This window comes from Hordeum vulgare, chromosome 7H (genome assembly GCF_904849725.1).
Source record: "Hordeum vulgare subsp. vulgare chromosome 7H, MorexV3_pseudomolecules_assembly, whole genome shotgun sequence".
NCBI lineage: Eukaryota > Viridiplantae > Streptophyta > Magnoliopsida > Poales > Poaceae > Hordeum > Hordeum vulgare.
The window spans coordinates 149960376-150032464 of NC_058524.1; the positions used below are offsets into that span (position 1 = coordinate 149960376).

General features: G+C 46.6%; 2 protein-coding genes across 2 annotated transcripts; both read right to left on the bottom strand.

Annotated features, from left to right (window-relative positions):
* Positions 1-8033: 8033 nt before the first annotated feature.
* Positions 8034-19446, bottom strand: LOC123409999 (protein DETOXIFICATION 16). The gene is made up of 8 exons (XM_045102869.1): positions 18942-19446; positions 9749-10293; positions 9543-9629; positions 9400-9456; positions 9052-9290; positions 8771-8889; positions 8555-8641; positions 8034-8434 (listed from the first exon to the last, which is right to left on the bottom strand). The coding sequence occupies exons 1-8, from the start codon at positions 19185-19187 to the stop codon at positions 8318-8320; spliced, it is 1497 nt and encodes a 498-aa protein (XP_044958804.1). The 5' UTR covers positions 19188-19446; the 3' UTR covers positions 8034-8317.
* A 29120-nt stretch (positions 19447-48566) lies between these two features.
* Positions 48567-49801, bottom strand: LOC123410000. The gene is made up of 2 exons (XM_045102870.1): positions 49585-49801; positions 48567-49432 (listed from the first exon to the last, which is right to left on the bottom strand). The coding sequence occupies exons 1-2, from the start codon at positions 49590-49592 to the stop codon at positions 48850-48852; spliced, it is 591 nt and encodes a 196-aa protein (XP_044958805.1). The 5' UTR covers positions 49593-49801; the 3' UTR covers positions 48567-48849.
* Positions 49802-72089: the final 22288 nt, after the last annotated feature.

A 72089-nucleotide genomic window follows, 5' to 3' on the forward strand; every position in this document is an offset into this window, starting at 1 on the left:
ATAGTTCTCGAACCCGCAAGGTCTGCACACTTAAGGATCGTTAACGTTTTCGGTATAGTTGAATTATTGATGTTGGTAACCGAATGTTGTTCGGAGTCCCAGATGAGATCCCGGACATGACGAGTGTCTCCGGAATGATCCAGAAACAAAAATTGATATATATGATTTTTTGCATTTGTCTTCCGGAAAGACTTCTGGCATTACCGGTAAAGTATCGGAAGTGACGAATGGGCTCTGGGGTTTTATCGGAAGGGGCCACCCACCCGGGAGAGTACCTAATAGGCCCATGGGTGGAGCACCAGCCCTTAGTGGCCTGGTGAGGCCAGCCCAATAGGGCTATTTCGGCTGAAGCAAAAAAAGGAAAGGAAAAAAAAAGATAGGAGGTGGACAAGAAGGAAAGGACTCCTCCACCAAACCGAATTGGAGGAGGAGACCTTCCTCCTTGCTTCGGCCGAAGTCTCCTACTTGGAGTAGGAGGCAAGGCAAGCCTCCCCTTGGTTCCTCCTATATATAGTGGAGGGTTTTAGGGTTTTTGCAGCTCAAGCCTTTGTGCAAACCTCTCTCCCTCCACTACTTCGTGACACCTCGTAGCTAGATTAGTTCGGAACGGTGAAGCCGTGCCGGAGTAGCTCCACCATCATCACCGCCACGTCGTTGTGCTGCCGGAGAATTCAGCTACCTCTTCGTCTCTCTTGCTGGATCAAGAAGGCGGAGATCGTCGTCGAGTTGTACGTGTGCTGAACGCGGAGGTGCCGTCCGTTCGGTGCTAGATCGGGACAGATCGTGGGAAGGCGGCGATTTGGATCGCGAAGACGTTCCACTACATCAACCGCGTTTATTAACGCTTCCCGCTTAGCGATAGGATATGTGGATCCGATCTCCCTCTCGTAGATGATCATCACCATGATAGGTCTTCGTGTGCATAGAATTTTTTTTGTTTCCCATGCAACGTTTCCCTACAAAAATGTGATTGTAGCAAAATATAAATATGGTTGTAGCAAAATAACGACGCTGATGATGTGCGATAGCAAAACAAAATATAGATTGTAGCAAAAAGTGGATGTCGTTATAGCGAGAAATCGACATCGGCGATGCGTTGTAACAAAAACCCAGCGTGATTGTAGCAAAATGAGATGCAGATTGTAGCATCACAAAACGGTGTTTGTAGTAGGGAAGTGCTGGTCGGAGCAATGACATTGTCCATGAATTGTCGACGTCGGTAGTCTGTTGTAGCAAAACGAAGTGGCGATTATAGCAAAAACTAGCATGGTTGTAGTAAAAAATCAACGCGGGCTATGTCTTGTAGCAGAACAAGACACATGTTTCAGCAAATTGCTACGCTAGCCGGCCTACACTACATTTGAGGTCCACGCAACGTACCTGGGCCAGTCGCTTCCGCGTAGCTAGGGGCGACGTCGGGAAAAAAAGTGAAAAGAAGGAACGTACTGTCGCTTTATTTGGGACTCCTCGTTTTGTGCAGAGGCTCCTCGTTTTCCCTCCCTTAAACCCCTCCTCCTTCCGTCCCTTCGTGTTACAAAAGGCAGCGACGGGAGGGAGAAATAAAAGGGGGAAACAGGAAAGCCATTCTACCACTCTTTCGACCGCCCCTTCGTGTGACGCTTCAGTTCTTCTCCCAATCCTTGTTCGTGTATTCTCTAAGAAACCTTTCCTTGTATATTTTGTTTGTTTCATTTTTTCCACTTTTTGTGTGCGCTCTGGAGTTTTCTCCGGGAGGTTTAGATCTAGCTTTTGGGGCTGATTATTGGTTACCGCAGCATTAGGTGATTGGCGCAGGGAGATCCGGTGCTTCTAGAAATCTAGGGATTTTGGGTCCGGCCTCTTGCTTTTGGCATGGATTTCGATTTCTCCCGACAGGTTTCCTCTTCTGCTGTCGAGTTGTGAGCGATCTGTATTTCTCCCCTTATCTTTACCTACTAATAAAGCAAATAGTGCTTCTTCCATACGTCATCTAAATTGCTCTTAAAGTTGATTCAAATTACCCACCAATGCCACCTATAAGTCATAAAAAACGTTTCAAACAGAAAAATATCCGGACTGGGCCGGCCCATGTAGGCGCCTCCTATATTACGGTCTGGGTGGGCGCCTGTTTTTTTAGTTTAGTTTTTTTATTTGTCTTTTCAGTTTCATTTTGTTTTTCTACTTTAAATAATTTAAAACTTCAAACAACTTTTCTCAATTTTAAGAAACTGAGAATTTCTAAATAAAATATTCAAAAAAAAAAATAATTTTAGAATTCAAAAACTACTCAGGAGTTTTGAAAAATGTTTGCATATAAATAAATGTTTAAACTTTGAGAAAATGTCCATAAAATAAAAAAGTCAACGATTTTAAACAAAAGTCCGTGTCAAAATCTTAAAAACAGTTCGTGCCTCTGTTTTTAGTCTCATTTTTTATTTTAATTATTCTGTTCCATTTTTTAGTTTAAATAATTTAGAACTTTGAAAAACTTGTGCAATTTATAAAACTGGAAATTTTGAAATAAAAGTTTAAAGAAATATAAATTTTTGTGAATTCAAAAAATGCTTAGGATTTTTGTAAAAATATTCGCATATTTCAGAAAAATGTTCATAATTTTGAGAACAATGTTGGTGAAAACAGTAAAAGTCCAGGATTTTGAAAAAAACGTTTGTGTGTTATTTTTTGAGTGCAATTGAAAAAAATGTTTGCTAATTCAAAAAATGTTCATGCATTTCAAGAAATGTCCTAAAATTTTAAAGACATAATATGATCAGGACCATTGGAGATTATAATTAATTTTCTATCGTTGCAACGCACGGGTCTTTTTGCTAGTTATAATAAAGCAAGCATTGCTTCTGGCGTCCGTCGTGGCATTTTTGCAAAAACACCCCTGTAGTTTCATCTCATTAACCCGCGGTACATTTTTAAGTGAGGCTGAACCTTTTTTTCAAATTTTACACAAAACCCTCTTACTTTCGTGCTAAATAACCCGCAGTCTAAATTATATTCAGAACGAATCGGTTTTTTTAATTTTTTACATACACCCCTCACATATGCGTTAATAACCTCGAAGTCCATTCAGAATAAATATGTATTTTTAAATAACAATATCTTTTAAACCGTAAATCCAATTTAAACATGTTATATATGAAACTTGATTAGAAAAATGTATAGAGTTTGAATATGTTGTTATTTTACATATTAAATATTAAAAAAATACTATTTAGGATACAATGCTAATCAATATTTGTCTTTATTTCATACCGACTATTTGTATTGTAACATGTTAACTTAAGCATCAATATTTGGGAAATGTTATAATCTTTGGACATGATATACTTGCACTAGGTTATTTCTTTGTACATATTTTATAATCTAAGACCTTACGTACGTGTTTTTTTTTCACAGTATCCACGCGCGTTTTTACCAATGGACTACATTTTTTTTTTCCCGTTGCAACGCACGGGCATTTGTGCTATATTTTCCTATGGAGAGATGGGAGAGCATTGTCTCCGTGCCTGCCAATTTTTTGTACCAAGACATATTTTCTTGCGTGGGCATTGCGTTTTTCTGTTGATATAGAATGGAAGGTGCTAGTAGTACTCGTCAATGTTTGGGACTCGGTTGGAACTCATGGCGATGACTTTCGTATCCTGGAGCCTTTGTGCAAATAAGTTACATACACTCTTTTCTTGACGTCAATGCAAAGATTACTCTGTGAACTATGGTTGTAGTAGTGACATTCTCAAGGGTAGGGTGTTGTATCTTCCAAATTCTGTTATCATTAATTCATTATGTACTGACGATTTCTGGCTTCCTGCTGCTTGATTCAGGCTCTGCATTTCGGAACGCTTGATAGTTATGGACCGCCAGAGTTTGCTGCGGAGGCATGATCAGGTTCTACTCCATGGCTTAATTTTATTTCCTGAGGGTATTGGACAGATCCCATTTTCACTCACTAAACATGCAAACTCATAGTTTGACCTGATTCAAGTGGGTTTGACATGCTAATGTTTAATGAACGCATTGTCATTGCTGTGAGATACTGTGACAGAGAAAGACCAACGAGTACTATCTATTAGTCCCAGTTGTGTAATATCGGTGATGTCGAGCTTGGACTTCAGATGAGCCTTGACTTCTGTTATTCTATTGATAAGAGATGATAGCACTTTCTGCAATGTTCCTTAAAAAGGAATTCATGTTATTTTGCTTATTGATTAAGTCAGTTCAAGTTAAGCAGCTGTCTGCCAAAGTAAGTGAACATTTGTGTGAGGCTTCCAAAGTGGTTTCTTAGACTTGTCACCAATAATGGGACATAAGATCATGTATAGTATGCGTTCTCTAACTTCACATAGAAGGAATGGTTTGGCTGTCTATCGCAGTGTCTTTTTCATGCATCATATAAAACTGGATGCTTTAAACTTACTAACCGGTTAATAGTAGTCTGTTCATGCAAACTGAAAGTCGAGTTACATTGTTGGAACTTGAGTTCTGTTGATGCTTGAAATCTATCATGACAAAGCCAGAATTTTCGGCGAGTAACCACTGATTACATAAACCGGCACAGGATAAGTGCTAATTCCATTAATGCTGTCAAATTTCCAAAGATATGCTTTCCATTTCACCATTGTCATTTTTATGCCCCAAACCGTTTAGTTCAGCTGGTTGTCAAGTCTAGGAGTTTTCCTTTTCTTTTTTTAGTGTGCAAAATTTTGCGATAAGATATAATTGGAGTTTTATTTTTGCCTCAGTGCCTGAAAGCTAATTTCTGCTAGGGTGGTAGTTAAGTAAACTTGGCGTTCTACTTTTATCCCAATGGTGGTGCATTGATGGCTTAATTGAGTCCCAGCCCACAATGAGACATTCTTAGTTTGCTCTTAAAATTTACATTCTTCATTTTTGACTCTCAAGGCTAGGGATGAAAATGGAGTGAAAACTTTCCACTTTTCTGAAGGAAAAATGAAAACGGAGAGGAAATATGGAAACGGAAATGGAAATGGAATTTTTAATGTGAAAACGGAAACAAAAACGGGAGAGTGTATTCCGGTGGAAATGGAACTTTCCGTTTCCATGAATATGGAATTTCTTATTTTTACTCTAGGCCTACGGCTTCTTTCCAGCTCAACTACCAAATAACACATAATGACACAATGAGCATAATGGATCATTTGAGGCCCAACTTATACTACCATATACGTGCCCAACTAGACCCTACACACAATTGTCATGTACTAATACAATACTAGGATATGTTGCTAATATAATTAAATTATTTTGTAGCCATGTTAGCAATTCATTACTTTTTGTTGTTGTCTCTATTACTCTATGATTCAAGGGTTTTAAAAGTTTTGGTCAACGCCCACTTCTGTTTCTGTATCCGTTCTGTATTAGCTCCGTGTCTGTTTCTGGTAGTATCTGTTTCCGTATTCATTTCTGGGGTTTCTTTATTCGTTTCCAATTCTGCAAAACAATATGAAAACAAATGTGGTAGCACTCAGTTCCGTCCATTTTTGCTCCGTTTTCATCCCTACTCAAAGCTATGAAGTAATGCAGATACATATTCATTTACTCGTATGATGACATATTCTTCCTTCCCTTCAAATAAAAGTAGAGCTGCCTAATGATATAGGGACTTTACTAACTAATACTCCACTAGTTTATAACATAACATAGCCGGCTAACGTCTATTGCTAACTCTGGTGTGTACTCCACTAGTTTTTAACATCAAATAGACAGTTAACATCTATTGCTAACTCTGGTGTGTGGTCACTACCTGTAGTATTTAACAAAAAAAACTACCACAATTCATGGAACCGTGCCTACAAACTACCACTTTAGGATTTTGTCCCGAAAACTACCACTTTAGGATTTTGTCCCGAAAACTACCACTTTTTTGTTAATCTATGACTGAAAACTACCAAGTCTTTAAAGCGCCCGATTTGGCTCATTTAAACTTGACTATGAAAGGGTTGGCCCACATGTCAGGACGGAAAAATTCAGCAGCGTTAAGATTGACCATCAACTGGAGAAAGAGATTGAGATGGCGGCGCTTCGGCGCGAGAAGGGCAGCGGGGAGGTCCGGGTGAGGCGGATCCGGGGCGGCGCTTGCCGGATCTAGCGATGGCGAGGCTGCATGACGACGGGAGGCCTGCAGGCGGCAAGGCGCAGGGCGGCGTCCACTCGAGGCGTGGCCATGGAGACGGCCGGCGGGGATGCGCCAGGGAGCGCGAGGCGGCGGGATCCGGTCATGGTGGGGTGGGCGACCATTGGGGGTGCTCCGATGGCTGCTGCGGTGGCGAGCCCAACCGGGGGTGTGGCTGCGGGCGAGGGGAGGCGAGCGGGGGCGCAGGCGCAGCAGGAGCTTGGGTCCCTGGGCAGCTGGGGGCGGCAGCGGACGCGGTCGGGCCATGCGGGCCCTACATGTCATAACATATGTGTGGGCCAACCCGGTCATAATCGAGTTTAAACGAGAAGAATCAGACATTTTACAAACTTGGTAGTTTTTAGTCACAGGTTAGCAAAAAAGTGGTAGTTTTTGAGACAAAATCGTAAAATGGTAGTTTGTAGGCACGGTTCCATGAATTGTGATAGTTTTTTGTTAAATACTCCACTACCTGCATGTTTCAACAAATAATTTGCTTTTATGAGATTATTATTTTCTGAAAGCTTTATTATTTTGTTCGCTTATGTGAAATCAGGAGGTTGTGAGGCCAATCTCAAAGAAAGGTTCACCTGAAGCCCACGAGGAAGAAATGATTCGAGCTGCTGTAATAAACCGCTCGGCCATTGCCACATTTCAACCAAGAAACGCTTCCACATTTGATATCACTCTGCCAGAATATAATGGGTGCAACTTATTGGAGCTCTGTAAGGATGTACTTGCTAGGCTAACTCATGAAATGACCGAGAGAAGGGCTGCAAATATCATGTTGTTAGCCTGGAACATGAGACAGTTTGATATGGTGTCTCATGTATTTCCTGTTAAAAACCCTTGTGCAGCTGCGACAGACATAGACATGAACACTTTGACAACAAGGCCGTTTGTGGGAAGTCATACTCAAACAGGCCCATATGTCAGGCCAGAGGGCATTGAAGATGATCAGTATGTTGCTGCATGTGCATACATATCGGCCAGTACACTCCGCTTGTTCACTAAGTCACCTGAGAACTACATGACTGCAGTTGCTAAGCACATTCCACGAATGTTCTACAGATTTTATAACATTGACTTTCCGCTTACCGGGTTTAAGCCAGATAAAAAATGCATTGAGGCCCTAAAACTTATATATGAGGTAAAGTCGGCCTACAGGAACACCTTGGCCCCTTTCTTGTATGAGTTCAAGGGTCTCGGAGATGCAAAGAGAATGTGTCAGATGCTTTATGAGCAGGACTTGGCTTTTACGGGACTCCATGCTGTAAACTTGTTCCTGCGTGCTTGTTTTGGACTACATGCATCACTCGTTCAGTTAGGAGCATGCCTTTGGCATCGGATGACGAAGGACACTCTCATTTCACTGTGCAGAGTCTGCAGAACCTATGTTGTCAATCCATCTGTGGAGAATTCAAGAGAGACATGGAAATATACGGAGTATTTTCCACTTCTTAAAGCCAACAACTTGTCTAACCTTGTTCTATGTTGCCTGGCCATTATTTGCAAGAAGCTTGAAATAAGTGAAAATCAAGATATGATGGTAATTGCACGGATGCGGGATGCTTACTTAATATGGAAAAAGTCTAACGTTTGGGCAAATAGGGCAGTGGCGTGGTTCAGAGCAAATGCTTCACCACGCCATGGCAGATCACAGGAAGCCTCTTCAAGGATTTGGGATGATGCACCGTCAAAGAAAAGGATGAGGGATGATGAGACCCAAGATACCAGAGTCGCAAAATGCACTTGGCGGAGTCTTCATTGAGTTATTCGTAGTTGGTGAGTGACTACCTCGTCCAGACAATGGTTGCGCACTATCGTAGATTTTGGGAAATTATCCTGTGTCTCTTGGAACTGCAAACCATTAAAATGTAGTGCACAATGGTGGATCTTACTTGATGGTAACTTACCCTGAATGTTTCATAATTATTAGTTCTCCTGCTCATTGCCATGCAATATATTATATTCTGTGGTATGTTTGGTTCTGGCTGTCGTTGCAACAGTAGTAATAGTTGGAGACAATTTTATCATGAAACCACTCCCCAATGTTTCTGATATGGAGATGTGTTGTCCTTCACCAAGCTTCTGGTGAGAACAATACTTCTGATATAGTGATCCTCAATATGAAGGCTGCAAGGAATAGAACGTGTAGCCTAGTTTGTTTACTTCGTTAGCCTGGATGAAATTGCGTCATCTTCGTTCCCTAGTTTGTTCGCTCGGTTGTCTAGAACTCCAGATTGCATGGTCTTCAGTTGCGAAATCTGTCGGCAGAGAAGAACTGAATACCCTGTCCTTTGCCTTATCCGCCTGAAAAAGAATATTCAGAGTTTCAGACCACCAGCATATGATATATGGCTCATCATTATGGATTCAGCTATATCAAATTTGATATCTCTGCAAAGCATTCATCTATCTCTGCATGTACACCTCTTTATCCCAGTCTGTGCATATCGTGATGGCCATGAGCAGCAGGACCTGCACCATCAGACCACATATGATGCCCAACCAGAGCCCCTGTTCGGTTCATGGATAAAACCCACAGCATCAGTCACTAAAAAACCATTGGCACATAGGAACTCACTGCAAATTCAGGGCAGCAAAAGGAAAAAATTTGATCGTTTGTTTGAGGGGGACAAGATGTACCGTCCCGCCGACTTGGAAGACGAAGGCTATGAGGTAGGCCGAGGGGATGCCGACGATATAGTAGGCGCCAAGATTGATCCAAGCACCAATCTTTTGCCATCCACAGCCTCTAGCCACCCCTGCATAGAGCATTGCACATCACACCACATCATTCTTATCTCTGCTTCAAACACAGTTTCTGATTTCTATCTCTGACTGAATACCATATAGTAGTAACAAACTAGATGCACAGTGATAGAAGTTTTGCACTCGTTCTGGCAAAAGATGTTGATAATCTGTACCTGAAAGGACACACTGAATTCCGTCGAAGAAGTTGGACACCGAGATGATGAGCATCATCCAAGCAACGTAAGTCACAACCTCCTCCACGTCGCTGTAGGCATGCCCCCAGACGTATCTGATGCAGATCAGCACCAACCCCATGATCAGTCCTTCCGCCACGGCCAAGAAGACGACAATGCGCACCGCAAGGCGAGCAGCATCGGGGCGCCCCGCGCCGAGCTCGTTCGAGACACGGGTGCTACGTGATCAATCAATAGAGATACAGATCGATCTGATGAGCATGGCTGCAGCACATGTCGTAGGATAGTCAAGGATAGTAGCAGTAGTAGGATGTAGGCCAAGTTTACCTTATGGCAGAGCCGAGGCCAAATGGGATCATCCATACGAAGGCAGCGGTGTTGAGGCTGCCAAGAACAAGAATGAGCATGTTTTTCTTCAGCCGGAAAAACTCAGCAAAAAAATGTGGTAACTTAGATCTGCCTTCAAGTACCTGATGGATAGCACCGAAGTCTCCAGCTTTGGATTGGGAAGAAGACCCGAGAGGAGCACTATGAGCTCGAACGACCACATCTCCAAGCTGCAATTGCACCATCATCATCATCATCATCATCATCATGTGATCCGCATTTTGGTTGTGTGCAGTGCAGACTATGTTGAAACAACTTCTTCAGGAAGAGTAAATAGCGGCAGGCTCACCAGACCATGAGGGCGGACGGGACGGCGAGCCGGAAGAAGCTGAGCACATCGCGGAACGCCTCCGTGGAGAACCCGGTCCACGTCTCCTTGCAGGAGCTCGACACCCTGACGTACACCGCCAGCACGATCACGTAGACCCAGTAGGAGATGGCGTTGCTGAGCGCGGCGCCCTTGCTGCCCATCCCGGCCACGTACACGAGCAGCCAGCAGACGAGGAGGTGGAACGCCGCGGCGGCGCCCGCGCTCGCCATCACGGGGAACACGATGTTCTGCGTCTGCAGGAACCGGACGTGGCACTGCAGCAGCCCGTAGGCGAATATCGCCGGGATCATCCACCGGGCGTAGGTGCCAGCCTCCGCGGCGATGTCCGGGTCCTGCCCGAACAGGAGCAGGATCTCGCCGGTGTAGAACCACACCACGGCCAGCGGGATGCTGACCAGGGTGAGTATCACCATTGCCCGCTGCTTGTAGACGCCCAGGAGGTGGTATTGCCTGGCTCCGAATGCTTGGCCGCACAGGGTGTCCAGTGCGCTCGCCATTCCCAGCTGCTCAAGGAGGTACAAGGGCTAGCTGTTAAATTTCAAACATGATAAAAAAAACATCGCGTCCGTCCACATATATACTAGTAGAACATTATGTTTTGAGCGGTTTGGTGTTCGTAGCCCGGTGTCGGCCGCAGCTTTTGTATCCGTCTTCCATGATTTCATAGTGAGATTCTTCTAGGTTTCATATTCGTCCTCTTGGATCATGTATTCATCTTCTAGGGTCTGGCGTTCCTCTTCTTACTTTTCCTCTTGACTCGTATATTCTTCCTCTAGGGCCCTATATCTTAATTTAACAATTTTTTGAACCCTTTTTAATCTTCTATGTATCGTGGATCGTCTAAAGCGAAAGCAATAATGTCCTGAAGTTCTTTGTAACATTGTAAACTTTTCTTACTTCTTTGGGTAGTTTCATAATGATCTGAAGTTGTAACATAGTTGAGGTTGAATCTAAATGATCTTCTGCTGGATAAATACCCTTGGAATCTAATTCTTTCCAAAGTACAGTACTAGTTGTTAGGTTGATCTCTTTCGCGTGGGCCCAACGGCCCACCGGGCCCTTGATCTATGCGCCCTGATCGGGGGCGCCCAACCCGTTATGGTTGGTGGGCCCCTGTGACCTGCGCTATAAATAAAAAATGGTGGGGGCCGGGGCGCACGGTACGAAGTTCACCGCGCCGCCAGACTCCTCACCTAAATCCCCTTCCGATCTAGGGTTTAGCGCAGTGCTCACGGGAAGCACCACCTTCGGCTACACTCTTCCCTCACGCCACCGACGACTCCACCGCACCGATGGCCAACGCTCGGAGTTCATCAGGCTCGGGATTAGGTGAGTACAATGGTAACACCGGATCTATCTATGCCTAGTTGATCTACGGCTTCAACATTGGTATCATGAGCCACTAGGCAGAGATTTATTCGGTACAAAGAAAAGAAAGCATTTTTCCCTACCCCTACGAACCCTAGATGGGCAAGACACCGAGGATGGCTACGGCCTCGTCGGAAAAGAAGCGCCGCCGCAAGGCCGCGCCTGTTCCTCTCGATCCCCACACGCATCGGCAAGCCGAGGTGCGGGGAAGAAGAACCTACCCCCTCGGGGGCTAAGTACGGATCAAGATCCAAAAGGAAAAACAAAAAGAAGCGGGGAACGATGCAAAACAAGGACAAAAGAACACATGTCGGATCAGATCCGAAAAGGCAAAAGATAGGGAGAATGGCAACGAGGCACCACGGCCAACCCACTCGACGGTGACGCGCTCCCCGCAAAGGAACGCGCCACCAGCGAAACGGGAAGCCACGGCGCCATGTTCCTTTTCTCTGTAAAGAAAAACATAGGAGCTTCCGGTGAGGGGCTCGGCTACAGCGCGAGCGAAAGGCAGGGTGGATGGCACCCCAACGCCCCCCTTGACGGCGGCGCACTCTCCCTCGGGAGAGGGCGCGCACCGGCAAGAGGAGCGGAGGGGGCCGCCGCTGCATGACATGGTGAAAACAAGGCCGACGGCAGATCTGACCCTCTCTGGCGTGGCAAGAGCCTCCGCGCGAGGGACGCACGCGAGAGAGGAAAAAGGTATCCGGCCGGGGCTCTCGTTGGCGGGGCGAGACGCCACCGCGCCAGAGAAGCCCGAGCCGGCAAGGGGAAGAAGAAGGGCCGGTCGAGGCTCTCGTCGGCGGGGCAAGGCGCCGCCGCGCACGAGCAGCTCAAGCCGGCCACGGGCGAGAAGGGCCGATAGAGCGGCGCGGGGGGGGGGGGGAATGAGGGGCAGGGTTTCCCCTCCCCACCGGCCCGTCCGTTTTGTTCCCCCGAGGGCCGCGGCGGACCGTCTGATCCGACGGATGGCCAGGATCGCCCCAGGGCGAAACCCTAAGCCAGGGCGGGCCACCAGGCCGAAAGAAGGAGGCCGGCCCAGATCGGCCGGGGGGGGGGGGGGGGGGGGGGGTAAAGGCCACGGGCCGAAAGGAAGAAAAGGCCTCGGCCATTTTCCTTTTTTAAGGAATTTTCATTCTATGTCTATTTAGACAAATTTAAAAGTGTTTTCTAGACATTTTTCTACGAAAAATATGTTTAGAAAAATAGAAATTAAAAATGTTCAAAGTTTCTGTGAATATTTACAGAATTGTTATATTATTTTTCTGTAAAGAAAAGTAGAAGGATTTTTTAGAATAAAATAGCTTTCTCAGAAAAGGAAAAGTTCATGAATTTTATAAAAGCATTAATAAAGTTTATGAATTTTATTTTAAATGTCAGAATTTTTTACTGTAAAGTTAAGAGGCACATGAAATTTTATTTCACGTTTTCCGCTGCTAAAAGCAATATGGAATATGATCATGTTGTTATTATGACCGACGTTGTTTAATCACACGGTCATATTGCATATAGCAAAATGATGCATTTATTTCTATCATTTGCCCAACGGTAATGTAGATTAATATGCATAGGCAATTATATAATTATTTTAACCAACATTATTTAATGCATATGATTGTCGTACTGACTTCGCTTATTTGGTGATTTTAGGAGGTTTCCATCTAATGAGCTGCCTCAAGGAAATTCCGACACTTAGGGGGGACAACTACTCTGAGTGGAGGAAGAAGGTGGACATGGCTCTCTGCATTGCAGAGGTGGATTAGGTTCTGAAGGAACCACAACCAGCTGCACCTGCAGACCTAGTCAGAGAGGCTCATGATGATGATGAGAGCTGGGACAAAAAGCAAGCAAGTTATGAAAAAGAGGTGATGTCCCACTCCATCAGCAACAGGTTAAATGCCAACAAGAAATGTTTGGCGTTTATAAAGAACACCATTGAGACCACCATCGTGGGATCAATTGCTGACTGCCCTACGGCAAAAGAAATGTTGAACAAGATAAGGAGTCAGTTTACTGGCTCTTCTAAGACGTATGCCACCCAGTTGATCAAACAACTGGTGACAGAGAGCTACCATGGTGGTGGCCATGGCATAAGGGAGCACATCCTTAGGATGAGCCACACGGCGGCTAAGCTCAAACCTATGGATGCGGATCTGGAGATAAAACCAGCTCTCCTTGTCCACCTGGTGATGGCTTCGTTGCCTAAGGAGTTCGAGATCTTTGTAGTCAACTACAACATGCAGCCCGAGACTTGGGACATTGAAAAGGTCATCGCAATGTGCACACAAGAGGAAGAGAGGATTAAGGCTTCACATGGTGGCTCTCTTAACTATGTGAAGGAAAATAAGAAGGGCTTTCCGCCTAACAAAGGTTCTCCCTCCAAGCCACAGGGCAATGGCAATGGCAATGGCAAAGCTCCTGTCCATTATCAGCATAGGCACATTCCAGTGGACAGGGAAACTTGCGTCCACTGTAAGGAGAAAGGGCACTACAAGAATAATTGCCCTGTTTTTCTAAAGACCTTCATGGCTAAGAGAGGTAAAGATATAGTTTCTTTTGTTAATGAATCCTTGTATACAAAGTTTACGAAATCTACTTGGTGGATTGACTCAGGAGCAACTGTTCATGTTGCAAATTCTTTATAGGGATTCAGTTCGACGATAACTATGCCAAGAAATTCAAGAAGAATTGAAGTTGCGAACGGTGTCCAAGCCGAAGTTGAAGCTGTGGGTGACGTCTCCTTGGAGCTAGCCGGTGGTTTCAAACTTCTACTTAGGGATGTGCTTTTCGTACCTTCATGTAATAGGAACTTAATAAGTGTTTTGTGTTTAGACAAAGACGATTATCAATGTTTCTTTGGACATGGCAAATGTGCCATTTGGTCTCATAATGATTATGTTGGGAATGCATTTCTACATGATGAGCTTTATTTATTATCGCTATGTGAAAAAGCGCCCTATGTGTTGAATGTGAATGAACAAAGTACTTCGTCGAACAACGACCAAAAGAAAATAAAAAGAACTCACGACTCCTCGAAACTATGGCACTGTCGATTGGGCCATATTTCCAGGGGGAGAATAGAAAGATTAATCAAAAATGAAATTCTTCCAAAGTTGGAGTTCTCTGACTTAGAACAATGCGTGGATTGCATTAAAGAAAAATATGTAAAACAGATGAATAAAGGAGCAAACCGAAGCACACGAACACTGGAAATTGTCCACGCTGATATTTGTGGACCGTTTCCGGTGAAAAGTGTGGATGGTTATGATTCATTCATAACGTTCACAGACGATTACTCCCGCTTCGGTTACATTTATCCAATCAAAGACCGACATGAAGCATTGGATAAATTCAAAATATTCAAAGCCGAAGTTGAAAATCAGCTTGATAAAAAGATTAAGATAGTGAGGTCTGACCGTCGCCAAGTCCCTGGACCTTTTGCAAAATTCTTGCAAGAGACTGGCATTGTTGCCCAATATTCCATGCCGGGCGAGCCTCAGCAAAATGGAGTAGCTGAAAGGCGTAACCGTACTCTCATGGATATGGTACGCATCATGATGAGCTACTCAGACCTTCCGTTGGGATTGTGGATGGAGGCGCTTAAAACCGCCATTCACATTCTCAACAGAGTTCCAAGCAAGTCGGTGCCCAAAACACCGCACGAGCTCTGGATAGGAAGAGTGTCATCCCTACAACACTTAAGGGTGTGGGGATGCCCTGCCGAGGCCAAAATGTTTAATCCAAATCTTGGAAAGTTAGACCCGAAGACAGTGAGTTGCCATTTCATTGGCTACCCTGATAGGTCAAAAGGTTTTCGTTTCTACTGTCCAGACAGATACACAAAGTTTGTGGAAACGAGACATGCTGTCTTCTTAGAGGACGAGATGATGAGGGGAGCAGGGTAGCTCGGAAAATTGATCTTGAGGAGAAAAGGGTGCATGCACCCATTCCGATGATTCAAGAGCCATTTTTCTCACTACCCGCTGTAACTCCAACCATGACAACCGCGGGAGAAGACCCGGAACCTGTCCTTCAGGAGCCGACTGAACCCGTTGTTGATCATGAATTGGAAGTACAGCAAGAAATAGTAGAAAGTGTGCCCGACAATGAGGAACTTAGAAGGTCTAATAGAACAAGAAGACCTGCTATTTCTACTGATTATAAAGTATACAGCACGGAAATGGCCCATATGGAAGGTGATCCCACCACATATAGGGAGGCCATTAAAAGCCCTCACTCATCAAAATGGATAGAGGCAATGGAAGATGAGATGAAATCGATGAGTTCCAATCATGTTTGGGACTTAGAGATTATTCCTAAAGGAGCAAAGACAGTAGGTTGCAAATGGGTCTACAAAACAAAGTATGACTCTAATGGAAATGTAGACAAGTATAAAGCCCGACTTGTGGCAAAAGGATTTACGCAAAGAGAAGGGATAGATTACAATGAGACCTTTTCTCCGGTCTCTTGTAAGGATTCCTTCAGAATCATAATGGCACTGGTTGCTCATTTTGATTTAGAGCTGCATCAAATGGATGTAAATACGGCGTTTCTAAATGGTGATTTAGAAGAAGATGTCTACATGAAACAACCCAAGGGTTTTATCATGGAAGGCAAGGAAGATCTAGGTTGCCGTCTAAAGAAATCCATTTATGGGCTAAGGCAAGCCTCTAGACAGTGGTACATCAAGTTCAATGATACCATTAAAAGATTTGGATTCCAAGAAAATGTTGAGGATAATTGCATCTTTGCTAAGTTTAAACATGGGAAATATATTTTCCTAATCTTGTATGTGGATGATATCTTGCTTGCAAGCAATGGTATTGGTCTACTACAAGAGACAAAGAAGTTTTTATCCTCACACTTCGACATGAAAGACCTTGGTGAAGCTTCATATGTTTTGGGCATTGAAATTCACCGAGACAGGAAAAATGGAGTCTTAGGACTCTCACAGAAAGCATATTTAGAGAAAGTTCTCCAAAAGTATAATATGCATAAGAGCAAAGCCACACATGCTCCCATAGTCAAGGGCGGTAGTTTTGGGAAATATCAATGTCCCAAGAATCAGTACGAGCTCAATGAAATGAAAACAATACCGTATACTTCGGCTGTTGGAAGTTTACAGTATGCACAAGTGTGCACACGCCCTGACTTAGCTTTTATCACCGGAGTACTCGGTAGATATCAAGCAAATCCAGGCCAAGAGCACTGGAAGATGGCAAAGAAAGCTTTGCGTTATGTGCAAGCCACAAAGGAAATCATGCTGACATATAGGCGATCTGATTCCCTAGAGATAAAAGGGTACTCAGACGCCGATTTTGCGGGAGATGGAGATGATAGAAAATCCACGTCTGGGTACGTGTTCACTCTCGCAGGGGGAGCTATTTCATGGAAAAGCTCTAAACAGACCATAGTTGCAGCGTCTACGATGCAAGCAGAGTTCATAGCATGTTTTGAAGCCACCGGGCAGGTGATATGGCTAAAGAAATTTATACCCGACTTGAAAGTGGTAGATTGTATCCACAAGCCACTAAAGATATACTGCGACAACCAGCCCGCAATATTCTATGCTCACAACAACAAGTCCAGCAATGCTGCCAAGACAATAGATATAAAGTATTATGTTGTGAAAGATAAAATCCAGGATCAAACTATAAGTCTCGAGCATATAAGTACAAAGTATATGCTTGCGGATCCGCTAACGAAAGGCTTACCACCCAGTGTGTTCAAGGAACACTTAGCCGGCATGGGTTTGATGGAAAGCCTATGATTCGTGGATAATAAGAGGCCCAGAAGTAAATGAATTTGTTTCAAAACAAAAGGTGTGTTGTGGCTGTATGACTCTATCGGCAATTAAGCTGTGACGATGAGACATGCTCTACACGCCTATATGTGATGGAACAAATAAAAGTATAAAGTCAAAGTGAAAGTTGAGATCAAGGAGGAGAATGTTAGGTTGATCTCTTCCGCGTGGGCCCAACGGCCCACCGGGCCCTTGATCTATGCGCCCTGATCGGGGGCGCCCAACCCGTTATGGTTGGTGGGCCCCTGTGACCTGCGCTATAAATAAAGTGGTGGGGGCCGGAGCGCACGGTACGAGGTTCACCGCGCCGCCAGACTCCCCACCTAAATCCCCTTCCGATTTAGGGTTTAGCGCAGTGCTCACGGGAAGCACCACCTTCGGCTACACTCTTCCCTCACGCCACCAACGACTCCACCGCACCGATGGCCAGCGCTGGGAGTTCATCAGGCTCGGGATTAGGTGAGTACAATGGTAACATCGGATCTATCTATGCCTAGTTGATCTACGGCTTCAACACTAGTAGCATCTAAATAAGCAAATGTTGTGGCAGGGGCAGGTTGATCAAATCGTCTGCACATAGATAAACTACTTGAATCGAAGTTACAAATCCTTTTTAGTAGAAGCAATTCCTTCTGATAAAGGACCCATTTTTGTACTAAGAATAGGTTCATAACCTATTGCAGAGGGCATTCTTGGACTAGGGCGATCAAATTGTGGCGATTGTCATCCAGCTGGTTGATCCAGATCTTTCTCTCGTTAAATTGAACTTGCACTATTTAGAAACGAGATGGACATGGCAAAATCTCTCTTGACTCAGACGTGGACGGGGCCTTTTGTATTATGTGTGCCTTTCCTTTTCTGTATTTGGTATTTTTGTTGCATCTCGCAATCTTTGTAGTGTGTATGCTTTCAAGATTTATTTTTTTAACGACAAATATACGATCGGGCACCCTGTTGATGCATGTGTGGCGCACTTGGAGCCCGTGGTGCACATCACAAGGATCGACATCTACTCTCTCTGTCCCTAAATATTTGTTGCTAAGGTAAACTAGACTAGTTTTCCACAACAACAAATATTATGATACGGAGGGAGTAGTTGGTTGGTTAAGTTATACTTTCCGTTAAATTGAAATCCCACTTTTTAATACTAACAAGACTGATATGGCAAAATCTCCCTTGACTTGGACGCAGAACGACTCATTTGTTTTTGAGTGCCTTTCCTATTGAGTATTTGGTATTTGGGTTGCATCTTGCAGTTTCCGCGTTATATTATTGTATCCCTGGTTGGTGGAGCGATGAGATTTTCAAAAGGATACCTGGCCTTCGGAAGGAAAAAGAAACTTTGGTCGACAAGATATATGCGTGCACCACGTTGATGCATCTGTCAGTAACATAACTACTCCCTCAGTCCCAAAATAACTATCTTAAACTTAGTATAAATTTATATTAAAGCTAGTAGTTGAAATGACCTCAAATTGTAGTTTAGACAGCAACTGAATGAAGTAATATTGGAGAATAGCTGACCATTGTGGTCGCCCAAAGCAGAGGAAAGCCCTAAAGCCACGAGGGAGATGATGAAACGGTAGACAGCAACGCGCATAGACCAGGACACCATCATTACTACTATAGACACTGACATTTCATATCAAAAACATACTGTATCTCCGACCCTCTACACGAGAAGGCTCACACTCACACTTGAACAATGTCCATGTAGATATGATGTAGGCCACAGACATTGATTAGAGGAGGACCAAGATCACTAGTGGTGTCGGTGTGGTATCACCCGGCCGATGATCTCTACGCGCAAACTGTCAATATATATAGTACCAGGCCTCCCGAAAGTTCGGTATCCGGACGAAACTCCACCGTCCTTCGGTACCAGGCCTCCCGGAAGTTCACAGCTATAGTATATACAGTGGTGTAATGGGCGAGTGGAGCGGAGTAATAACCAGAAAAGGTGCGAGGTGTGACGGGACGTACCAGGAGGCTGAAGCCGGTGACGGTGGCGAAGGAGCTGGCCATGGAGGCGCCGGCGAGGGCGAGCTCGCCGAGGTGGCCGACGTACATGACGGAGATCATCTGGATCAGGTTCTGCAGCAACGCGCCGCCGATGAGCGGCCCGGCCAGCCACAGCTGCTTCTTCACCTCCTCGCGCACCCCCAGCCCCAGGCCCTCGTCGCCGCGGCTCGCGAGCAGGAGGGCTTCATCCACGCTTCCCTTCGCCATGCCCTTCCTGTCCTCTCGCTCTCTCTTGAGGCGAGGCGAGGGGAAGAGAAGAAAAATGGCGATCGAGAGGGAGAGTGCGTGTAGTTAAGTGGAGAAATTGGACTATGTTGACCAAGCTGCGAAAACAAACAAACACAAGGACGAAATGTCTGACTCAATGATTCCGGGGCATCGCTTCTGCCTTCTGGTGAGCAGCTACGAGTGAAACTCTTCGAGATCTTCCCCGAGTGGCCAGGACTACCCCTCGGCGTCTGGACGGATCGTGATGTACGGACATGGCTCCAATCATGCTGTGAACGTGCAGTACAACAACATGTGCAATAAAATCAGCAGCTACTTACAAACATGGGACGAATTTGCTTCCGTAAGAGGCAAGCCCGCGCATTTTGAAAACAAAAAAATGTGTCTTCTTTTTTTTTTTCCTTTTTTGAGAGACACGATTTTTACTTTCGCGAGAGTATGAATTTGCTTTCGCGAGAGGCACAACCAGACCTTTTAGAAAAGGGGAAAATGCGTTTTATGTTAACCTTTTTCATAACAGGCACGAATTTGCTTTCACGAGAAGCACGACCGTGCCTCTCAAAAACGAAAAAAAAAACTTTTTTTTTGTTTTTTTCGCGAGAGCAAGAAGTTTGCTTTCGCGAGAGATATGAATTTGTCGCGAGAGCCACGGCCATGCCTCTCGGAAATAAAAAAAACGTGTTTTTGTTTTTCTTTCTTTTACGAGAGACATGGTCGTGCCACTCCGAAACAAAGAAAAAACACTTTTTTTGACATGGTAGTTTTGTTTTCGCGAGAGACACGGTCGTGGTTCTTGAAAAGGAAAAAAACTTGTTTTTTTCGACAGAAACACGGTTTTTCCATCCAATTTTTTCGTGAAAAAAAATCGACAAACCTATCAACATGGATCTAGTTTTAAAGATATCGACGCGAAGAATCCAACGATGAAAACAGTTTGAGATCTGGATGCACGATTTATGAGATAAAACATTTTAAAAATATAAATCTGTGGAAAAAAGAAAAAAATCAGGTTATGACAAATAACACACATACAATGCACCACTTGTCGCAACCTAAAGAGATGTGGACGAACTTTGAAAGAAGTATCTGTATAGGAACGCTTGCGATAGGATCTCACACCAAGTGGAACGCGATGGCAGCCGCCCTCTGACTCCCCCGCCGTCTCCGCATGGAGCTCACGGCTCAGCCGCCCCCCGGCGGCGACCTCCTTCTGCTGCCCCCGGCCGGCGCACCGCTGGGCCGACTGGGTGGAGGATTCCGACGCCGACGATGAAGACGTCGCCGGCTCTCAAGCGGAAGGGCAGGGCCCGGTTGAGCTGCCGGTGTCCCTGGCTCCCTCGCAGCTGGGCCTCTTCCTAGACGCGGCGCGCCCAGCTCGGCGGCGGTCGGGGAAGACGGTCTGGCGGCGGGAGGTGGCGCCTAGGTCCGGCCGGGTGCCCCGGTGCAGCGGGTTCCCCCGATCCCTACTCCGGTGGGCCCCCTCGCCCGTCGACGGCCCTCGCCGGCGTGCTGCCCGGATTGTCCTCCGCGGCGGCTGCTGGTGGAGGTGCCAGAGGTGGGCCGCCTGGTGCTGGTGCCCTGCCCCCCTCCCCGGCGGCAGCGCCAGGGCCGGTGGCGGGAGCGCCCCATGCTCGCTGCCCCATCCCGTGCCCTAGCGGTGTGGGCCGGCGTGATGGTGGGTGGGCCGCGAACCCCCCCCCCCCCCAATGGGCCTCAATCCCGCGGTACTGGGCCCTTTTCGGCCCGAGTACGTGCATGGGCCCTCCGCCATGTCCGGCGCGTGCTGGACAGGGTTAACCTCCAGTGGGCTTCGGCCCACGGACGGTTAGCCCATCCGAGCAGCGGCCCAGGCCGGTGGAGACTGCCAGGTCGGTCTATAGGGTTTCCCCTCGACCCTGTCCCTACGTCGCCATCTTGTCCCTCCGTCTCGCTCCCGAGAGAAGACGCGCCGTCTCTGGCTTCTGCGCTCGGTGCCGTCGCTCCCTCCCCCTCCAGCCTCCCCGTCCTGCCTCCCTCGACCGTCCCTCGCCCTCCCCTAGGTCCGGCTCCCTTCCGTTTGGCCGGAGCGGACTCTGGGTCCGGTCCCCCGCTGCTGCCAAGGCCGGCGGCCGGTGTCTCGGTCCCCTGCAGGTCGGCCCCCTCCGTGCCCAGGCTCTCCTACGCGGAAGCCCTCATGAAGAGGCTTCTTGGAGACGGTCAGGCCCGTCCTAAGCGCGGTCTCCCGGCTGAGACGGAGGCCGTTCCCGCTGCCCGTGACCGTGCCTCGGATGAGGGCGCTGCCTCGTCCCGCTCCGGGCGTGGTGGGTCTGCCCGGCCGGGGAAGTCCCCGGAGTACTACTCCGGGACCTCCCTTCGCCGGTCGCCACCTCCTCGTGATCCGGCGAGGGATCCCCGCTTGCCGCTGCCGGGTTCGCCAGGGGACCATCGCCGCCTGGAGGCCGCCCGCGCGGCAGACCTGGACCGGGAAGAGACCCTGCGTGCGGAGTTGGTTGCGCGTCCCACTCGGGCATCTCAGCCGCGTGAGGAGCCTGCGCCCCGCGATCCCCCGGCTCGGGACCTCGATCACCGCCCCGCGGCGCCATCCTGGCGGCGTGATCGTCAGGATCACCGTCGGGAGGAGCGGTGGGGCGGGCCGCCGATGCAGCGCGGTGATGATGGCCGCCATGCTGACTGGCGCTCCTCTCGGGCGGAGGGTGCGGACTAGCGCCGGGACGACGAGCCTTCTAGGCACGTGGCCCCAGAGGCCCTGCTTGCTGCCCCGCTACCCGCCCCGGCCCCGGCAAAGAAGGAGCTCAAGGGGCTCCTGAGCAGGAGGCTATGGACCCCCTGCTCGGGTTAACCGCCAGCGCTCCCGCGAGGACACGATGTGCATCAACTGCGGGTGCGCCGGACACTACCGCTTGGAGTGTGAGGCTCCCCCTCAGTGCCCCACGACTCTTGCCTATCTTGGGTATGGCACTGAGCGGGGTAGCTTCTACTTCGTGGATGCGGAGATTGAGGAGGTAGCTGCTCGGCCACACCTAGCGATGGTCACCTTGGATCCCGAGCAGCCTATCCCGGATGGCCTGGTGATCTTGTCTGACCTCATCCGGGATGAGCTTGCGGCCTACATTGGCGACTTTTGCGGCTCTCAGTTTTCATGGGAGGTGACTGAGATGGCTCCCCTGGTCTTCTCGGTCCCTTTCCCCTCAGCCGAGCTACTCCGGGTCTGCTCGCATGGTCCTATTCGTTGTCCCCTCAACCAGTTCTTGATCAGCGTCCAGGCGGCCACGTCAGAGCCTGACCCCGTCCCTCCCTTGGAGAAGGTCTGGGTCCTCGTCTACGGCCTCCCAAGGGGGGTAGTGCGGCTCGGCGGGGTGGCAAGCTCACTCATATTCTGAAAGCCATCTCCGAACCCGTGGGCAAACTGATCACCGCCGACCTGGCTTCTTTCGAGGATGATGGCCCCGCCCGCATTGAGATTCTCTGCCCGGCTCCTGCTGAGATCGACGGTCTGTCCTTGGTCTTCTACTTTGGTTCCAAGAGCAGGCGCCTCACCTTCGAGCTCGAGTCCCCGGCTCCGGTGGTTCAGCTTGATCCGGCCCCGTCTGGGCCGGAACCTGGTGACGGGGGGCTTGACGAGGAGGGGGGCTCATCGGAGGAGGGGTCTTCTTCTGAGGGGGGTGATGATATGGTCGGGGCTCCACCCGAGCCATCAGGCGGTCGGCGCAACCCCGCCCCTTCGGCTGCTGGTCAGTAAGGGCTCGCGGGAGGCTCCACGGTGGGTACTTTGGCGCCGGTGGTGGCGGTAGGCACGGAGATCACTCTCCCTGCCTCCCCTATCCCGGTGGTCGCTACTGAGGAGGAGGTGAGCGTGGGTATGGAGGTCTGCCCTGCTTCGTCCCCGCGCTCGCCACGGGTGGTTTGCTACTCGCGCTCTCCGGGCTCCCCCCCTTCCCCAACCTTGGGGTCCCCGGATCCGCGCCCTCCGGTGGCCGTCGACCCTGACTGTGAGCCTGAGTCCCCTCCGGTGACCGTCGGCCTCGGGAGGGCGCCTCCCCAGTCGTAGCGGCACGTCAGAGCGCGCGGATCAGCCAGTCCCGGATCCTTCAGGACGGTCGAGTCCCGACGATCCCTGAGCTGGCGGCCCGGCGTGCTGCGGCCCGCGATATGTTCCCAGGTACGCCTCCCCTCCCCCCCCCCTCCTTCTGGCTCTGGATCTCGGCTTTTTGTTCTCTCCAGCGATTTGGTGCCCCTTTTGGCTGTTGTGGCTGCGGACAGTGGTATTGTGTTTCGGGGGGAGAAAGGTCCCCCTCTTGAGCAAATCTCTGCCATGTGTGCGAAAGAGAGGCTTGAGGGGGCGTTAGCGGAAGTGCGATGTCTTGTCGCACGCTCCAACTCCCCCTCCCCCCCCCCCGGTGCACGCCGGACCTGGTCGTAGAGAGACCAAGGATGGCGGTGCACCCCCGGCAGCGGTTGCAGTTGGACCCGAGCCACCCATAGGTGGGCTCCCCTCTGTCCGGGAGCCCAGGGGGCAGCCGCCCACCCGTCTCAACCCCACTGAGACCCGAGGTGAGGAGCAAGTGTCACGCCCCAGATCTCCCTCCTCTGGCCCGGTGACCTCCGATGTCCCTTCCTCTCGGGGACGCCAGGGTCGGCCATTTAAGGCTATTCCCCGTCCCGCGGTTGACGGGCGGGCTAGATCGGCCCCGCTTGCGGGGCCGAGGAATCCAGACGAGGTTGTTAAATGAAGCTCCTATGTTGGAACATTAGGGGCTTCGGCCTCCCTGGCCGGCGACGGCAACTTATTGAGTATTTGCGTTAGGAAGAGATTGACATAGTGGGTCTCCAAGAAACGATTCGGCAGGACTTTAGCATGTTCGAGCTTCAGAGGCTCTCCCGCCACCAATTCTCCTGGCAATGGCTCCCTGCATCGGGCCACTCTGGGGGGAATCCTGCTTGGTGTTCGGGAGGAGGCGTTCTCAGTGGAGGACATGGACCGGGGGAGTTTTTTGTGAGCATGGCCATCACCGACCGACGTACCCACCTCAACTGGGAGGTGATTATCGTCTATGGTCCGGCAGACCATGCCCGCTCGGCAGAATTCCTCGCCGAGCTAAAGCATAAGGTGGAGAGGTGCACCACCCCTGTGGTGGTGGCCGGTGATTTTAATCCTATTAGGTGGGCTTCGGATAAAAGCTCTCCGAATGTAGATCAACCCCGGATGCGTCTTTTCAATGACTGCATTGCTGACTTGGCGCTACGTGAGATAGCTCGCGTAGGGGCCACGTTCACGTGGTCGAACAAGTAGGCGGACCCCATTCGGAGTGTTCTAGATCGGGTCTTTGTGTTGCCCCAATGGGAGGTGATGTTCCCCCTATGCAGGCTTAGGGCGATCACGCAGATTGGCTCAGACCATACGCCTCTCCTCTTCTCGTCGGGGGAAGGTTCCCCCCCTAGATCATGGCGCTTTCACTTTGAGACTTTTTGGTTGGATCAGCCTGGTTTCTGCAAGTTGGTCCGCGACCGTTGGCATCAGCCTGCCGCCTCCCCGCCGCGAGTCTACTGTGCGGTGGACATTTGGCAACACTGTGCCAAGATGGCGCGCCAGGCCATGAAGGGCTGGGGTGCTAACTTGGGTGCTGATCTCCGGGCCCGTAAAGGGGCCCTGCTAGGATAGATTAAGTCCCTAGATGACTTGGCGGATGGAGCGGGTCTGTCCCCGGATGACTGGACCCGGAGATACTACCTCGATGCCGAGCTCATGGGCATTTTCAGATCCGAGGAATTGTTCTGGCAACGTCGAGGTGGCCAGAACTGGCTTCTCAAGGGGGACGCAAACACCGCGTACTTTCAGGACATCGCCAACGGCCGTAGGCGGAAATGTGTCATCCCTTTCCTCCGGGAGGGAGATGCTCTTATGGAGAGCCCAGAAGACATCTCATCCCATATTTACTCCTTCTATAAGGAGTTATTCTCGGCTGATCTGCGGGGAGGCTCCTCTCTCTGTGAGGACTTCTGGCCGCTAGCTGATCAGGTGTCCGACGTAGAGAATGCGAAACTCACTCTCCCATTTTCCTCGGAGGAAGTTGGCCAGGCAATCGCTTCTATGAAGGCGTGCTCGGCCCCGGGGCCAGATGGCCTCCCGGTGGTTTTTTTCCAGCGATTTTGGGAGACCGTGTGCCCGGTTATCATGCCCATGTTCCATGAATTTTATATAGGCAAACTAGACATGGGCAGGATTAACTATGGAGTCATTGCTCTCATCCCCAAACTAGTTGGGGCTGCAGAGATCCGACAATTCAGGCCTATTAGGGTGATTAACGTGTTGGCGCATATTTTTGCTAAAGTCTGCGCCACTCGCCTGTCCCCTGTGGCCGAACAGATTTCTCACCCCCTTCAGTCCGCATTCCTAAAGGGCAGGAAAATTCATGACGGGATTCTTGCCCTTCACGAGGTTTTCCATGAGGTGGCGTCCAAGGGAATGAAGGGGGTCTTTCTCAAGTTGGACTTCCAGAAGGCGTACGACCGTCTTGATTGGTCCTTCTTGAGGTTAGTATTGCAGCGGCGCGGATTTGACGAGAGGTGGTGCTCCTGGATCATGTAGCTGGTTCGATCTGGTAACACCGCGATCAATATCAATTGTGAAGTTGGCCCCTTTTTTCGGGCATCCAGGGGGGTAAAGCAAGGAGACCCTATCTCCCCCTGCTCTTTAATCTCGCCGTGGACGCCCTTGCTGACATCCTGGATAAGGCAAGATTAGCCGGGCATATCCAGGGGGTGGTTGGTCACCTCATCCCGGGGGTGGGGTTTCCCACCTCCAGTATGCAGACGACACCATGATCATGGTCTCTGGCTCCGACTCCGACATTGCTAATCTTCAGTTCCTTTTGCTCTGCTTCGAGGAAATGTCTGGACTTAAGATTAACTTTGATAAGAGTGAGGTGGTGGTCCTGGGATACTCTGAGGCTGAGCAACTCAGGATTGCGGACAACCTCAACTGCAAGTTGGCTGCTTTCCCTATCTCGTATTTGGGAATGCCCCTAGCGGAGTCTAGGATTCTGGTTAGCGGGTTTGATCCGCTTGTGGGACGAGTAGTGTCCCGTGCGGAACCCTGGTGCGGCAGGTTCACTTCTAAAGGTAGCAAATCCATTCTCATTAGCTCTAACCTCGCAAGCCTCCCCATGTATATGATGGGGATGTATATCCTGCCCGAAGGTGTGCACAGCGCCTTCGACAAGGAACTGGCTAGATTCTTTTGGCACGCAGGGGATGGTAGGCCCAAGTATCACATGGTGAAATGGGCTGACGTCTGCGTGCCAAAATACCGAGGGGGATTAGGCATTCCTACGTCCCGCCGCATGAACGTGGCCCGGATGCTCCAATGGGTTTGGTGGATTCTGCACGGAGATGGGGGTTTGTGGCTTCAATTGATTGAGGCCAAGTACCTTCGAGGCCGACCTCTCTTGGCATGCTCTCTCGCGAATGGTTCGCAGTTCTGGAAGTCTATCCAGAACATTAAGCACGAAATTAGGTTGGGCTTGCGGATCTCGGTGGGCGACGGGTCTGGGACCCAGTTTTGGTTAGACCCCTGGGTGGAGGGAGAGCCTCTGCGATTCCGTTTCCCGAGACTCTTTGCTATCTGCGCCGACCCTGCTCTCCTTGTTTCCGCATCTGCTTTGGAAGACGGATGGCATGTTGCATTCCACCGTCCCCTTGGCCCAGTTGAGGTCCAGGACTGGGAATTATTATTGGCAGTGACTCCCCTCCCGGCCTCGGTGGTTCGTGATAGTGTCTCTTGGAGTCTTTCTCCCTCGGGAGAATTCTCTGTTACTTCGGCCTACCTGGCGCTGTGCAGGATGCCGGTCCTCCCGTGGTTATCCCCACTCTGGAAGGCCCCGTTGCCCTTGAAGATCAAGATTTTTGTTTGGCAACTTCTCCGAGACCGTTTACCTTCAGGGACCGAGGTGCTGAAACACCATGGTCCGGGTAACGGCATTTGTCCCCTGTGCCATGTCCCGGAGACTGGCTCTCACATTGTGTTCTCATGCGTTGTGGCACAGGCACTATGGTGTTTTGTACGCGAGGCTCTGGGACCGGAGTGGGAGGCCTGTGACCTTGCAGATTTTCTGCAGGTGCGGGCCACTCAGGTCGGCCATAAACGCCGACTGTTTTGGATGGTCTTCGCGGCTATGATGTGGACCCTCTGGACTACTCGCAATAAGATGGTGATTGAGAAGGTGTTTCAGTGGCGTGCTTCTGACTCGTTCTTCAAATTTCTTGCATTCTTGCAGCACTAGCATCCGCTCGTTAGGACACGGGACCGGGACCGGCTTCAGCACTTCCTGAACGCGTTGATGGCGGCCGCCCGGCGGCTCTCCTCTCCCTTGCTTGCTGCCTAGCCTGTCCCCGTGAGGGCCTTTTGTTTCTTCTCCTTTTCTTGGGCTGGACTGTGATGTTGCCTCAGCGGACTATCTTTTTATTTCTTTGTTCGGACATGTTGGCTGGATTCTGATCTGTGTGTTTTATCTATAAAACAGGGCGAAACCCTGTTTCGAGGTATAGGAACGCTTGCGCTATCCTAATAAAAAAATAGTGATTTCACGATGTCTATCAAACGTCAGTTTTATTTGATCCCACACGAGCAAAAATGTTTGGTGGGGGAGTCACAATCAATCAAACGTTTTTGTTCGATCGGAACCACCCTTGCGTGAACACGAGTGGTCAAAGCCCAACAAAACCATTTCCTGGATTGAAAACAAAAATTGTTGGTTAATAAACATATAATGCAATTTCTTTTTATCTTTATTTATTAATAAAAGAAATAGATATTCTTGATTCGTCATATTTTTATACAAAACACTTTCACTTTTTTTCAGTCAACCCGCAATCCACATAGTTAAAATTTCGTCAATCACGTGTCCCCCGCGGCCTAGCTGGGGCTTTGCATTTTTTTTAACAATTTCCAATTTTATTGCATGGGCAACGCTCAGCCTATTAAAATTAAGAGCAGCGGAAAATATGTACCGATGATGGTTTGAAATCATGACCTCCACGTTACATACTAATTAAAGTATGCAACGAACTCATTTAGCTCATGCTATTGTTTGAAAATCGGATCCGTCTATCAATTAAATTGTACCACCCCGTCCCTTTTATACGAATTTTCACCAGTTTTTATGTGTTAATAGGCAGCCAGCAAAGTCAACAAAAAGAGAAGATGTGTGGGTCCCATTAATCTTACTCAAACATCCCCTTAATTCAAGGAAAGAAATTCCTAGAAAAACAAAGAAATTAACCCTTAAAATTATGCTGCAGATGCCAATAATTTGATAAATGAGGAGGACATGCATGGCTAATTGACTCATAATTAAAACAAGATTATGGGAGATTTCTAGGCTAATTTAAAGCAGACATTTAAGAGCCATAAAAAGCGACTCTAGTTAAAGCGGGATTATGGACAGTTAATTTCATGGCTGATTGAACACTGATGCATGTCGTTCGCATTAGGCATATTTTATAGTATGTACTACTATTTGTTGTTAGAGCATCTTTAACAGATGCCGTAAAAACTGATCCGTAAAAACGCGTATAAAAGACAACGTAAACCATTTTTATGATACGAAATTGATCTGGACAAAACATAACCCATAAATGAAACTGTATCCAGCTATAACCCTTTTTTTTCCTTTTTTTTTTCTTTTCTCCTCCGTCCCGACGAGTACGTCTCCGGCCACGACGTGCCTCGCCCTGCCGCCCCGGCGTTGCCCGCCTCGTCCTCGCACCGTCCGTTCTCGGCCACGCATGCAGTGGAGGAGCCCTGCGTCCCCTGCCCTCGATTGAGCTCGGCACCGACCGTCCCCGATTGAGCTCGACACTGCCCGCCGTCGCGCATATGTTCCTCGTTGTGGCCGGCGAGCTCCCCCACCTTGCTCCGCTCTTCTCCGGTGCCGTCGGTGGCCTGCTCTATCCTGGCCATGGACGGCCTCGCCTCGGCAGTGCAGGTCGAGCTGGCCGCAATTCGGACCGGCGACAATAAATTCCAGCGTCGGCGGCTTCTTCCAACATGCGGCGACGGATTCTGCTGAGTTCCATGTAGATTCCGGCGAGTTCCACGGTGAAGCGTTTGCTCCGACGAAGTTTGATCAGCTTACGGGTTGAACTGTATATTGTCGCACATATAAGGTTTTGGCGGATGAATTTACCGTACCCCTTAAAAAGTTTACGGGTCGAATAAATTTTACGGAGTCTGCTCCGCACCGTTTTTCTGACTAACATTGTAAATCCATCATTTTTTACGGATTTAACCATTATACGGGGTCTGCTAGAGATGCTCTTAGGAACGGAGGGAGTACATGACTAATTGACTCCTAACAAAAGCACGATTTCACGGCCGAATTTAAAGCAAGAATTTGAAAAACTAGATTTAGTGGACGTCCATAAAAGACTCCTACTTAAAGCGGAATTATGAACAGTTGATTTCAAAGCTAATTGAAAGCGGCATGGCGGGATTGTGAGAGACTTTTCATGGCTATGCTATGCACGCATGTTGCATGCCGTTCTCTATTGATAAATTTCTTTTAGCCTTGATTATTTTTAAAGAGAAGCTCAATGACAGTTCTTGCACGTTCCATTCAGTGGGCATGCTGGTCAGTGAGAGGAGATAGACAGACTCATGTTGGTCAAATTGATATTGTGTTATTTTCTTTTATTTTCTAGCTTGAATCTTCGTGTTAATAATCTGATTTTCAATAGACAATTAAGTGCATTGATAGAATAGTATTGAAGTGGGAGAATTAACAGATTTTTGCAAGTTCCACAATTTTTTTCCTCCCTTAGTGATTCTAGCTATTTTTCTTTTTGTTCTTTTACTAGATCTCTGGTAAATATGATGACAATAACATTATTTTTATTGTATCACTGCAAATGAGAGTAACCCTATTTGTAAAAAATTTAAATACCCGCTACTCAGGGCTTTAAGGACCTGTTCAAGGACAAATGGGCTTCAGCCTTATAGGTTGGCAGGTCACCGAGGGGGCCCATGAAGACTTGGATGGCTTCGGTCATGCACCTCCACGCTTTCCTCAGAGGTTGGGGTGCAAACCAGGCCGAGACGATAAGTTGCGTCCGGTTGCCCTCGTGGCAGAGATGGCGGTGTTGGACCAGCAGGATGACGCCCACTCCTTTTCTGAAGTGGAATGGGCGCACCACTATGCCCTCGAGGACCAGGTGATGGCCATCATTAGGGCAAATGAGGAATATTGGCGTCATCGCGGAGGTCTGAAGTGGATGCTCAAAGGGGACGCTAACACGTCTTACTTTCACGTGTATGCCAATTGGCGGAAGAGAAAGTGCTCTATTCTTCGACTGCAATTGGAGCAGGGGCTCTTGTTGTCACAACACGCGATTTGCAGCTCATATTTATGATTTCTATCGGTAGTTGTTGGGTTCGAAGGACCCCAAGATGGGTGGCATTCAGACTGACTTTTGGGGACAAGCTCAGTGTGTCTCCCAAGAGGAGAATGAGACCCTTCTCTTGGCCTTCTCCCCCGAGAAAGTAGACGTGGCCTTGGCTGCCATGAAAGGTGATACGGCGCCTAGCCCCGACGGCTGGTCGGCCTCCATGTTTAAAACATTTTGTCCCGCGTTTAGGGAGTTGATCATTGACATATGCACGGGTTTTTTGCGTGGTATGGTCAATATCTCCAGCCTAAACTATGCGGTCCTCTCTCTCATTCCTAAGGTTCAGGGTGCACACACGATCAAACAGTTTAGGCCGATTGCACTAATGAACATCCCCTTCAAAATTTGTGCCAAAGTGGTCGCTACTTGGATGGCGCCGGTGGTGCATCGGATGATTAACAAATGCTAGTCTGCCTTCATCCGAGGGTGGACCATTCTAGAAGGGTCGGTAGTGCTCCAAGAGATTGTGCATGAAATTAAGGGACGCGATAAAAGGCTATTCTTTTTAAGCTAGATTTTGAAAGCGTACGACCGGGTGAATTGGGAGTTCCTTAGGGAGGTTCTCTTGGCCAAAGGTTTTGATGCTGCTTGGGTGCAGCGGGTTTCACAATTGGTCTTAGGAGGCCAAAGTGTGATTGCCATCAACGGAGAGGTAGGATCGTACTTCCGCAACAAGCGTGGGTTGCGCCACGGAGACCCCACGTCTCCGCTCCTTTTCAATTTTGTCGTTGATGTGCTATCCTCTATGTTGGACAAAGCGAAGATGGCAGGACACCTTAAGGGTGTGATTGGGCATCTATTCCCATGGGGTTTCCCAACTACCGACGATACAATGTTGCTATCCCAGCCGGATACCCATAGTATTGCCACGGTCAAGCTGATCCTTCTAGCATTCGAGGCTATGTCAAGTTTCAAAATTAACTACCATAAGTGTGAGGTAATTCCCATGGGGATGGACGAGACCGACGGCAGGAGGGTGGCGGACTGGCTCAATTGTCACGTACGCACACTTCTGATCAAATATTTGGGGATTCCAATTTCTACCTGGAGGCTCACAATTGAGGATTTGGATCCTCTCCGTGTGAAAGTTGCTGGGTGAGTGTGCCCTTGGCGCGGGAAGTTCATGCCTTCACGGGCAAGACTAATTCTCACTAATTCCAGCCTCTCCTCCCTCCCCATGTTTATCATGGGCTTGTTTCTTCTTGCGGGAGGGTTCATGCTAAAATGGACACCCCTCGTTCTAAGTTCTTTTGGGAAGGAACTGGACCCAAAATAAGTACCACTCGGTTAAATGGGCAGCTATGTGCCACCCCCCCCCCCCCCAAAAAAAAAAACAAGGTGGGTTGGGTATCATAATTCCAAATTCATGAATATTGCCCTTTTAGCGAAATTGGTGTGGAAACTTGCACAAAATGAGTCAGGGCTCTGGGCTGACCTCCTAAAAGCTAAATACTTTTTGGATGGTTCCATTTTCGAGGCTTCGGCCTGCGGTTCCCCGTTCTGGAATGGCATCCAAGCGGTGAAACCGACCTTTGCACTCGGTGCCACGTTCTAGGTTGGAAATGGGCGTTCGGTCAAATTCTGGTTCAACTCGTGGATAAAAGCCTAGTCCTTATGGATGGTATTTTAGGAGTTGTACGCGATCACGGTCGATCCCAATATCTCTATCACGAGTGCCCTGTGCTTCTCGCCCCCAGATATCGCTCTCCGTAGGCAGCTCTCCCCACCGAGGAGTCTTCGTGGAATTTGCTTTGTGCGAGAGTTGCTGACGCTTTGCTTTCAGTGGATCATGACATTGTGTCGTGGCATCTTGCACCTTCAGGCATTTACTAGATTTAGTGGACGCCCATAAAAGACTCCTACTTAAAGCGGAATTATGAACAGTTGATTTCAAAGCTAATTGAAAGCGGCATGGCGGGATTGTGAGAGACTTTTCATGGCTATGCTATGCACCCATGTTGCATGCCGTTCTCTATTGATAAATTTCTTTTAGCCTTGATTAGTTTTAAAGAGAAGCTCAATGACAGTTCTTGCACGTTCCATTCAGTGGGCATGCTGGTCAGTGAGAGGAGATAGACAGACGCATGTTGGTCAAAGTGATATTGTGTTATTTTCTTTTATTTTCTAGCTCAAATCTTCGTGTTAATAATCTGATTTTCAACAGACAATTAAGTGCATTGATAGAATAGTATTGAAGTGGGAGAATTAACAGATTTTTGCAAGTTCCACAATTTTTTTCCTCCCTTAGTGATTCTAGCTATTTTTCTTTTCGTTCTTTTACTAGATCTGTGGTAAATATGATGACAATAACATTATTTTTATAGTATCACTGCAAATGAGAGTAACCCTATTTGTAAAAAATTTAAATACCCGCTACTCAGGGCGAGAAGAATAGGAAAAAATATATGGGGATCACTAAATGTTTTTAGAATTATTCCCTTCTTTTATCCACATTGATACATAATTTGCCGGATTGGATAAAAGAAGTGGCGTCCGAAGCACATTTGTGGAAAGAGCGAGATTTCACAATTCTCACCAAATATTAATCCGTGCCAAAGTTTTCTTCCGTTGCAACGTAAGGACATTTGTACTAGTTTTACCTATGTGTACTATGGGAAAACAAATTGCCATTGATTAAAAAACCCAGGAGGATATAAAAAATTGCCCATATACTGTCATGTACTCCCTGTTTTTTTTGCCACGGACGAAAGTTAAAAATGAAAATTTTAAAATGAAAGATGCCATGTTTAATAGGATAAATGGCAAAAAGGATATATAATGTGCGCATGGATTGTCGTGGTTGAGAAAAATGGAACTTTTTCAATTTTTTTCTCTTAAAAATACATGGAAACTTCTTTGAATTGGTTATATTTACAAATATATTTGACATGATTAAAAGACAGAATAATTCGCCATGGTTGCAAACTTTGCAATGATCAAAAACAGAAAAATTGCCATGGTTACCAAAAGATGTGGATTAAAACTTAGAATACAAAAGGTACCATATATTGTGTAGTGGTAATTGTCCATAACTTATTAAAAAAATTACCATTAAATTTTCATTGGTACAAAGAAGTATAGTTCGTTATTGCAAAATGCCATGGCAAAAATGAAGTTTAGTTGACATGTCAAATAAAGTTAAGTTCGCCATGACAATGAAGGTGAAGTTGCCATCACAAAATAAAAGGCAAAATTTGCCATGTATGTTAAAGTAAATTTGCCTTGATAACAGAGGTAAATTTATCATGTCAATTGATGCTAATTTGCCATGGCAAATCAAAAGTGAAATATTGCCATGGCAAAACCAGAAAGAAATGGTTTTTCCATGAATGTTAAATTAAATTTGCCATGTCAATGAATGAAAAATATTGCCATGGCAAAACAAAACGTAAAATTGCCATGTCAATGAATGCAAAAGGAAAATTTTGCCATGTATGTTTGATTGTAGACTAGTTTATTTGATTGTATGATGTTCATTCTGGCGTCACCTTTCATTTCTATATGAGAGAGACGGATGGATTTTTGATGCAAGCAATTGACTCAAATTTTGGTCCAAATCAAAATGGATGTGTCTAGGCCATAACTAGATGTGATATGGATATTGCACATCTAAATGATTAAATCAAGTATGAAAAGGAAAAAGAAAAAAATACCCACACGAATCTTCATATATTAAGATTAATGATATAGAATTTTAATGTGCGATACTCATCTTACATTTAGATGCATTTTAGCAAAATCTTATCAAAACCAATCACATTTTGGCAAGTGGTCTCAGACTCGGAGCTCTAGGTAGATGTAGCCCGAAGGTTCTGGGCCAGATCTTCGTGTGCACCATTGGAATGTTTATGTTAATACCGGAAAACATCCGGGCAACTTTCCGCACCACATTATTTTATGAGATTGATATGATCTATAAAAGCATCTTCAACAGACGCACGATACAAACGTTGTGCTGAAAAAATACAGTCTTTTGCACGTGCAACCATTTCGGACGCTCCAACGAAGACGTAAAAAATGCGTGCGACATAAGGTGGCGTTTGGTTCATGGGCGAGGATGACTTGGCTGAGGATATCCTTAACCAGGTGGTTGGGGATAACCAGTTTATGTTGTTTGGTTGTGAGGGGTTGAGTGAGTTGGATAACCACATTTTATTGTTTGATTGGGAGGATAAGAGGCGGCTAGATATAGGCATTTGCGTGTTTGAAAATAGAACTAAAGTGGAGTGAGAACAGGTCACATATACAAAAGGAACACAAAAGCTCTCTCCAATTCCTAAAACCAGAGATCTCACAGTTCCCAGCCACCAGAGCTTCGCGTTCCTCGACGCCAGATCTCCCTGATTCCCTCCGTCGGTGCTTCCCGCTCCCCGCTGTCGGTGCTTCCCGCTCCCCACCAGTCCATGGCCACATATCGCCATTAGGGGAAACAGAGAAGAGAGAGGGAAAGGAGGGACACGAAGGATCTGAACCTGAAAGGAGGGCCACATCCAAATCGTCGACGCTGCCGTTGCTTCTTTGTTCACGCGAGGGAGCTATGAGGGTTCCATCGGGTGAGGGATTGCGGAAGAAGGAAAAGGAAAATGATTCAAGCGTGGTTGGCTGCCCTCATCCGCAAAAATCTCACAACTTTCCTCAGCCAGCTTTTAGCTGAATATTCCCAAGCATCTGGTTATCCCTATCCTCCCTTGCTTCCCAACCAAACGAGTGGTATCCTCACAAAAACTAGCTATCCATGTGCCCTACGGTGGATAACCACACAACCAAACGTCACCTAAGTGGTTCAGCGTGCGAGACGAAACGACATCGCGCATTGTTTATTTCGTGTGTCCGCTCCCGGGGGATGCACACTCGAGCGCCCGCGCCGCACCCTTTTCGACCGCGTCACTTTCACCCCGCCCCCGTCGTCGCCGGCGAGTTCGCCCGATGGACGGCCACGTCGACATCCCTACACCGATGACCCCTCCGTCGATGTCGTCGCCGGCGTCGCAAACCCTAACGTGGGGAGCTTTGGCTTCGCCTTCGCTGGTGCTCCTCGAAGCATCGGTCTCACGTGTGGCCTTTTCATGGCACCACGGACGACTTCGACAGTGCGTGTAAACACTTTTTTAACACTAGCAAAAGGGCCCGTGCGTTGCAACGGAAGAAAAAAAATACCACACGCTTGGCACACGGTTGGAGGCATGGGGAGGGGATCTCATCAGATGATGAGTTCCTGTTGGAATTATGCCCTAGAGGCAATAATAAATATAGTTATTATTATAATTCCTGTATCAAGATAATCGTTTATTATCCATGCTATAATTGTATTGAATGAAGACTCATTTACATGTGTGGATACATAGACAAAACACTGTCCCTAACAAGCCTCTAGTTGGCTAGCCAGTTGATCAAAGATAGTCAGTGTCTTCTGATTATGAACAAGGTGTTGTAGCTTGATAACTGGATCACGTCATTAGGAGAATCACGTGATGGACTAGACCCAAACTAATAGACGTAGCATGTTGATCGTGTCATTTTGTTGCTACTGTTTTCTGCGTGTCAAGTATTTGTTCCTATGACCATGAGATCATATAACTCACTGAAACCGGAGGAATACTTTGTGTGTATCAAACGTCGCAACGTAACTGGGTGACTATAAAGATGCTCTACAGGTATCTCCGAAGGTGTTAGTTGAGTTAGTATGGATCAAGACTGGGATTTGTCACTCCGTGTGACGGAGAGGTATCTCGGGGCCCACTCGGTAATGCAACATCATACACAAGCCTTGCAAGCAATGTGACTTACTGTAAGTTACGGGATCTTGTATTACGGAACGAGTAAAGAGACTTGCCGGTAAACGAGATTGAAATAGGTATGCGGATACTGACGATCGAATCTCGGGCAAGTAACATACCGAAGGACAAAGGGAATGACATACGAGATTATACGAATCCTTGGCACTGAGGTTCAAACGATAATATCTTCGTAGAATATGTGGGATCCAATATGGGCATCCAGGTCCCGCTATTGGATATTGACCGAGGAGTCTCTCGGGTCATGTCTACATAGTTCTCGAACCCGCAGGGTCTGCACACTTAAGGTTCGACGTTGTTTTATGCGTATTTGAGTTATATGGTTGGTTACCGAATGTTGTTCGGAGTCCCGGATGAGATCACGGACGTCACGAGGGTTTCCGGAATGGTCCGTAAACAAAGATTGATATATAGGATGACCTCATTTGATTACCGGAAGGTTTTCGGAGTTACCGGGAATGACGAATGGGTTCCGGGAGTTCACCGGGGGGGGGGGGGCAACCCACCCCGGGGAAGACCATAGGCCTTGAGGGTGGCGCACCAGCCCTTAGTGGGCTGGTGGGACAGCCCAAAAGGGCCTTATGGGCATTGGAAGAAAATCAAAGAGAAAAAAAAGAGGAGGTGGGAAGGGAAGGAAGGACTCCCACCCACCAAACCAAGTCCAACTCGGTTTGGGGGGGGAGACCTTCCCCCCTTGGCTCGGCCGACCCCCTTGGGGCTCCTTGAGCCCCAAGGCAAGGTCCCCTCTCTCCCACCTATATATACGGAGGTTTTAGGGCTGATTTGAGACGACTTTTCCACGGCAGCCCGACCACATACCTCCACGGTTTTTCCTCTAGATCGCGTTTCTGCGGAGCTCGGGCGGAGCCCTGCTGAGACAAGCTCATCACCAACCTCCGGAGCGCCGTCACGCTGCCGGAGAACTCTTCTACCTCTCCGTCTCTCTTGCTGGATCAAGAAGGCCGAGATCATCGTCGAGCTGTACGTGTGCTGAACGCGGAGGTGCCGTCCGTTCGGTACTAGATCGTGGGACAGATCGCGGGATTGTTCGCGGGGCGGATCGAGGGACGTGAGGACGTTCCACTACATCAACCGCATTCACTAACGCTTCTGCTGTACGGTCTACAAGGGTACGTAGATCAGTCATCCCCTCTCGTAGATGGACAACACCATGATAGGTCTTCGTGCGCGTAGGAAATTTTTTGTTTCCCATGCGACGTTCCCCAACAGTGGCATCATGAGCTAGGTTCATGCGTAGATGTCTTCTCGATTAGAACACAAAAGTTTTTTTGGGCGGTGATGTGCGTTTTGCTGCCCTCCTTAGTCTTTTCTTGATTCCGCGGTATTGTTGGATTGAAGCGGCTTGGACCGACATTACTCGTACGCTTACGAGAGACTGGTTTCATCGCTACGAGTAACCCCGTTGCTCAAAGATGACTGGCAAGTGTCGGTTTCTCCAACTTTAGTTGAATCGGATTTGACCGAGGAGGTCCTTGGATGAGGTTAAATAGCAACTCATATATCTCCGTTGTGGTGTTTGCGTAAGTAAGATGCGATCCTACTAGATACCCGTGGTCACCACATAAAACATGCAACAACAAAATTAGAGGACGTCTAACTTGTTTTTGCAGGGTATGCTTGTGATATGATATGGCCAACGATGTGACGTGATATATTGGATGTATGAGATGATCATGTTGTAATAGATAATATCGACTTGCACGTCGATGGTACGGCAACCGGCAGGAGCCATAGGGTTGTCTTTATACTAACGTTTGTGCTTGCAGATGCGTTTACTATTTTGCTAGGATGTAGCTTTAGTAGTAATAGCATGAGTAGCACGACAACCCCGATGGCGACACGTTGATGGAGATCATGGTGTGGCGCCGGTGACAAGAAGATCGTGTCGGTGCTTTGGTGATGGAGATCAAGAAGCACGTGATGATGACCATATCATGTCACTTATGAATTGTATGTGATGTTAATCCTTTTTATGCACCTTATTTTGCTTAGAACGACGGTAGCATTATGAGGTGATCTCTCACTAAAATTTCAAGACGAAATTGTGTTCTCCCCGACTGTGCACCGTTGCTACAGTTCGTCGTTTCGAGACACCACGTGATGATCGGGTGTGATAGACTCAACGTTCACATATAACGGGTGCAAAACAGTTGCGCACGCGGAACACTCGGGTTAAGCTTGACGAGCCTAGCATGTGCAGACATGGCCTCGGAACACATGAGACCGAAAGGTCGATCATGAATCATATAGATGATATGATTAGCATAGGGATGCTTACCACTGAAACTATACTCAACTCACGTGATGATCGGACTTGTGCTAGTGTAAGTGGATCATGAACCACTCAAATGACTAGAGAGATGTACTTTTTGAGTGGGAGTTTAGCGAATAATTTGATTAAGTTAAACTCTAATTATCTTGAACATAGTCTAAGTCCACTTTTTATATATTTGTGTTGTAGATCATGGCTCACGCGACAGTCACCCTGAATTTTAATACGTTCCTAGAGAAAGCTAAGTTGAAAGATGATGGAAGCAACTTTGTAGACTGGGCTCATAATCTTAAGCTAATCTTACAAGCTGGGAAGAAGGATTATGTCCTTAATGCTGCGCTAGGAGATGAACCACCCGCTACGGCTGATCAGGATGTTAAGAATGCTTGGTTAGCACGTAAGGAGGACTACTCAGTAGTTCAATGTGCAGTCTTGTATGGCTTAGAACCGGGACTTCAGCGTCGCTTTGAGCGTCATGGAGCATTTGAGATGTTCCAGGAGTTGAAGTTTATCTTTCAGAAGAACGCCCGGATCGAGAGGTATGAGACCTCCGATAAATTCTATGCTTGCAAGATGGAGGAAAACTCGTCTGTCAGTGAACATGTGCTCAAAATGTCTGGGTACTCAAACCGTCTAGCTGAGCTGTGGATTGAACTCCCGCAAGAGGCTATCACTGACAGAATCCTTCAATCACTGCCGCCAAGCTATAAAGGCTTTGTGTTGAACTACAACATGCAAGGGATGAACAAGTCTCCCGGCGAGTTGTTTGCGATGCTGAAAGTCGCAGAGTCTGAACTCCGTAAAGAGCATCAAGTGTTGATGGTGAATAAGACCACTAGTTTCAAGAGAAACGACAAAGGCAAGAAGGGTAATTCAAAGAAGAGCGGCAAGCCTGTTGCCAATCCGACGAAGAAACCCAAAGCTGGACCTAAGCCTGAAACGGAGTGTTACTATTGCAAGGGTATGGGTCATTGGAAGCGTAATTGCCCCAAGTATCTCGCAGATAAGAAGGCGGCCAAAGAAAAATCAGGTATATTTGATATACAAGTTATTGATGTGTACTTAACCGGCTCTCGTAGTAGTGCCTGGGTATTCGATACCGGTTCTGTTGCTCATATTTGCAACTCGAAACAGGAACTGCGGAATAGACGAAGGCTCGCGAAAGATGAAGTGACGATGCGCGTAGGAAATGGTTCCAAGGTTGATGCAATCGCCGTCGGCACAGTTTCACTTCAGTTACCATCAGGATTAGTTATGCACTTGAATCATTGTTATTTAGTGCCTGCGTTGAGCATGGACATTATATCTGGATCTTGTTTATTGCGAGATGGTTACTCTTTTAAGTCAGAGAATAATGGTTGTTCTATTTCTATGAGTAACATCTTTTATGATCATGCACCCAATGTGAGAGGATTGTTCATATTGAATCTTGATAGCGATACACACATACATAACATTGAGACCAAAAGAGTTAGAGTTAACAATGATAGCGCCATATTTTTGTGGCACTGCCGCTTAGGTCATATTGGTGTAAAGCGCATGAAGAAACTCCATGCTGATGGACTTTTGGAGTCACTTGACTTTGATTCACTTGACACGTGTGAACCATGCCTCATAGGCAAGATGACTAAAACTCCGTTCTCCGGAACAATGGAGCATGCAAGTGACTTGTTGGAAATCATACATACCGATGTGTGTGGTCCGATGAGCGTGGAGGCACGCGGCGGATATCGTTATTTTCTCACCTTCACTGACGATTTGAGTAGATATGGTTATGTCTACTTGATGAAGCACAAGTCTGAAACATTTGAAAAGTTCAAGCAATTTTAGAGTGAAGTTGAAAATCATCGTAACAAGAAGATCAAGTTCCTACGGTCTGATCGTGGGGGTGAATATCTGAGTTTCGAGTTTGGTGCTCACTTAAGACAATGTGGAATTGTTTCACAGTTAACACCGCCTGGAACACCATAGCGTAATGGTTTGTCCGAACGTCGTAATCGTACTTTATTAGAGATGGTGCGATCTATGATGTCTCTTACCGATTTGCCGTTATCGTTTTGGGGTTATGCATTAGAAACAGCTGCATTCACTTTAAATAGGGCACCATCAAAATCCGTTGAGACGACGCCATATGAACTATGGTATGGCAAAAGGCCAAAGTTGTCGTTTCTTAAAGTTTGGGGATGTGATGCTTATGTCAAAAAGCTTCAGCCTGAAAAGCTAGAACCCAAAGCGGAAAAGTGCGTCTTCATAGGTTACCCAAAGGAGACAGTTAGGTACACCTTCTATCTCAAATCCGAGGGCAAAGTGTTCGTTGCTAAAAACGGAGCTTTTCTCGAGAAGGAGTTTCTCTCGAGAGAATTGAGTGGGAGGAAGATAGAACTTGACGAGGTTGTCGAACCTCTCATCCCTCTGGATGGTGGCACAGGGCAAGGGAAAACCTCTGTCATTGCAACGCCGGCTGAGGAGGCAGTTAATGATGGTGATCATGAAACTCCGGTTCAAGTTTCTGTCGAACCACGCAGGTCGACGAGACCACGTGCTGCTCCAGAGTGGTACGGTAATCCCGTATTATCAATCATGTTTTTGAACAACAATGAACCTGCAAATTATGAAGAAGCAATGGTGGGCCCGGATTCCAACAAATGGCTAGAAGCCATGAAGTCCGAGATAGGATCCATGTATGAGAACAAAGTGTGGACTTTGGAGGTACTGCCTGAGGGCCGCAAGGCTATTCAGAACAAATGGATCTTTAAGAGGAAGACGGACGCTGACGGCAATGTGACCGTTTATAAAGCTCGACTTGTGGCAAAGGGTTTTTCACAAGTTCAAGGAGTTGACTACGATGAGACATTCTCACCCATAGCGATGCTTAAGTCCGTCAGAATCATGTTAGCAATAGCTGCATTTTTCGATTATGAAATCTGGCAGATGGATGTCAAAACGGCGTTCCTTAACGGTTTCCTTAAGGAAGAATTGTATATGATGCAACCCGAAGGTTTTGTCGATCCTAAGAATGTTAACAAGGTGTGCAAGCTCCAGCAATCCATTTATGGACTGGTGCAAGCATCTCGGAGTTGGAACAAACGCTTTAATGAGGTGATCAAAGCATTTGGGTTTATACAAGTGGTTGGAGAATCTTGTATTTACAAGAAAGTGAGTGGGAGCTCTGTGGCGTTTCTAATATTATATGTGGATGACATATTGCTGATTGGAAACAACGTGGAGTTTTTGGAGAGCATAAAGGATTACTTGAATAAAAGTTTCTCTATGAAGGACCTAGGAGAAGCTGCTTACATTCTAGGCATTAAGATCTATAGGGATAGATCAAAACGCCTAATAGGACTTTCACAAAGCACATACCTTGATAAAGTTTTGAAGAGGTTCAAAATGGAACAGTCCAAGAAAGGGTTCTTGCCAGTTTTACAAGGTACGAGATTGAATAAGACTCAGTGCCCAGCAACTGATGAAGATAGAGAGCATATGCGCTCCGTCCCCTATGCTTCAGCCATAGGTTCTATCATGTATGTGATGTTGTGCACTAGACCGGATGTTAGCCTGGCCATAAGTATGGCAGGTAGGTTCCAGAGTAATCCAGGAGTGGATCACTGGACAGCGGTCAAGAATATCCTGAAGTACCTGAAAAGGACTAAGGAGATGTTTCTCGTGTATGGAGGTGACGAAGAGCTCACCATAAAAGGTTACGTCGATGCAAGCTTTGACACAGATCCGGACGACTCTAAGTCGCAAACCGGATACGTATTTATTCTTAATGGGGGTGCGGTAAGCTGGTGCAGTTCCAAGCAAGCGTCGTAGCAGATTCTACATGTGAAGCGGAGTACATGGCTGCCTCGGAGGCGGCTAAGGAGGGTGTCTGGATGAAGCAGTTCATGACGGATCTTGGAGTGGTGCCAAGCGCACTGAATCCAATAACCTTGTTCTGTGACAACACGGGTGCCATTGCCTTAGCAAAGGAACCACAGTTTCACAAGAAGTCCAGACACATCAAACGACGCTTCAACCTCATCCGCGACTACGTCGAAGGAGAGGACGTAAATATATGCAAAGTGCACACGGATCTGAATGTAGCACACCCGCTGACTAAACCTCTTCCACGGCCAAAGCATGATCAACACCAGAACTGTATGGGTGTTAGATTTATTACAATGTAATTCGCATGATGATGTGAGGGCTAGATTATTGACTCTAGTGCAAGTGGGAGACTGTTGGAATTATGCCCTAGAGGCAATAATAAATATAGTTATTATTATAATTCCTGTATCAAGATAATCGTTTATTATCCATGCTATAATTGTATTGAATGAAGACTCATTTACATGTGTGGATACATAGACAAAACACTGTCCCTAACAAGCCTCTAGTTGGCTAGCCAGTTGATCAAAGATAGTCAGTGTCTTTTAATTATGAACAAGGTGTTGTTGCTTGATAACTGGATCACGTCATTAGGAGAATCACGTGATGGACTAGACCCAAACTAATAGACGTAGCATGTTGATCGTGTCATTCTGTTGCTACTGTTTTCTGTGTGTCAAGTATTTGTTCCTATGACCATGAGATCATATAACTCACTGAAACCGGAGGAATACTTTGTGTGTATCAAACGTCGCAACGTAACTGGGTGACTATAAAGATGCTCTACAGGTATCTCCGAAGGTGTTAGTTGAGTTAGTATGGATCAAGACTGGGATTTGTCACTCCGTGTGACGGAGAGGTATCTCGGGGCCCACTCGGTAATGCAACATCACACACAAGCCTTGCAAGCAATGTGACTTACTGTAAGTTACGGGATCTTGTATTACGGAACGAGTAAAGAGACTTGCCGGTAAACGAGATTGAAATAGGTATGCGGATACTGACGATCGAATCTCGGGCAAGTAACATACCGAAGGACAAATGGAATGACATACGGGATTATATGAATCCTTGGCACTGAGGTTCAAACGATAAGATATTCGTAGAATATGTGGGATCCAATATGGGCATCCAGGTCCGCTATTGGATATTGACCGAGGAGTCTCTCGGGTCATGTCTACATAGTTCTCGAACCCGCAGGGTCTGCACACTTAAGGTTCGACGTTGTTTTATGCGTATTTGAGTTATATGGTTGGTTACCGAATGTTATTCGGAGTCCCGGATGAGATCACGGACGTCACGAGGGTTTCCGGAATGGTTCGTAAACGAAGATTGATATATAGGATGACCTCATTTGATTACCGGAAGGTTTTCGGAGTTACCGGGAATGACGAATGGGTTTCGGGAGTTCAACGGGGGGGGGGGGGGGGCAACCCACCCCGGGGAAGCCCATAGGCCTTGAGGGTGGCGCACCAGCCCTTAGTGGGCTGGTGGGACAGCCCAAAAGGGCCCTATGCGCATTGGAAAAAAAAATCAAAGAGAAAGAAAAAAAAGAGGAGGTGGGAAGGGAAGGAAGGACTCCCACCCACCAAACCAAGTCCAACTCGGTTTGGGGGGGGAGACCTTCCCCCCTTGGCTCGGCCGACCCCCTTGGGGCTCCTTGAGCCCCAAGGCAAGGTCCCCTCTCTCCCACCTATATATACGGAGGTTTTAGGGCTGATTTGAGACGACTTTTCCAAGGCAGCCCGACCACATACCTCCACGGTTTTTCCTCTAGATCGCGTTTCTGCGGAGCTCGGGCGGAGCCCTGCTGAGACAAGGTCATCACCAACCTCTGGAGCGCCGTCATGCTGCCGGAGAACTCTTCTACCTCTCCGTCTCTCTTGCTGGATCAAGAAGGCCGAGATCATCGTCGAGCTGTACGTGCGCTGAACGCGGAGGTGCCGTCCGTTCGGTACTAGATCGTGGGACTGATCGCGGGATTGTTCGCGGGGCGGATCGAGGGACGTGAGAGCGTTCCACTACATGAACCGCGTTCACTAACGCTTCTGCTGTACGGTCTACAAGGGTACGTAGATCACTCATCCCCTCTCGTAGATGGACATCACCATGATAGGTCTTCGTGCGCGTAGGAAATTTTTTGTTTCCCATGCGACGTTCCCCAACAGTTCCTGTCGAAGGAGGGGATACGATGAGGGGAGCAAGGGTTAGGCGCCTCTATCTGGCCATAAGTAGTCGTCGTTGCCGCGCCATAACCTCGGACTTCCCCGTGTGAGCCATGGAGGCCCGCCTCCACCTGCAAGTACTTCGCTCCGCCGCGCCTTATCCGCCGCCACCGCCGTTCTGCATCGAGCAGACGCATCATCCCCAGTCATTGTAGCTGTCGCGTTGATTTAATCATAAGTTGTGCTCGAGCGCCGAAACGGGGGCAGCAAGCGGGCAGAGGTACTGTCGCGGAGGCGGGTGGGTTGAGATCGACAGCAGTGGTGGTTGAGGTCGGCCGCGACGGCGAGTGGTGTGGCAGCGGCCTGGGCACAAGCCAGAGTGGACCAGGGTCAACGTGATGCGCTCGAGCGCCGCAACGGGGGCAGTGAGCGGGGAGAGGTACGACCGTGGAGGCGGGTGGGTTGAGATCGGCAGCGGTGGCGGTTGAGGTCGGCCGCGGCGGCGATTGGTGTGGCGGCGGGCACAAGCCAGGGTGGCCCAGGGTCGACGAGAGGAGGTGATGCGTACGGGTATAATTTTTGCAGCGAATCATTTTTTCCTTTTGCGTTGCAGATAAATGATGGAGCACGGGTTGAATAACAAAAAATACAGGGGCTTTTTTTTTATAAAAGTGTCGCGGTGGGTTTTCCGACGGAAGCAATAGCCGCTTTATTATTAGGTATAGATACTTCCATCTATGTGAACCAACAATTTTTTCCCGGATGTGATTCTATTGCTATATGAGCACATAGATCATGATCGGTTAATGTATACTCTGCAAAAAAAAAAATTTAAAGAATATATATTGGATATGAAAATACACATCATAAGTTACACAAATACCTTGTGGGAGGTAATAATATGACTGATCATCTTTGATCTCTTTATTTGAATCTGGATCCTTAAAATCATGTAATGGAAAATTAGAAGATATTGTGGGGTTGGATGGGCCTGGATCATTTTTCTCATCAACTTTGATCTCTTTATGTAAATATGGTTCGTTAACATCATGTAATGGAAAAACAGGAGATAATGTGGAGCTAGATGGGGCTGGAGTTGATGGTAATGGATCATGATCTATCTGAATATCTGATTCCGGCACAATCGATTCAAAACAATCAGAAAGAGGAGTAGATGTTAACATAGGTGATGACTCTTGAGAACATGCATTCAGAATTTTTTGCTTTTTTTGGTAGGTCGGTTATCGAAATCCTCTGCAATATTAAGTTCACTGTTGTCATCTATTTTCTGCGGTCACAAAAAAAATTAATTAGAGAAAAATGATGGCACTATTTTATTTTTTAGTACTTCGGAAAGGTAAAAACCTCAAGCAAATTAATTGGAAGCTCCACTATAGAGATGCATACAACCATATTAGTATATTATCTTGTAATCCATATATCAATTATGTCTTTTTTGTGGCATTGACCGTAAAGTGTAAGAGCAAAATGTACATCACGTGGATGCAGGTAGTAAAACTAAAGGACAACAAAACAGGGTGATGGAATATGGATGGCTTTAAGTATATATATACAGTTTCCTGCTTAAGATACTATTCCTTGGTTCCTTGGGTGAAAGCATAAAGGTCCACTGAATTTTAGCATGCTGTTGAGTTCCTCGGCACACAACCAAAAGAGATACAGGTCCTGACTCGACCTATAGTTGTTGCAAGAAAAAAGCCACTGATTCTATCACCTTCTTTTAGCCATTTGACCCAAGAACGCTGCCTTGCCGTTGCTTCTTCTCTGCCTAACAGGTGAGATATAATTTTCATCAAGTCTTTCTCAAATCTAGTTGGCCCAGAGAGTGAATTTATCAGGCTATCTCGAGGCATGTAGACTAAGGGACGTGCAGAGCCTGGAAGCTTGCACTGTCGTTTCTTATTATAGTTCATGTGATCTAAAAGCTGCCTAGATAATCAAATTTGGAATGCTTAGTGATTATATACATAGTGGGCAGAACAAATTCACACACAACAGCAGTCAAAAAGTCGCACACACTGAACATATCTACCAATGAATATCTGACAGACAATGTATTATATTACATACTTGTGGTGTAGCCATTGTTGACGATATTGGATGGCTCGATGGATATTCTTCTACCTCCGTCGATTCTTTTACCTCCGGCGAACTTGTCGCTTCTGCCTCCGTCGAACTTGAAGGCCACATGATGCTTATTTCGTCCAACTCCAGGATTTGATGTATTTTTTTCTGGTCCAAGTACGCAACCTGATGGGCTTCTGCCTCCGTCGAACTTGAAGGCCACATGATGCTTATTTCGTCCAACTCCAGGATTTGATGTATTTTTTTCTGGTCCAAGTACGCAACCTGATGGAGATTTCAGCTCAAAATCATTGCTTCTTACAGGAGAGAAGACCAATCCTCGTCAGGTAGCACCGAGTTGTAGCAGGACACGGTCACAGACAGAAACAGAGTCCAAATCAGACATGGCAGAGCCGACCCTTCCCTCACTCGACGCGACCTACCCACACACTCCGGCTGCGTGCTCGACGCGGTGCCTCCCCTGCTGGACCTCCTGACCGGCAGCAGCCTAGAGTGTGGCGACGGGGACGACTGCGGCGGGAGCACCGTCTTGCCATCTGCATCCGTCATGGAGAGCCCGCGCGCGGAGAGCTGGACGCGGCGTGAGGACGCTGTCGGCGCGTCGCGGTTGGCGGACCAGACCGGCGTGCCGGTCGGCGCGTGCACTCCGGCTGCGTGCTCGACGCGGTGCCTCAACCCGCGTCGCGGTTGGCGGACCAGACCGGCGTGCCGGTCGGCGCGTGCAGCACGGCGAGGTAGAAACTGGCCAGTTGATTGCCCGGGTTGTGCACGGTCGCCCGAAAGGCGCCGTTATTGGACTCGAGGAAGGCGCCGCGGGTGTCGATGTACTCGTAGCCAGAGGCGGTGAAGCCTGGGTACACGAGCCCCGCCGCTAGGGGGGCCGCGTCCGCCGCGCGCGCTGAGAGGAAGAGGAGGAGGAGCAGGCATGCGGGGATAGTGCGGGAGGGAGCGGCGGCATCCGCGGCCATGACGAGTGGGAACGCGCGGCACGGGAGGAGGGGAAACGAGCTGCCGATCGATGGCGTTGACTCTTGGGGGAGCAGGAGGCTGGGTGGCGTGGGGAGGAAGAAGCGGCCTTTTGTTTTGTTTGCTCCTAGATTGCGAAGACGACCAGTCAGGAAAAATCGTCAAACAAAATCGGCTCAATCAGAAGGACAGGGGCTTTTTTATAAAAATACCACGATGGGTTTTCTGACGGAAGCGATAGCCTCTTTATTATTATTATTATTATTATTATTATTATTATTATTATTATTATTATTATTATTATTACTAGCAAAAAGGGCCTGTGCGTTGCAACGGGAGAAAAAAAACCACACGCTTTTAATCTTTTTATAATCATTTTGATTTATTAAAATAATGATGGAACGCGGGTTGAATAACAAAAATTACAGATTTTTTTTTATAAAAATAACGTGATGGGTTTTTCGATGGAAGCAATAGCCTCTTTATTATTAGGTATAGATGTCGCGCACTTGTTGAAGATACTTTAAGAAAACAAAATTGTTCACATGCCAGAGGCGCACAATTTTCATGTTGAACATTTTTTTCATTCGAAGCTACCTTAAAAACGATTCCGTGCACGCCAAAAATCTGGTGTCAACAAATTTGTTTTTCACTTTCCAAAATGTTAGCTTTACCGTATTTTTTTGTGCGAGAAAGTGGCCAACTTTATCGGCCAAAGTTTTTCTAAATGGCCTTTATTTCTCAAAGTTTTGCGATCAGCCCCTCACAGCTCTCTACAACTATTGAGATGTCCAAACTATTCGTCAACTGGAATTCTTATGGTTTTATCAAAGTCTAATTAGCACGCCGACGCAACCATATACTCCTATATTTTACATACAATAGCAGAAACATTTGCTAAAACATCTCGTCATTCCGTACAAAAAATTAAAAACGTGGCAACTCGCAAGCAAGATCCATGGAACCTCATGTAGTATGACTCAGCAGTAATCATCTGTGGATCAGTGGGTGAAAGTGTAGAAGACGGTGCTGATGTAGACGACGAGGGCGGTGGAGACGAGCCCGACGAGCCCCGCGGCGGCCTTGGCAGCGGCCCGGTTGCTGGCGCATCCCAGGGTGCCCAGCCGGATCTGCACCACCATCACCATGGACGCCATGAGGAAGACGCATCCGACGACGGAGCCCACGGCGGAGGCCAGCATCCCCAGCCGGAGCAGGCGGGCGTCGATGTGTGCGTGCGTGTCGTCGGGGTCCTTGGAGTTGATGAGGTTGATCGCCAGCTTGAGGCCCTGCGCGACGAGGCTGGAGAAGAGGAAGGAGGAGAAGGCCACCACCTCCAGGACCAGCAGGGACCGCGCCACCTCGGGCCCGGCGTCGCAGGACGAGTCGCCGGCGAGGCTGCGCAGCTCGCCGGGGGTCGCGAGGGAGAGGCCCACGAAGACGGCCACCGTGAAGAGCGAGTTCACGTTCACCACCCCGTCCAGCGCCGTCACGTGCACGCTCGTCGTGTTCGCCGACAGCGCCGCCGGGAGCTTCCACTCGTACCCGTGGTGCCCGCCGCCGCCGTTGCCGCGCTCGTCAGATCTGGGACAGTCAATCACAAGCGAAAGGAAAACAGCATCTTCAGGCTGGCGCTTCCCTCCCTTCCAAAAAAATGAGGTCTTTGATCGGTGCAACCTATGCAAGAACATCTGGTTCGGATTCGAGGAAGTGAATCTGAGATACAGAAGACTTACTCATCCATGGGGGCGCCGTGCCGGGAGGAGATTGGATCGGATGCTTTGCTTCTTCAGATGCTGTTGTCTTGCAGATCGAGTTGCTTTCGCTGGTTGGGAATGTGGGGATCAAAAGAAATATGCGGATTGCGTCTGGGGAACCGAGGGGCCAATCGCAAAACGACCGTGGCGACCGACCGACCGTCCGCGTGACTTTGGGTACGTGCCTTCGCGCCGAGCTACTATAGCAAGAATGCTCGCATTTGATCCAAGGGACTAAAACCAGTCTAACTAAGGCCCTGTTTGGAACCACAATAGATTATAATAATCTGGATTATGAAGATAGATTATATAATCTGGTTTATAAAAATAATCCAGGTGGACATGTTTGGAGGTCAGATTATATAAACTGTAATTCAGGTTTTACATTGCACAATGACATGTCTGCCCTGTTTATAAAAATAGGACAGTGACGGTGGCAGTAGGTAATTATCTCAAAGTTTACATGGGTAATAGGTCATTAGTAATCCATAATTTGATTTTAGCTGGGGTAGAGTAGATTATGAGTTTTTAATAATCTGGTCATCTTGTTTTTAAAATCTACAATATAAACTGTCCTGTCCGGGAACATAATAGATTATAAAAACCAGATTATAATCTGGATGGTTCCAAACAGGGCCTAAAACTAGTCTCTTTAAGGGGCTAAATTTCAAGCACCCCTGACTAAAGAGAGGCTAAAACTAGTCTTGAGGCTAAAATCTTTTAGTTAGGGGTACCTCTATTAAAATGTGCACTAGTCATCTTTCTCCTTATTTAACTCATGAGACAAGTTCTGGATTGGAGGGTTTGGAGGATAATAAATGTTCATTAACTTGATTTTAGTCTTTTTAATATTTGAATGCAAGCATGGGATGAGGCTAGCAAGTTTTAGTCTCATTACTTTTAGTCATGGGACTAAAACGTATCCAAACACCCTCTGAATACTGTGTCATGTCATCGAAATACGAGGCAAAAGCGAGATTAGGGCTATACGTGACCTACTTCTTTTCAAATCCTTTAGAAAATGTTATAAGGTCCCTCCCAATTCTCCACCATGTACAGGCATTAAAAGCATTCACGGTTGGACCTTTCAAATCACGTTCACGAACGCATTCGAACGATTCTTTATATTTCATTCCGTACATCTACATGTTGTTGGGTAACGTTGTAAAATTTTAAAATTTTCCTACGCCATACATGAATTTTCCTATGTAGAAACCAGCAACGAGACAGGGGTGAGAGCATATTCGTACCTTTGAAGATTGCTAAGCGGAAGCCTTGCTAGAAAGCGGTTGATGTAGTCGTACTCGTTGCGATTCAGATCGCGGTGTGATTCCGATCTAGTGCCGAACCATGGCACCTCCGCGTTCAACACACGTGCAACCCGCTGACGTCTTCCGCACCTTGGACCAGCAAGGAGGAGGAAGAGGTTGGGGAAGAGCTCGGCCAGCACAACGGCGTGGTGGCGGTGGAGCTACGAGGTCTCCCGGTAGGGCTTCGCCAAGCACCGTGGGAGAGGAGGGAGAGGAGAAGCAGGGCTGCGCCGAGAGAGAGAATTGCGTGTCTCCAAAGGCCAAAACCTCCACTGTATACAGGGGGAAGGGGAGGGAGGCGCGGCCCTTAGGGTTCCCACCCCTAAGGGGTGTGGCAGCCCCCAGATGGGAGGCTAGGGCGGCGACCAGGGCAAGGGAGGGGTGGTCGCACCCCTAGGTGGGCCTTAGGCCCACTAGCGCCTAGGGTTCCCCTCCTTCCCCTCTTGTGCGCCTTGGGCTGGGTGTGGGGGGCGCACCAGCCCACCTAGGGGCTGGTACCCTCTCACACTTGGCCCATGTAGCCTCCCGGGGCTGGTGACCTCTCCCGGTGGGCCCCCGGAACCCTTCCGGTGGTCCCGCCACGTTGCAGGTGGTGCCCAAACATTTTCGGCGTCCAAACCCATCCATCCTATATATCAATCTTTACCTACGGACTATTCCGGAGCTCCTCGTGACGTCCGGGGTCTCATCCGGGACTCCGAACAACCTTCGGTAACCTCGTACAACAATTCCCTATAACCCTAGCGTCATCGAACCTTAAGTGTGTAGACCCTACGGGTTCGGGAGGCATGCAGACATGACTGACACACCTCTCGAGTCAATAACCATCAGCGGGGTCTGGATACCCATGGTGGTTGCCACATGTTCCACGATGATCTCATCGGATGAACCACGATGTCAAGGATTCAATCAATCCCGTATACAATTCCCTTTGTCTATCGTTATAGAACTTGCCCAAGATTCGATCGTCGGTATCCCTATACCTTGTTCAATCTTGTTACCGGCAAGTCTCTTTACTTGTTCCGTAGCACATCATCCCGTGACTAACTCCTTAGTCACATTGAGCTCATTATGGTGATGTTCTACCGAGTGGGCCCAGAGATACCTCTCCGTCACATGGAGTGACAAATCCCGATCTCGATTCGTACCAACCCAACAGATACTTTTGGAGATACCCGTGGTGCACCTTTATAGTCACCCAGTTACGTTGTGACGTTTGATGCACCCAAAGCACTCCTACGGTATCCGGAAGTTGCACAATCTCATGGTCGAAGGAAAAGATACTTGACATTAGAAAATCTTGAGCATACAAACAACACAATCTAGTGCTATGCTTAGGATTGGGTCTTGTCCATCACATCATTCTCCCAATGATGTGATCCTGCTATCAATGACATCCAATGTCCATGATCAAGAAACCATAATCATCTATTGATCAACGAGCTAGCCAACTAGAGGCTTGCTAGGGACACATTGTGATCTATTTATTCACACATGTATTACTGTTTCCTATTAATACAATTATAGCATGAACAATAGACGATTATTTTGAACAAGGAAATATGACAATAACCATTTGATTATTGCCTCTAGGGCATATTTCCAACAGTCTCCCACTTGCACTAGAGTCAATAATCTAGTTACATTGTGATGAATCCAACACCCATAACATTGTGGTGTTGATTATGTTTTGCTCGTGGAAGAGGTTTAGTCAACGGGTCTGCAATATTCAGATCCGTGTGTACTTTACAAATATCTATGACTCCTCTCTGGACCTGGTCCTGGATGGAGTTGTAGCGGCGTTGGATGTGCTTGGTCTTCCTGTGAAATCTGGGCTCCTTGGCTATGGCAATGGCTCCAGTGTTTATCACAGAAGAGTGTCATCGGACCTGACGCGCTTGGAACCACTCCAAGGTCGGTGATGAACTCCTTCATCCAGATCCCTTCATGAGCTGCTTCTGAAGCAGCTATGTACTCCGCTTCACATGTAGATGCTGCCATGACGTCTTGCTTGTTGCTGCACTAGCTCACTGCCCCACCATTCAGAACATACATGTATCCGGTTTGTGACTTAGAGTCATCCGGATCTGTGTCGAAGCGATTATCGGCGTAACCCTTTACGACGAGCTCTTCGTCACCACCATAAACGAGAAACATCTCCTTAGTCCTTTTCACGTACTTAAGGATATTCTTGACCGCTGTCCAGTGTTCCATATCGGGATCACTTTGGTACCTCCCTACCAAACTTATGGCAAGGTTTATATCAGGTCTGGTACACAGAATGGCATACATTAGAGAGCCCGCGGCTGAAGCATAGGGGACATTACTCATCTTCTCTCTATCTGCCGCCGTGGTCGGTGACTGAGTCTTACTCAATCTCATACCTTTCAAAACTGGCAAGAACCCCTTCTTCGAGTTTTCCATATTGAACTTCTTCAATATCTTGTCAAGGTATGTACTTTGTGAAAGACCTATGAGGCATCTCGATCTATCTCTATAGATCTTAATGCCTAATATGTATGCAGCTTCTCCAAGGTCCTTCATTAAAAAACTCTTATTCAAGTAGGCCTTTATGCTCTCCAATAACTCTATATCATTCCCCATCAATAATATGTCATCCAGATATAGTATGAGAAAAGCTACAGAGCTCCCACTCACCTTCTTGTACAGACGGGCTTCTCCATAAACCTGTATGAACCCAAACGCTTTAATCACCTCATTAAAGCGAATGGTCCAACTCCGAGATGCTTGCACCAGCCCATAGATGGAGCGCTGGAGCTTGCATACCTTGTTAGCACTCTTAGGATTGACAAAACCTTTTGGTTGCATCATATACAACTCTTCCTTAAGATACCCGTTAAGGAACGTTGTTTTGACGTCCATTTGACAAATTTCGTAATCATGAAAAGAGGCAATTGCTAACATGATTCGGACTGACTTCAACTTCGCTACAGGAGAGAAAGTCTCATCGTAGCCAACTCCTTGAATTTTTCGAAAACCCTTTGCGACAAGTCGAGCTTTACAAACGGTCACATTACCGTTTGCATTAGTCTTCTGCTTGAAGATCCATTTATTTTCTATGGCTCGCCGATCATCGAGCAAGTCCACCAAAGTCCATACTTTGTTCTCATACATGGATCCTATCTCTGATTTCATGGCCTCAAGCCATTTGTTGGAATCCGGGCCCGCCATTGCTTCTTCATAGTTCGAAGGTTCACCGTTGTCTAACAACATGATCTCCATCACAGGGTTGCCGTACCACTCTGGTGCGGAACGTACCCTTGTGGACCTTCGTGGTTCAGTAGCAACTTGATCCGAAGCTTCATGATCATCATCATTAACTTCCTCTTCAGTTGGCGTAGGCGCCACAGGAACATTTTCCCGCGCTGCGCTACTCTCCGGTTCGAGAGGAGGTACAATTACCTCATCAAGTTCTACTTTCCTCCCACTTACTTCTTTCGAGAGAAACTGTTTCTCTAGAAAGGATCCGTTCTTGGCAACAAAGATTTTACCTTCGGATCTAAGATAGAAGGTATACCCAATAGTTTCCTTAGGGTATCCTATGAATACGCATTTCTCCGCTTTGGGTTTGAGCTTTTGAAGTTTCTTCACATAAGCATCACATCCCCAAACTTTTGGAAATGACAGCTTAGGTTTCTTGCAAACCATAATTCATACGGTGTCGTCTCAACGGATTTAGACGGTGCCCTATTTAAAGTGAATGTTGCAGTTTCCAATGTGTATCCCCAAAATGATAGCGGTAAGTCGGTAAGAGACATCATAGATCGCACCATATCTAATAAAGTGCGATTACGACGTTCAAACACTCTGTTACGTTGCGGTGTGCCAGGCGGCGTCAGTTGTGAAACAATTCCACATTTCCTTAGGTGTGTGCCAAATTCGTGACTCAAATATTCTCCTCCATGATCAGATCGTGGACACTTTATTTTCTTGTCACGTTGATTCTCAACCTCACTCTAAAATTCTTTGAACTTTTCAAATGTTTCACACTTGTGCTTCATCAAGTAGATATATCCATACCTACTCAAATCATTGGTGAGAGTGAGAACATAACGATAGCCACCGCGAGCTTCAATGTTCATTGGACCACATACATCCGCTCCTGAGAACGGAGTCTTAGTCATCTTGCCCATGAGGCACGATTCACATGTGTCAAATGATTCAAAATCAAGAGACTCTAACAGTCCATCAGTATGGAGTTTCTTCATGCGTTTGACACTGATATGACCAAGGCGGCAGTGCCACAAGTATGTGGGACTACCATTATCAACCTTACATCTTTTGGTCTTCACACTTTGAATATGTGTAACATCACGATCGAGATTCATCAAGAATAAACCATTCACCAACGGAGCATGACCATAGAACATATCACTCATATAAATAGAACAACCATTATTCTCTGACTTAAATGAGTAGCCGTCTCGCATTAAAAAAGACCCTGATATAATGTTCATGCTCAAAGCTGGTACTAAATAACAATTATTAAGGTTTAAAACTAACCCCGATGGTAGATGTAGAGGTAGCGTGACGACGGCGATCACATCGACCTTGGAACCATTCCCGACGTGCATCGTCACCTCGTCCTTGGCGAGCCTCCGTTTATTCCGCAGTTCCTGCTTTGAGTTGCAAATGTGAGCAACAACACCGGTATGAAATACCCAGGAGCTACTACGAGCGCTAGTAAGGTACACATCAATAACATGTATATCATATATACCTTTGACGTTGTCGGCCTTCTTATCCGCTAAGTACTTGGGGCAGTTCCGCTTCCAGTGATCGTTTCCCTTGCAATAGTAGCACTCAGTCTCAGGCTTGGGTCCATTCTTTTTCTTCTTCCCGACAGCTGGCTTACCGAGCGCGGCAACAACTTTGTCGTCTTTCTTGAAGTTCTTCTTACCCTTGCCCCTTTTGAAACTGATGGTCTTATTGGCCATCAACACTTGATGCTTTTTCTTGATTTGTACTTCTGTAGATTTCAGCATCGAGTACAACTCGGGAATGGTCTTCTCCATCCCTTGCATGTTGTAGTTCAGCACAAAACCCTTGTAGCTTGGTGGGAGAGACTGGAGGATTCTGTCAATTACAACATCATCCGGAAGTTCGACTCCAAGCTGAGTCACACGACTGTGCAACCCAGACATTCTGAGTATATGCTCACTAACAGAACTGTTCTCCTCCATCTTACAGCTAAAGAACTTGTCGGAGACTTCATATCTCTCGACCCGGGCATGAGCTTGAAAAACTAGTTTCAGCTCCTGGAACATCTCATATGCTCCGTGTTGCTCAAAACACCTTTGGAGCCCCGTTTCTAAAATGTATAGCATGCCACACCTAACCAGAGAGTAGTCATCACTCCGCGTTTGCCGCGGTAACAGGAGGGTCTTGGGCTGCCGCGGTAACACGAGGGTCACCTAGCGGCGCATCAAGGACATAGGCCTTCTTGGATGCAATGAGGATGAGCTTCAAGTTGCGGACCCAGTCCGCATAGTTGCTACCATCATCTTTCAGCTTGTTTTTCTCTAGGAACGCGTTGAAATTGAGGTTGACAGGTGCGTTGGCCATTGGATCTACAATATTTGTAAAGACAACTTTTAGACTAAGTTCATGATAATTAAGTTCATTTAATCAAATTATGTATGAACTCCCACTTAAATCGACATCCCTCTAGTCATCTAAGTGTTACATGATCCATGTAGACTAACCCGTGTCCGATCATCACGTGAGACGGACTAGTCATCGATGGTGAGCATCTCCATGCTGATCGCATTCAACCATACGACTCATGTTCGACCTTTCGGTCTCTCGTATTCGAGGCCATGCATGTACATGCTAGGCTCGTCGAGTCAACCTAAGTGTTTCGCGTGTGTAAATCTGGCTTACACCCGTTGTATGCGAACGTTAGAATCTATCACACCCGATCATCACGTGGTGCTTCGAGACAACGATACTTCGCAACGGTGCACACTTAGGGGAATACATTCTCGAAATTTTATGAGGGATCATCTTATTATGCTACCGTCGTTCTACGCAATAAGATGAAAAACATGATAAACATCACATGCAATCATATAGTGACATGATATGGCCATTATCATCTTTGCTCCTTCGATCTCCATCTTCGGGCATCGCATGATCATCATCGTCACCGGCGTGACACCATGATCTCCATCATCATGATCTCCATCATTGTGTCTTCGTGAAGTTGTCATGCCAACTATTACTACTACTACTACAGCTAACCATTAGCAATGAAGTAAAGGTAGTAAACACATGGCGTTGCATCTCATACAATAAATTAAGACAACTCCTATGGCTCCTGCCGGTTGTCATACTCATCGACATGCAAGTCGTGAATCCTATTACAAGAACATGATCATCTCATACATCACACATGTAACATCACATCCTTTGGCCATATCACATCACATGTCATACCCTGCAAAAACAAGTTAGACGTCCTTTAATTGTTGTTGCAAGTTTTACGTGGCTGATTTGGGTTTCTAGCAAGAACGCCTTCTTACCTACGTGACAGCCACAACGTTGATATGCCAAAGCTATTTACCCTTCATAAGGACCATTTTCATCAAATCCAATCCGACTAGAGTAGGAGAGACAGACACCCGCTAGCCACCTTATGCACCATGTGCATGTCAGCCGGTGGAACCTGTCTCACGTAAGCATACGTGTAATGTCGGTCCGGGCCGCTTCATCCCACAATACCGGCGGAAAGGAATAAGACTAGTTGTGGCAAGCAATTGACAAAATCAGCACCCACAACCTTTGTGTTCTACTCGTGCAAAGAATCTACGCATAGAAAACCTCGCTCTGATACCACTGTTGGGTAACGTAGCAAAAATTCAAAATTTTCCTACGCCATACATGGATCTTATTATTGAAAAAACAACAAAGACAGAGGGGTGAGAGAATATTCATACCTTTGAAGATTGCTAAGCGGAAGCATTGCTAGAACGCGGTTGATGGAGTCGTACTCGCTGCGATTCAGATCGCGGTGTGATTCCGATCTAGTGCCGAACCACGACACCTCCGCGTTCAACACACGTGCATCCCGGTGACGTCTCCCAAACCTTGAACCAGCAAGGAGGAGGAAGAGGTTGGGGAAGAGCTCCACCAGCACGACGGCGTGGTGGCGGTGGAGCTACGAGGTCTCCCGGCAGGGCTTCGCCAAGCACCATGGGAGAGGAGGGAGAGGAGAAGCACGGCTGCGCAGAGAGAGAGAATTGCGTGTCTCCAAAGGCCAAAACATCCACTATATATAGGGGAAAGGGGAGGGAGGCGCAGACCTTAGGGTTCCCACCACTAAGGGGTGCGGCAGCCCCCAGATGGGAGGCTAGGGCGGCGGCCACGACAAGGGAGGGGTGGCGCACCCCTAGGTGGGCCTTAGGCCCACCAGCGCCTAGGGTATCCCCTCCTTCCCCTCTTGTGCTCCTTGGGCTGGGTGTCGGGGGCGCACCAGCCCACCTAGGGGTTGGTTCCCTCTCACACTTGGCCCATGTAGCCTCCCGGGGCGGGTGGCCTCTCCCGGTGGGCCCCCGGAACCCTTCAGATGGTCCCGACACGCTGCCTGTGGTGCCCGAAACATTTCCGGCGTCCAAACCCATCCATCCTATATGAATATTTACCTCCGGACTATTCCAAAACTCCTCGTGACGTCCGGGATCTCATACAGGACTCCGAACAACCTTCGGTAACCTCGTACAACAATTCCCTATAACCCTAGCGTCATCGAACCTTAAGTGTGTAGACCCTACGGGTTCAGGAGGCATGTAGACATGACCGAGACACCTCTCCGGTCAATAACCATCAGCGCGGTCTGGATACCCATGGTGGTTCCCGCATGTTCCACGATGATATCATCGGATGAACCACGATGTCAAGGATTCAATCAATCACGTATGCAATTCCCTTTGTCTATCGGTATAGAACTTGCCCGAGATTCGATCGTTGGTATCCCTATACCTTGTTCAATCTTGTTACCGGCAAGTCTCTTTACTCGTTCCGTAGAACATCATCCCGTGACTAACTCCTTAGTCACATTGAACTCATTATGATGATATTCTACCGAGTGGGCCCAGAGATACCTCTCCGTCACATGGAGCGACAAATCCCGATCTCGATTCGTACCAACCCAACAGATACTTTAGGAGATACCCGTAGTGCACCTTTATAGTCACCCAGTTACGTTGTGACGTTTGATGCACCCAAAGCACTCCTACGGTATCCGAGAGTTGCACAATCTCACGGTCGACGGAAAAGATACTTGACATTAGAAAAGCTTTAGCATACGAACAACACGATCTAGTGCTATGCGTATGATTGGGTCTTGTCCATCACATCATTCTCCCAATGATGTGATCCCGTTATCAATGACATCCAATGTCCATGATCAGGAAACCATGATCATCTATTGATCAACGAGCTAGCCAACTAGAGGCTTGCTAGGGACACATTGTGATCTATTTATTCACACATGTATTACTGTTTCCTGTTAATACAATTATAGTATGAACAATAGATGATTATCATGAACAAGGAAATATGACAATAACCATTTTATTATTGCCTCTAGGGCATATTTCCAACACATGCCTTATATTTGGACTCTCAAATCCATACAAAACCCTGCACGTAGATCATTCAATAATAAATGTCGCACGTAAAATAAATATTGGTATCTAACATAAAAAGGATTTACATCAATTTTATTTGAAGTGCATAATCAATGATTTTCTCTTTGATTTCCATTGTGGGTTCGCATATGATCCACCAGATCATTCAGTAATTATGTGTGCACGTGATGATCTTGGAGATTTTGATGCATATGTAGAAAATTCATAAGCTGCATTGCATCTTGATCTTCAGGGATTTCCACTTGCACTTCAGGTGTTTCAAAATCGTTGGTTTGGGCTACACCATCACCCTCATCCTCGACGATCATATTGTGCAAAATAATGCAACATCTCATCACCTGCCATAAAGTTTCTTGTTCCCACATCATTGCAACCCCACGAACAATTCCCCAATGCGCATGGAGCACTCCAAAATCACTCTCTACATCCTTCCAAGTTGATTCCTACATTGTTGCGAAGTGCTTTTGTTTTCTGCCATGTGGTTCGGATATGGTGTTCACAAATGTAGCCCACTGAGGATATATGCCATAGACAAGATAGTATCCCATGTTATAGTATCGGCCCTTGACGGTGTAGTTGCACGGAGGTGATTCCCCGTTGCAAAGCCTCCTGAACACCGGAGATCATTGACGCACGCTGATGTCGTTGTAAGAACGTGGCATTCCAAAGAAAGCATGTCAAATCCATAAGTAATGTGATGCCGGTGAACTCTTTTTGTTTGACCTTGGTACATTCTGTTGGAAATATGCCCTAGAGGCAATAATAAAATAGTTATTATTATATTTCCTGTTTCGAGATAATCGATTATTATCCATGTTATAACTGTATTGAATGGAAACATAAATGCATGTGTGAATATATAGACAAAACTGTGTCCCTAGTGAGTCTCTAGTTGACTAGCCTGTTGACCAAGGATGGTTAAGGTTTCCTAGCCATAGACAAGTGTTGTCGCTTGATGACGGGATCACATCATTAGGAGAATGATGTGATGGACAAGACCCAAACTATGACCGTAGAATATGATCGTGTCATTTCGTTGCTATTGTTTTTTGCATGTCAAGTACTCATTCCTATGACCATGAGATCACGTAACTCACCGACACCGGAGGAATACCTTGTGTGTATCAAACGTCGCAGCATTACTGGATGACTATAAACATACTCTACATGCATCTCCGAAGGTGTCCGTTGAGTTAGCATGGATCAAGACTGGGATTTGTCACTCCATGTGACAGAGAGGTATCTCGGGGCCCACTCAGTAATACAACATCACATATAAGCCTTGGAAGCAATGTGATTAAAGACTTAGGCACGGGATCTTGTATTCCGGAACGAGTAAAGAGACTTGCCGGTAACGAGATTGAAATAGGTATAGAGATACCGATGATCAAATCTCGGGCAAGTAACATACCGAAGGACAAAGGGAATGGTATACAGAATTATATGAATCCTTGGCATAGAGGTTCAATCGATAAGATATTCATAGAATATGTAGGATCCAATATGGACATCCAGGTCCCGCCATTGGATATTGACCGGGGAGTGTCTTAGGTCATGTCTTCATAGTTCTTGAACCCGCACGGTCTGCACACTTAAGGTTCGGTGAAGTTTCGGTATAGTTGAATTATAGTTGCTGGTGACCGAAGTTTTGTTCGGAGTCCCGGATGAGATCCTGGACATCATGAGGGTTTCCGGAATGGTCCGGAAACGAAGATTGATATATAGGAAGTTGGTATTTGGATTCCGGAAGAATTTCGGGCATTGCCCGCAGATTATCAGGGGCCCACCAGGTGGGCCCACCACTCCCCAAAAGGGCCACATCGACTTGATGGTGGCGCAATAGCTCTTAGTGGGCTTACTAGTCAATCAAAGAAAGCCCATGAGGTAAAAGTGGAAAAAACCAAAAGAGGTGGACAACTTGGGGAGGAGTCCTACTCCAAGTAGGATTGGAGGAGGACTCCCCCTGTCTATGTTCGACCGAGCCCAATGGGGTTTCCCTTGGTTCTCAAGGCTAGCCCCTCCTTCCTCCTATATATACTAGTGGTTTTAGGGTTTTTGAGACACAATTTAAGCCACGTGCAACCCTCTCCTCTAGTTTGTAGTTCTTCCTCTAGATCGGATTTCTGCGGTGCTTAGTCGAAGCCCTGCAGGAATAGATCACCACCACCACCGGTCCGCCATCACGCCGCCGAAGAACTCATCTAATTCCCCGTCTATTTTGCTCGATCAAGAAGGCGGAGATCGTCATCGAGCTGTATGTGTGCTGAACGCGGAGGTGTCGTCCGTTCGGTACTAGATCGGGATAGATCGTGGGACGGCGGCGATTTGGATCGCGAAGACGTTCCAGTACATCAACCGCGTCTCTTAACGCTTCCCGCTTGGAGATCTACAAGGGTATGTAGATTCGGTCTCCCTGTCGTAGATGATCATCACAATGATATGTCTTCGTGTGCGTAGGAAATTTTTTGTTTCCCATGCAATGTTCCCCAATAGTGGCATCATGAGCTAGGTTCATGCGAAGATGAAATCTCAAGTAGAACACAAAAGTTTTTGTGGGCGTTGATGTTCGATTTGCTGCCCTCCTTAGTCTTTTCTCGATTCGGCGGTATTGTTGGATTAAAGTGGCCCGGACCAACCTTACTTGTACGCTTACGAGAGACCGGTTTCATCGACTAGCATGCAACTTGTCGCATAAAGATGACTATCGGGTGTCTGTTTCTTCAAGTTTAGTTGAATCGGATTTGACCGAGGCGGTCCTTGGAGAAGATTAAATAGCAATTTGCATATCACCGTTGTGGCTTTGCGTAAGTATGATGTGATCATACTAGATACCCATAGTGTTAGAGCATATATCTCCATATGTGGTTTTGGTAATTGATGACAATTCCTATGGACTAATGGTTGCCTTAAGTTACATTTATAGGATTTGTCCATTGGCACTTCTTGAAGTCCATCTGTTGGGTTCAAGGAGTTTATATGATGACCAAGATGGTATTCAAGGTATTATCCAAATAATGGTCATAGAGACACAAGGTTGATCAAGATCTCAGACAAAGAGTAAATCAATATGATCAACACACAAAGCGTACAAGATGTACCGAGAGTGATCAAGTGATCCCATGGTATGGTAAGCATTGTCCATTACGTGTTTGTGTACTAACCCATGGTCTTCGTGAGATTTTTATGTGGGGGTTAGGTGTGTTTCCATGGGCTTGCGCCAAAGGGAAGATCTCATACAACCCATGAAGTATGACGTCAAGTGATGATCGTCATCAAGATTGCGGTGTGCAAGTTCAAGTGGATCAGCACGAAGATATCATGCTTGAAGCTTGCCGTCCATTGTGGTGGCAATGGACTTGTGAAGATATGCTGAAGAGTGGATCACCCATAGTGAGTATGGGGGAGCAATCAATTAGTCTTCATCAAGCCAACGCAATCAAGAAAGGCGGTCCATCTTGAGGAAGCCAGGATCATCATCATCTAGCTCAAGAGGACGAGGTGCAAGGTATAGGTTTGCCCTTGATAGGTTTTCTGTTTAGGATAGATTGCTGCACTATCAAGGGGGGGCTCTCAAGTGAGTAGCTTGATCGTATCATTCGTTGAGAGCTCAAACCATTTGCATCCTTGCATCATAATTCTTGGTTCTTGTTTGTTGTTTCTCTTTGTGAGTTTTAGAGCTTATGTTCATCTTCATGACAAGCTCGAGTTCATCGAAAACGGAGTCCATATGCATCTACTATGATGTTTTCGATGTTGGAGTTTCTGCCGGTTCTTCATTCATAGAGGACTCACATCTCTATATCATTGAAAATTTTCATATCTGCATGGTCTTAAGCTTGGTTTTGCTCGATTCGGGGCTCGTATGTGAAAGTTATGGCTGTTTCAGTGGCGAGCGGTAGTACTGCTGGACCTAGCGGTAGTATCGCTCGCCCTAGCGGTAGTACCGCTGGCCCTAGCGGTAGTACCGTTGGCCCTAGTGGTAGTACCACTAGAGCTGGCGGTAGTACTGCTGTCCCAGCGGTAGTACAACCCCTGGTCTGCGGTAGTACCGCTCCGGGACTTTAGTACCGTCATCTTTGCGGTTGTACTACGTCGGACTTTTTGTGAAGACTTTCTTGGCAGTGGTTGGCCCGGTAGTATCTTTGCGCTACCATGGGCACAGCGGTAGTACCGCTACAGCCAGCGGTAGTACCGCTCAAGGGTCAGCGGTAGTACCGCTGGAGCCAGTGGTAGTACCGCTGGACTCGGGCTGTAAGTGGGGGTAATGGTCTGATTCCTTCCCCCACTATATAAAGGGGGTCTTCTTCCCCATTGGTCTTATCCATCTGTTGAGCTCTTGTTCTACCTCCATTGTTGACATTCTTAGAGCTTGCTTACTCTCAATCCCTCCAATGATTCTTGCTTGTTCTTGAGGGAAAAGAGAGAGGATATCTAGATCCACATCTCCACCAATCACTTTCTCCTCTATGTGAGGGGAACCCCTTGGATCTAGATCTTGGAGTTCTTTGTGAGCTCCTTGTTCTTCCTCTCATATTTCTCCATAGCTTTCGTTGTTGTGGAGGGATTTGAGTGTGAGGGACTTGACCACTTCGTGTGTTCTTGCCATTTCATTGGTTGCATCGGTTTGAGTTCTCCACGGTGATACGTGGAAGTGAAGTTTGAGAAGCTTATTACCTTTGGTACTTAGTACCCTAGATATTCTTTGTGGATGCTTTGGCGTCCTAGAAGCTTGGTGGTGTCTTGGAGCTCAAGCATTGTGGTGTAAAGCTCCGGGCAAGCGTTGGGTCTCCAATTAGGTTGTGGAGATTGCCCCGAGCAATTTGTACGGGTACCGGTAACCGCCCCCAAGGGTTGCCACGTGTACGGGTTCGGTGATCGCCCCCAAGGTTTGCCATTTGTCCGGGTTCGGTGACCGCCCTCAAGGGTCCCTTAGTGGAATCACGACATCTTGCATTGTGCGAGGGCATGAGGAGATTACGGTGGCCTTAGTGGCATCTTGGGGAGCATTGTGCCTCCACATCGCTCCAACAGAGATTAGCATCCGCAAGGGTGTGAACTTCGGGATACATCATCGTCTCCCCGTGCCTCGGTTATCTCTTACCCGAACCCTTTACTTATGCACTTTACTTTGTGATAGACATATTGTTATATCTTGCTATCACTTAGTTGTTTATCTTGCTTAGCATATGTTGTTGGTGCACATAGGTGAGCCTAGTTGTTTGTAGGTTTTGTGCTTGACAAATTAAACGTTAGTTTTATTCCGCATTTGTTCAAGCCTAAACCTTAATTATTTTAAAGCGCCTATTCACCCCCCTCTAGGTGACATCCTCGTCCTTTCACATAGCAGCCACATAAAACATGCAACAACAAATTAGAGGACGTCTAACTTGTTTTTGGAGGGTATGCATGTGATGTGATATGGACAAAGACATGATGTGATATATTGGATGTATGAGATGATCATGTTGTAATAGTTAAATATTGACTTGCACGTCGATGCTACGGCAACCGACAGGAGCCATAGGGTTGTCTTTAAACTAACGTTTGTGCTTGCAAATGTGTTTACTATATTGCTAGGTAGTAGCTTTAGTAGTAATAGCATAGATAGCACGACAACCTCGATGGCGACCCAATGATGGAGATCATGGTGTGGCGCCGGTGATGATGAAGATCATGCCGGTGCTTTGGTGATGGAGATCAAGAAGCACAAGATCATGGCCATATCATGTCACTTATGAACTGCATGTGATGTTAATCCTTTTATGCACCTTATTTTGCTTAGAACGATGCTACTTCAAAAAGATCCCCGGCAACGGCGCCAGAAATACTTCTGATTGTTTTGTTGTGTATCCCTTGCAACGGCGCCAGGAAGTAGTTGTGTCGACGGCAACAGGAATCCTTCAGCAACGGCTACGCCTTAAGGGACTTCCTAGGCAAGTATGCAAAGGATTCCCCCCGTGGCCTTGGAGCCTTGCGTTGGTGTTCCCTTGAAGCGGAAAGGGTGATGTAGCACAACGACGGTAAGTATTTCCCTCAGTTTGAGAACCAAGGTATCAATTCGGCGGAAGAGTATCTCAAGATCCTGCACAAACACAAAAGCTTGCACCCAATGCTATGAAGGGTTTGTCAATCCCTTATAGATTGTTTGCCAAGTGAGAACTGGAAGCAACAAAGTAACAAAGCAAAGTAAAAGCGGAGTTGTAAACGATGGATGTGATTAGACCCGGGGGCCGTAGTGTTTACTAATGGCTTCTCTCATGAAAGCAAGTAGACGGTGGGTGAACAAATTACTGTCGGGCAATTGATAGAACTGTGCAGAGTCGTGACGATATCTATGCAATGATTATTTCTATAGGCATCACGTCCGAAACAAGTAGACCGATACTTTCTGCATCTACTACCATTACTCCACACATCGACCGCTATCCAGCATGCATCTAGTGTATTAAGTCCATAAGAACAGAGTAACGCCTTAAGCAAGACAATATGTAGAGGGATAATCTCAAACCAATGATAAAAACCCCATCTTTTTACCCTTGATGGCAACTGCTTGATGTGTACCTTGCTGCCCCTACTGTCACTGGGAAAGGTCACCACATGGAAGAACCCAAAACCAAGCACTTCTCCCATTGCAAGAATCATAGATCTAGTTGGGCAAACAAAACCCAAGACTCGGAGAGACTTACAAGGATATCAAATCATGCATATAAGAAATCAGCAGACTCAAATATATATCATAGATAATCTGATCACAAGTCCACAATTCATCGGATCTCAACAAACACACCGCCAAAGAAGATTACATCGGATAGATCTCCATGAAGATCATGGAGAACTTTGTATTGAAGATCCAAGCGAGAGAAGAAGCCATCTAGCTACTAACTATGGACCCGTAGGTCTGAAGTGAACTACTCACGATTCATTGGAGGGGCGATGATGATGATGAAGAAGCCCTCCACCTCCAAAGTCCCCTCCGGCAGGGTGCCGAGAAGGGTCTCCAGATGAGATCTCGCGGAAACGGAAGCTTGCGGCGGCAGAAAAGTATTTTTGAGCCCCCCCCCCCCGATTTTTTGCGGAATATTTGGGAATATATAGGCGCAAGACCTAGGTCAGGGGGCAGCCAGGGAGGCCACAAGCCTGCCCACCATCGCCCCCTGGTGGCGGAGTGGGGGCTTGTGGGCTCCCTGGAGCCCACCTGGCTTGGCCCAAAATCCCCCTGGACTTCTTCCGTTCGGGAAAAAATCATTTCGGGATTTTTCTTCCGTTTGGACTCCGTTCCAAAATCAGATCTGAAAAGAGTCAAAAACACGGAAAAATAGGAACTGGCACTTGGCACTGAATCAATAAGTTAGTCCCAAAAAAGATATGAAAAGGTACATAAAACATACAAAGAAGACAAGATAACAGCGTGAAACCATCAAAAATTATAGATACGTTTGAGACGTATCACGCATCCCCAAGCTTAACTCCTGCTCGTCCTCGAGTCAGGAAGTGATAAGAATGAATTTTTGATGTTTTCATGCTACCTAGCATAGGTGTCCTTTGTAATTCCTCTTATGTGACGTGAATGTTCAGATCCATTAGATTCAAAACAATAGTTTGCTATTGACGTGGAAACAATAATAATTCAAGCAAACTAGCAAAGTAATCATGAACTTTCAAAATAACAAGGCCAAAAGAAAGTTATCCCTACAAAAGCATATAGTCTGGCTATGCTCTATCATCATTGCACAACGAATTTAAATCATGCACAAGCCCGGTATTGGCCAAGTAATTGTTTCACACCTTTACTTTCTCAAACATTTTCAACTCTCACGCAATACATGAGCGTGAGCCATGGTTATAGCACTATAGATGGTGTGGAATGTGGTGGAGGTTGCAAGACAAAAAGGAGAAGATAGTCACATTAACTAGGCATATCAATGAGCTATGGAGATGCTCATCGATAGATATCAATGTGAATGAGTAGGGATTGCCATACAAATGATGCACTAGAGCTACAAGTATGTGAAAGCTCTTAAAGAAAACTAGTGGGTGTGCATCCAACTTGCTTGCTCACGAAGACCTAAGGCAATTTTGAGGAAGCCTATCATTGGAATATACAAGCCAAGTTATATAATGAGAATTTACCACTAGCTATATGGTGGTGACAAAACGAGAGACTCTCAATCATGAAGATCATGGTGCTCAATATGCACAAGTGTGGAAAAAGTGGTAGCATTGTCCCTTCTCTCTTTTTCTCTCATTTTTTTATTTTTTATTTTGGTGGGTTCTTTGGCCACTTTTTTATGGGCTTCTTTGGCCTATTTTATTTCCTCACATGGGACAATGCTCCAATAATGATGATCATCACACTTTCAACTCAAAACTTAGAGCAATTATGACTCTATATGGAATGCCTTCGGTAGTGTACCGTGGCAACGATCTAGCATGGCATAGACATCAATGGAAACATCATGCTAGCTATCTTACGATCATGCAATGGCAATGTAGACGTGGTGGCACATGTCATGGTGGTAGTTGCATGGCAATATATCTCGGAATGACTTTGCAAAAGCCATAATAGGTAGGTATGATGGCTGTTTTGAGGGAGGCTAATGGCGGGTTTTGTGCACCGGCGAAAGTTGCACGGCACTAAGAAGATAGTGATGGTGGAAGGTGAAAGTGCATATAAACCATGGACTCAACATTAGTCATGAAGATCTCATATACTTGTTGCAGAAGTTTTATTAGTAATCGAAACAATGCATTCAACGCATACTTCTAGGGGAAGGGTTGGTAGGTATAAACCATCGCGCGATCCCGACCGCCACGCAAAGGATGACAATCAATAGACTAATCATGCTCAGATTTCATCACATATCGGTTCACCATACGTGCATGCTACGGGAATCACTAACTTCAACACAAGTATTTCTAGATCCACAACACCTTACTAGCATGACTTCAATATTACCATAACCACAACTCAAAACTAATTGAGATGAATCAAACTTCTCTAACTATTCAATGCACATGAAGGTGGAAGTTTTCGTATCCCTTTGGATAACTACCCCTTTTGAGACTACTTTCAAAGCATAGATCCACTACCAAGCCACGGACCACTGTGCTCTAAAAGATATAAGTGAAGCACATAGATCAAATGTATCTAGCTCAAAAGATATAAGTGAAGCACATGTGAGCAGAATTGTCTACCAAAAGATATAAGTGAAGCTCGACAAAATCATGGTGTGGGCATGTCTCTCTCTCTATGTGTGCAGCAAGGATGATTGTGAGACAACAAAAATAAAAGACTCCTATGATACAAGACGCTCCAAGCAAAAACACATAACATGTGGTGAATAAAAATATAGCCCCAAGTAACGTTACCGATGGATTGAAGACGAGAGAGGGGATGCCTTCCCGGGGCATCCCCAAGCTTAGGATTTTACGGAATCCTTGAATCTCTTGGGGTGCCTTGGGCATCCCCAAGCTTGAGATCTTGCCAGTCTTTTATCTTTTTGTCCATAATAACTTCACCCAAAACTTGAAAACTTCACAACACGAAACTTCAACAGAAACTCGTGATAACATTAGTACAAGAAAGCAAACCACCACTTCCTTAGGTAATGTAGCAAACTTAAATTATACTTGTGCTGATGTTGGGTTACTTTACTTTCAATCTTCCATGGCTAATACCCCCCTATACTATCCATAGTTTCATCAAAATAAGCAACCAACACAACAAAAAACAGAATCTGTTAACAGCAGACCAGTCTGTAGCAATCTTTATGTTTCGTATACCTATGGTACTTCAAAATTCTGAAAAATTACGACATTCTGAAGAATTTTCGTAGAAATCAGAATAAAAAAGAATCAACTCAAAATCTCTTACAGAACAAAAATGAAAATTATTTTCGTGAGCAGAAAGTTTCTGTCTTTTCCAGCATGACCAAACGATCATCCTCAAGACTAATCATAACAGTTTTGCTTGGCACAAACGCAAAAAGAAACACAAAAAACACAATCATAACAGAATTATGAAAGTGTGGAAAACACAAAATAGAAAGAAAAATAATAGATTCATTGGGTTGCCTCCCAACAAGCGCTTTTGTTTAACGCCCTTAGCTAGGCGAAAGTGATGGAATCACGTATAGTCATCTTTGGTGCTCAAACCATAGGTAGCCCTCATCATAGATTCATAAGGCAATCTTATTTTCTTTTAGGAAAGTGATCCATGCCCTTCTTTAAGGGAAATTGAAATCTAATATTCCCTTCCTTCATATCGATGATAGCACCAATAGTCCTCAAGAAAGGTCTACCAAGAATAATGGGACATGAAGGATTGCAATTTATTTCAAGTACAATGAAATCCACGGGTACATAGTTCTTATTTGCAAAAATAAGAACATCATCGATCCTCCCCATGGGCTTCTTGACGGTAGAATCCACAAGATGCAAATTAAGAGAACACTCTTCAATCTCATGAAAACCAAGAATATCACATAAAGACTTTGGAATCGCGGAAACACTAGCACCCAAATCACACAAAGCATTGCACTCATAGTTTTTGATCTTGATTTTGATAGTAGGTTCCCACTCATCATGAAGTTTTCCACGTATCGAGACTTCTAGTTCGAGCTTCTCTTCAAGAGATTTCATCATAGCATCTACGATATGCGCGGTAAAGGCTTTGCTTTGGCTATAAACATGTGGAGAGTTTGCAATGGATTGCATCAAAGAAATGGATTCAAACAAGGAGCAATTATCATAATTGAATTCCTTGAAATCCAAAGTGGCAGTTTCATTACTACCCAAAATTTTGACTTCTACTCCACTCTCCACACCTTCATCATCAAGATAGGTGGACTCCGAATCATTGGGGCGTTTTTCAACCAAAGTGGATTCATATCCAGCCCCTCCATAAGTAGGTTTGACACGCGAAAACAAAGATTCAAGAGGAGACACACCAAGCACTTTAAGATCTTCATGATTTTCATCACTAGAACGCACCCTTTTAAACCATTCATGTCTAGCGCGAATTTGGGCGGTTCTTTGTTTGCTCTCATTCATGGAGATACGCATAGCTTTCAAAGTTTCACCCAAGTTGATCTTGGGAGGAGTGCATCTAACTTTCAAAGCATCAATATCACCAGACATCCTATCAACACTCTTAGCCAAATCGTCTATTTTGAGTAGTTTTTCCTCTATGGATGCATTGAAAATCTCTTGAGAGTTGATGAACTCTTTGATATTACTCTCTAGATCAGAGGGTAATTTGTTGTGATTTCCATAAGTGTTGCCGTAGGAATTGCTATAATTGTTAGAGGAGTTACTAGGAAAAGGCCTTGGAACATAGTTTCCTCTAAAAGCATTGTTGTTGCCAAAATTGTTCCTACCAACAAAATTCACGTCCAAACTAGCGTTGCTACTCTCAATAAAAGAAGATAGTGGCATGCCATTAGGATCTACGGTAGCGTTTCTACTAGCAACCAAACTCATCAACTCGTCCATCTTAGCACTAAGCGAGTTAATCTCTTCTATAGCGTGCACCTTTTTTCTAGCAGGCGACCGTTCAGTGTGCCACTGAGAGTAGTTGGTCATGATATTGTCTAGGAGTTTTGTAGCGTCTCCTAACGTGATTTCCATGAACGTTTCACCTTAGGCAGAGTCCAAGATATTGCGAGAAGCGAAATTCAAACCAGCGTAAAAGATTTGTATAATCATCCACAAACTCAAGCCATGAGCGGGACAATTTCTAATCATAAGCTTCATCCTCTCCCAAGATTGTGCAACGTGTTGATGATCAAGTTGTTTGAAATTCATGATATCGTTACGTAAGGAGATGATCTTAGCCGGTGGAAAATACTTGGATATGTAAGCATCTTTGCACCTATCCCAAGAATCGATAATATTTTTAGGCAAAGAAGAAAACGAAGTTTTTGCGCGATCTCGCAACGAGAAAGGAAAAAGTTTCAACTTAATCACATCATTATCCACATCTCTTTTATTTTCCATATCACAAAGCTCAATGAAGGTATTGAGATGGGATGCGGCATCTTCACTAGGAAGGCCAGAGAATTGCTCTTTCATAACAAGATTCAGCAGAGCTGCGTTGATTTCATACAATTCCGCACTAGTGTCGGGAGCAATCGGATTACTAATAAAATCATTATTATTAGTGCTCGAGAAGTCACAAAGTTTGGTGTTTTCAAACATGATGTCTTCAACAAACAAACAAGCACACAAGCAAGCAAGAAACCGCAAAGGAAAACGGCAAGGGCAAGAGAAAACGGCGAAGGAGAAAGGCGAATGAAAACGGCAAATGTGAAGTGGGGGGAGAGGAAAACAAGAGGCAACTGGCAACAAAAGTAAATGCAAGAGAAGAGTTTGTGAGACCTACTTGGATAGATCTTGATTTATCCTCCCCGGCAACGGCGGCAGAAATACTTCTGCTACTTCAAAAAGATCCCCGGCAACGGCACCAGGAATACTTCTGATTGTTTTGCTGTGTATCCCTTGC

Excerpts from the sequence above, each read along its gene's own strand:
- LOC123409999 (XM_045102869.1), bottom strand. The coding sequence starts at position 19,187 with ATGGCGAAGGGAAGCGTGGATGAAGCCCTCCTGCTCGCGAGCCGCGGC. Across the intron at positions 9,291-9,399 it reads GGCCTCGGCTCTGCCATAAG|CACCCGTGTCTCGAACGAGC; the intron begins GTAAACTTGGCC and ends TTGATCACGTAG. Across the intron at positions 8,642-8,770 it reads TCTTCCAAGTCGGCGGGACG|GGGCTCTGGTTGGGCATCAT; the intron begins GTACATCTTGTC and ends TGAACCGAACAG.